We start from the raw sequence: 68,704 nt of genomic DNA, 5'->3' as shown, positions 1-68,704 counted from the left end.
TGACAGTACCTGCAGCCTTTATGGTAATGTTATGGGCTTTGATCCAGACAAGAACACTAACTCGGAGTCTGATGACAGTTCCCCCCCAAGCCCTGGGTGCTCCTTCAGTAAAGGGTTCTCTTCCAAGCTCTTTCACCCTGACTACATCCCTAAGGTCGACCGGTGCTCCCGGCTCCTCTTCCCTCTTGCCTTTGTGGTGTTCAACATTGTTTACTGGGTGTACCATATGTATTAGTTCCATAGTGTCCCAGAGTGACACTATGCTCCTTTCATAGTTCCTTTTGGTTCCGTTTTACCTTCTTTTCTTTTTTCGTTTTACTTTGTGGTTATTTGGGCAGTTGAATCAGTTCCACCTTTCTCTTTACAAACATGAGGTGGGGAGTAGTTGGAAAGGTTGTGTTCTGGCTGGAAGTAAAGGGATTGAGGTGGAGTTGGAGGTAAATAGCACATTGATTTCCCATTTCTTCTGAATACTATCACGTTTTCAAAGCCTTCTAACACCTAATAAGCACAGAAAAGCCCCCTGGAAATGGAAATGTTTAGAAAACAGAGAGGAGCCAGACTGGGGGACAGAAAGGATCCAAGCCCTGTACACAAAAACATTTCTGGGGGCTTTTCTGTCCCACTAAAGTGTTGAGTTTTCTTTTTCATTACTTTTTTCTTCTGTTTTTTTTTTTTTTTTCCCCTCCTAGGGATTATGGTCCTTGCTCACCCTCTGCTTAGGGTTTTACAGGAGAAAGCCAGACTGGGTTGGAGAAGGGCTAGCCATCTCTTGCAAATGCAGGTGGCTGGCTTTGGGGAACTTGGGGGATTTTGAAAGTGCCTTCCCCCCACTATTTTTGTTTTTTTCTTGCGGTACGCGGGCCTCTCACTGTTGTGGCCTCTCCCGTTGCGGAGCACAGGCTCCGGACGCGCAGGCTCAGCGGCCATGGTTCACGGGCCCAGCCGCTCCGCGGCATGTGGGATCTTCCCGGACCGGGGCACAAACCCGCGTCCCCTGCATCGGCAGGCGGGCTCTCAATCACTGTGCCACCAGGGAAACCCTCCCCCACTATTTTTTCTGTTGTATTTTGAGTGTGGTGTTGTGGTGCGGTGTTGGGAATGGAATGTGGGTGGGTGGGTAGGGGTGCTGAGTGAAATGTCAGGGTAAATGAGAGAGCATGTTCCCAGCAGGAGCTCGCAGAGGGTGAATGATGTTGGGTTGGAGATTACTCAGATTGAGGCAGCATCTTTGGAGGGATTGGAACTTCTCTTGCGTATATTTCTGCTTCAGAATGTTTGACAATGGGGACTCAATACATCTGTCTAGGTCACATGCTGAGTTGATCACTAGACACAGTGCAAGCACTTGGTGAATGAAGACTAGGGTTTGGAAAGTTCACCATCTGATCTAGAATAGCTGTTGTGAATCAGTATACTGATTCTTGCTGTTTGTCAAGTGCATAGTAAGTGTCAACGAGCTTACCCACACATCCCATTGTTGAACCCTCACAAGAGTCCTGTGAGCCAGGGAAGGCAAAGTACATTGTCCCCAGTGTTCTGAGGGGGAAAAAATGGAATTTATGTACCACGCTTGAGGACATGCATCCAGTGAGTGGTGGAGCCACCCCACTTGCTCTTCCTTCTTCTTGTCCTCATAACTCTGTCAGCTGAGGTGCTCCCCTGTCTCTCCTCCCTTTTACAAAAGGGGGGTGCTCCATCAGGTTCTGCTTATGTGCCAGGCATCAGACCTCATCCTACAGCACCTGGAGCATCTCTGCAGAAAGAGACCAGTGACCAGCCAATGAGTGTGAACCGAGCACATTGAACATAGGCACTGCTCACCCGATGGGGCTCCTAAGGGAAGTGGGCAGTAGCCTGCATGCCAATTTGCCAAGCAGCTCCATTTCACTGACAGAGGAGGTGGGGGAGCAAGATTTGCCAAGCACCCAGCTTACGTTCCTCCTTCCTCCATAGGCAGAGCCTCTACTGCAGCCCCTCAGCCACCTACGCTTTTAACCGTGTTCCTATATTTGTGTTTCTGTGTATACCTGGGTGTGTGTCTGCATCAAGGTAGTTCTGCGTGCACATACAACCACTTGAGAAGCTGTATAGTTCTATGTACATCAGTGTAAATCTATATTGGTGTGTATAAGATTGTATATATAAAAACATGTAGATGCACATATGTGTGCATGTGTGCACCCCTATGAAAGAGTGTGTAAACTTACAACTTACGTATGTGTGTGCTTGTGTGTACACACATGGGTGTATTCTGCATGCATGTGTATAAGTGCATGTGTGCATACTTCTGTTTATTTATCTGATTTGAATAGGTGTGAAAGGAAATACGTGTGAAAGCATATGCATTCCTTTTTGGTGGCTCTTCTTGAACCACCAGAATTCCCTTGGCCTGTTCCCACATAAGGGGGGCCGTATTTGGCCGGGCTACTTAACTGACCATTTCTTTCCAATTCCCTTGTTCCAGGGAGCGGTGTCTCCCGGTCCCCATCCACTCTTCTCCTCGTCCCTCCACCCATCTGTGCTGTCTCCTGGACGGAAGATGCAGAAGAAGTGAATGTAGTCCCAGGAAGAGATAATTTAGTGCCTTGAGGTAGGAAATGCTCGATCATGGGCTAGGATGGGAGTTCAGAGATTTTGCTTTGTCCTGGAAGGACGTGTTTGGCAGTAACAAAGGTAGGGGTTGGGGTGGGGAAGCCTTGAAGATGCAGTAAGAACAAAAATATGATGTACACAATGGGATGGGAGAGCTAAAGAGCTGGAGAGGAGGTTGTATATAGCCTTTATGATTCATCCTTTTATTATAATCACCTTGTAAGTCTGAAACGTGTCAGGGCGGAGCCAGCTGCAAGCAGGTGGGTGGTATGAGGAAACGGCTCAGGGGATTGGCTGCTAGCAGTTGGAGGCAAAGAACCAAAGGGCACTTTGGTAGCCCATCCTGGGATGGTTGTTAATTGCACTTCAGCCTTGGATTTGGATTTGTAGTCCAGAGCTCCCTACTTCCACCCCCTCCAGGGAAAGAATAATCAGAGGGGTGAGAGGGCTGACCAAGGAGAGAAGTGCAAAGGAGCCCTCAGGGGCTGACTACCTCGATCAGCTCAGCTTGTCTCTTCTTCTTTTCTATACACACAGCATACAAATATAGCATCCTAACACACCCACAGAGACCTACACAGTAACACATACATGTATACACACATGGGCACTCACCTTCAGCAGCATATACATATATACACACAGATATGCACAAACACATACAGCCACACATACATAAGTTCACATGCAAAATCACACGTTTACCCTCATATCCACACACAAACACACACATACACACACACAAATCTTATGAGACAGCTAAAAACAAGAAAATTGCTGCTGGAATATCAAAGATAGCCTCTTTCTTTTTGGACACCCCTCACAGAGAAATCAGGTTTGTGGGGAGAGCAATGACCTCACATCTGAAGCTCCCATCATGGCTATTGAAAGCCTTGCTTCCTGGGGCCTAAACATTGGTTGATTGATTTGGATTTGGGTTTCCAGGACCCAGGAGTGCCTTTGAGCCCTGCAGGAGGCAAGCAGTTCATTTGGGAGGAGATCATACAGATAGATTGGAGGAGTGGGGACAAAAAAAGAAGGTTTTAAGATGTATCTGGTAGAAATGCTCAGGAAGTCTTCAGAGTGCAGAGGAAGGGCAGAGAGGCCAGTTGTAAATATCTCTACAGATCCATGTAGCTAGATATAATATTATACTTTAAAAAAAGAATACCCTGCCCTAGTGTGCTGCAATGAGAGCAGTTGAACTACTGCGGCTCACACTGTGTGAGAGTGAGTGTCAAGGTGGAGGCGGAGGTTTGGCAACGACACCTTATCAGAAACTTGAACCTTTGAGTTTGCCATAGAATTGGTCGTTTTAGCCTGAAAATTGCCAGATCTCCCCTGTGTCATTCTCTGTGTGTTCTGTCGTCAGTGTCGTGGTTGAGCCCCACTCTTAGCTGCCCCCAGCTGTACAAGCACGTCGCCCTCCAGCTGGTTGCCTACACCCCCCACCCCTGCACTCCTCATCTCACACCCACTAACTCAATCAGGGTCTGTGCTAACAGAGAATTTGGAGCTTGGGCAGAGGGAAGGGTCTTGCTTAGTCTGAGATGGAGCAGCCCAGACTTTATTTGTCTACCCACCTTCTCTTTCTTTACCCCCGAAAATTGCTCCTCTACCACTACCACGGGAAGGAGACCTCTGTGTCTTTAATGTGTCAGTTTGTTGTGGGGATGTGTGACACGATTCCTACGAAGTTCTTGCATGTGCCACTGTGGGGCACCTTTGCAGAGATAACAGACAATCTCTTGGGTCTTACTGGAGCTTGTCAAATGTATTCTTACAATCCATGTCATCTTGTTAATAGCAAGGCTGCAAAGTGTTTGCACATTTAGAGCTGAGTTTTGCTGAGACTGTGGCCATTCCTAATGAAGTTTCCTTATTCTGTACATAAAAGAGCTAACCCTTTGAGCTATTAACTAATGAATGCATTCACTAAGCTATCCACCTGCATGGTACCCTGCTGTGGTGATGACCACCAAAAGAAATCATGACTTGTCCTACTGAAAGTGCAGTGTGTTTGTGTAGGTTGTATCATGTCCTGTGATCAATATGAAATCTTTATTATCAGTGTTAGGTTTTCAGGGTAGGGAGCGGGGAGGGCGTTACAGTGTCTCCCTGATATACTTCAATTATGAAATACCCCCAGTTGGTCAGGGTCACCTCTGTTGACTCAACATATGTAAGACTTTGTACCCACCATCTTGCCGGACTGCATCTCTGGGGTCAATAGTCATCAGTGGAAGCGAATTCTTCAGAGGGCAGCCAAGGCAGTGCCATTCTGGAAGCAGATGAAATACAGTAAAATCACACACGTGCAGGGCTTCAGGAGTGGTGCTGGGCCCAGGCAGTGAAAATCAAGAAAGAAGACCAAGACCCATGTGTCCTGGATGGTCTGTCTGGCAAAAGGGCCCAGAGCAGCAGAGAGCCCCCAAGATGACCCAGTTCCCTCTTTGTCTTCATTAAATGCACATTTTTGCATGAAAAAGACCTTGACCAATCCTGACTTTTAAAAAGGAAAACATGAAGAAACATAAAATTATGCTTCTGAAAATATGCTGAAATAAAGGTTTGTAAATAGCCAAAAGGGGAAAATAAATGTATATAATTGCAAATACACATACATATGAGTCATTGCGTTTCCTCTCTATTATGTTGGAAGGGACCTTCATCTGGGTCCAGGAAGCCTCTGTCTTCCATTCATCACCTTTGCCTCCCCACAGCTTTGCACACCCACCTCCCCATACCCTGGGATATCTGAATCCATAGTTTTCAAGAGGAGGGGAAATAATGATGTCACAGTTGAAATTAGTTTATGGTCTTGCAAAAATCATTCTAATTATTTAAGACAAAAATTTTAAAACACGGCAAGTCATTGTGGTGTCAAATACAATGTGCACACTTATTTCCATTCAGGGGGGCGGCTGGAGGAGAAAGGTCTTCATAAAGAAAATTTTTTTAAATCTCCATTACCAATGTGGATGTGCAGAATAAAAAGCAAGACAACCCTGTAGAGGTGGGAAGAACGGTGTGCTCAGGTTTTAAAAAGTTTGCAGAGTCACATTAAAACATCCTGCTGATGCTGCAGAAGGTCATTGCTGTGGCCCACATTTGTCAGTGTGCCCGCCTGCAAGCACCTTTTGTTGAAAACCTTGGACTTGCAGCAGGAACCCAGACCTAATGTCTCCTCCTCTGTGGTCCCTTTTGTACCCAAAGCAGGACAGGAGAGCTGTGCATTCACACCCAACAAGTCTGATCTGCCCAAGGGTCTGGGGGCTGGTGTTGTCACAGGGACATACAGAAAGAGAAAATGCAGTTGGGGGTAAAAGGGTAGTTTTCACAGTATGTCTGGAGTAGGCCCTTAGCTACTGAGTTATTTTCTGCTGGCTAATTTATTGCCAATAACTCAGGTTCTGAAACTGGTCTGCAATCCCAGGTGGAGTTGTGACCCTTGAATCGTCCTACTGTAACTTGCCACCCAACAACTATACAACCACCTTAATGGATATGGCGTAAGAGAAGGGGGATGTGGTCTCCCTCCCCATTTACAGCTTCCCTAACTCTCAGGGTGAAAGAACCCTTGCTACAACTTCTCCAGGCTTTCAGCAAGGTCTCTTCCCAGCCTCCCATGTTGGCTCAGCTGCCTCTGAGCCCTGGCAGGGCCTCCAGGGACCCCTTAGTACTGCCATGGTGCCACTTCCCCCAACCAGGTCTCTCCCAAGCTGCCTTCCTGATAAGACTCTCAAGGGAATTACTAAGGTATACAGGACTGAGGAAGGATTATTTTACTTTTTAATAACCTTAAGCACATTTTTTATACTGATATGTTTAATAGCAATAGGGGAAAATGGGGAAAAAAGAAAGTGAAGATCAAAAAAAAAAGTAATGGGGGGACTTCCCTGGTGGAGCAGTGGTTAAGAATCCGCCTGCCAATGCAGGGGACACAGGTTCGATCCCTGGCCCAGGAAGATCCCACATGCCACGGAGCAACTAAGCCCGTGTGCTACAACTACTAAGCCTGTGCTCTAAGCCACAAGCCACAACTACTGAAGACCGCACCTAAAGCCCCTGCTCTGCAACAAGAGAACCCACTACAATGAGAAGCCCGCATGCCACAACGAAGAGTAGCCCCCTGCACACTACAACTAGAGAAAGCCCGTGCACAGCAACGAAGACCCAATGCAGCCAAAAAAATAAATAAAATTTGTTTTAAAAAAGTAATGGGTGATGAGGACCTATTCCTCACGGGACTCAAACAAGTTTCTCTCCAATGGTCTAGAAGCAACTCAGGGACTGTACAGTGAGCAAGGGCCATAATTTGAACATAAACTCTGCCAATGGCCAGGCTAAGAGTTGCTACAGTAGAATGCAGTTCTGCATCCTTGACTGTAAATCTCTCAATTTCAATTACAAATCATCTTCTTAGAGAGTCTCCCTTTAATATCACATGAGGGATGGAGGTTAAAAATTTATTGGAAATAGTGGACCCCAGCCCTCCCTTCTGTCTGGAATTCTCTGTGTGCCTTTAGGCAAGACCCTGTTCATTAGGGGGCCTCTTCGAATCCTCTTCTTTCCCAGCCCCAACCAAGGAGCCAGCCCATTTTCACCCCAGGCCAGGTGCACTGCTTAAATCTCTGCCTATTAGGAAGATTTTCCATCCCTGCTCTCTTTCAATAGCACTATCCATTTTCAACTTGTACCCACATACTGCACCAGCCCATGCTTAAACCAGCCAGAGCCTAAAGAAACTCTATATGGTCATAGGTGCAAGCTGGGAAAGGGGTGCTGGTGCAACTGTAGTGGGTGATATGGGGATCTGAGCTATCTGCTCATATAATTATTTGAACCCTCTGGTCCTGCTCAGGCTGGAACAAGCCAACACTACTATCCCTGCCATGCTGAATCACTGGATGAGAGCAGCCCAAGGGGGAAGTGTGACCTCATTGCAAACTCAACTGGGGCTGGCAAGCAACTCTGCCCCCTACAATAGGTTCTCTTGCTGGAGATCTGAGTGGCATATCTACATCACCACAAGACAAACACATCTTTCTATTGTTAATGTTGGTCTACCTCTTTCAGGATACAATTTTGCACCTACCCAAAGACCACCTTGTTACTATGGTTGTAGTTTGGTGTATGCCAGGGATCCAGGACAGTCCCCATCCTGACACTATCTCCATAGAGGAATACATGAATGCTTTGCTAAGGAAGTGAGACACCCACCTTCCTTTCCAATGAGCAGAAAACACTCTACCCCATCACACAACCAGACAATAGAATAACGAGTGAACCACAGAGAGTAAGGGTAGGTATTCTTTCATGAAATTATATATATACATATATATGTGTATATATGTATATTACATATATACATATATATTCTAAAAGTACACTTGGTAGAGATATAAAATGTACTATTTACTAGAAAAGAGGGTTCAGAAAAAAAAATCATTTCAATGGACAATGTAAAGTTAGACAACCTGAAAACAACAGGACTTCCCCAAATCCCACCACGCAGCCTCTTCCGTGTAGAAAAGAAACCTTGTGAAACAACAGGTTTCCAAAGTCTGCTGGCTGGTGAGGAGCCCCGAGGGGAAGGTGTGCGGTTCTCTGTGCTCCCCCCACGGTCATGGGCACGGCAGCCCCCCTTCCAGCATCTGTGCTGGGACTGCAGCCTTTCTCTCAGGGGTTGAGGAGGACCCTCCTGAGTGAGGATGGAGGGGTCCAGCAGGCCCGGAACAGAGGGTCCCCCAGCATGCAACTCCACCCGTACTGGGACTCCTGGGGCACCCCGGGCCGGGCTATCAGGCTGCCCATCCCCCCCCCGCCGCCCCCAACTCCTCAGGGATCTCGGGGGTTCAGAGGCTCGGTCTGAGGGGCACAGTCTCAGGTGGGCAGAGGGAGGGGCCCAGGTGCTGCCTGGAGTCGAGGTGAGGACCAGAGGAGGACTGAGGGCCCCCAGGGGGATGCATCTGCAGCCCTCCCGACAGCCCTGGGAGCCCCCCCACCCCGGCATGCTGTCCGGATGGGACTGCACTGATCCCCCTGGGAGGGGCAGGGAAGGGCCTGGGTCAGGGAGGCCGGGGCCAGGTCGGCAGAGGGAAGGAGCCCAGCCCCACCAGGAGTCAAGGTACAACCGTGAGGGGGACTCGGAGGCCGCAAGGCATCCAGGTTGGCCCTGCTGTCAGCCCTGAGAGACCGCTGGCTGGGCTGTGGGAATAAGCGCCACCCCCGACCCCCGCTTCCCTCTCAGGGGTCCTGGCTGGGGAGGGCCTGGGTCTCAGGGGACCAAAGTCAGGTGGGCGGGGGATGGGCCCTACCATCTGGGAGGGAAGATGAGTAGCCAACGGAGGGCTGAGGGACCCCCGTGGGATCATCTCAGCCCTGGGAAGCCCTGGGCTTGGGGGCCTGATGTGTTGTCCATAGATTCCCCCTGGGGGTCTCAGGACAGTGAAAGCCTTGGTGTGAGGGTCCGGCCTCGGATCAACACAGGGGGCGTCCAGGACCTGCCAGAGATCCAGCTGAGGACTCTGAAGGAAGACAGAGGGGACCCCACAGATCCCTGCCCCTGCCATCAGCCCTGGGCGGTCCCGGGACGGAATGAGCACTTGGCAAGGAGTTTTGACTTCCGCATCTGGGTCTCAGAGACACTGGGGACCTGGTATAAGGGGGGGGGGCCTAAGGTGGGTGGAGGGGAGAATCACAGGTCCTGCTGGGAGTCAATGTGAGGCCCCTGAGGGAGGACAGAGGGGACCCTGGGCCCCAGATCAAGGTAGGCCTGGGAGGTCATAGGGCAGGAGGACCCCTTGCAGCACTTCCTGACATCCGGGTCCCAGAAAGAGTGGCGCCCCGGTATGAGGGACGGGGCCTCAGGTGGGCAGAGGGGAGAATCCCAGGTCCTGCCGGGGGTCAGGGTGAGGACCCTGAGGCAGGACTGAGGGGACCCTGGACCCCAGAATAGAGGGGACCTCAGAGGAGCTCGCCCATGCTGTCAGCCCTGGGAGGTCCCGGGCAGGGCTGACTGGACGTTGCAGGCTCTCAGCTCTGCCACGTGGTTGGGGATGGAGGCGTCTAGGGATGCGAGGACCTTGGTCTGAGGGGAAACATCAGGGCAGCGGAGGACGGAGTCCCAGGACCTGCCAGGGGTCAAGGTGTGGACCCCGAGAGAGGACTGGGGGGAGCCCAATCCCCGGAACAAACGGGGGCCCACAGACATCTGGCCTGACCCAACTGTCAGCCCTGGAAACCTCGGGCAGGACCTGTCTCACTGCCCCCTCCTCATTTCCAGATGGGTGGGCTCAGGGAGGAGGAAGCCATGCTCTGGGGGTCTGGCCTCAGGCCCCGGCAAGGGTCATGGAAAAGACTGGGGAGACCCCTCCTCACACAGAGTACTTGGAGCCCAGCCGGCCCTGCCCCTTTTGTCACCCATGGGTGTCCCAGAATAGGTGGGAGCATTGACTCCCCGTCACATCCTCTCCTGGTGTCTTATGGAGGTGAGGCCTTGGCTGAAGGAGATTGGTCATAGTCAGCAGAGGGAGCTGTCCCAGGCCCTGCAGGGTGTCAAGGTGCAGACTGAGTGGACCACCCATCGTCCCAGCACAGAGGGACCCCACGGAGTTTGGCCACCCCTTTTTGTCCCCTGTGACCCCTGTTAGCCCCTGGGCAGGTGTGGCCAGTATTCGGGGCCCCTCACTTCTTGTCAGTGCAGGGAATTTGTTTGAGAATTTTGACTCAAACAGCAGACAGAGGGCCCAGGCCCTGCCAGGGGGAAGGGGAGGCCCTGCCCTGAGTGAGCACAGAGGGGGCCACCCATGCCAGGACAGTGGGAACCTCACAGAGTAAAGCCCAGTCCTCCTGCCAGCACCGAAGGGCACAGGACTGTGCCACAGTGTACACAAGAGGTGCGCCCTCCATTCCTCTTACAGGGGCTCCAGGACCCGGGAGGCGAAGGCCCAGGTCTGAGGACCGTGTCCTCAGGGCACAGAGCAGAGGAGGCCCAGGCAGCGCCAGGAGCCAAGGGGAGGTGCGTGCCCTGAGTGTGTACCCAGGGGCTCCCCCTCCCAGAACAGAGGGGACCCCACAACACCCAAGTCACCCCACTGCCCTGACAGCCCCAGAACCTGGGGCCGTGCTGGCTGCACCCTGAGGAGCCCCCTCACTTCCTTCTTCAGGTTGGCAGGGGACAGGCCACCCAGGAGGAGCGCCCCTGTGAGGCCCGAGGGCAGCCCTTAAGACGAGACCTGTAAGTGGCCTTTGTCAGAGCTGCCCAGGGTGCCTTTCTCTGCCGAGGCCGCTCACACCCCCTCTCTTCCCCAGGTACGAGGTCCCCTGCCCACACTCCCGTGGGCGGCCCGACCCCAGTAATCAGGCCCCTGGTCGAGATGAGTGAGCTCCGCCAGCCTGAGGCCGACCTTGAGGCCCCAGTCCCAGCCCAGGGTCCGGTGGAGGCGCCGCTGCTGGGGGCTGCGGGGGAGGAGGCCGCCTCCCCCTCGTCCTCCGCCTCCCCCTCGTCCTCCGCCTCCCCTGGCGCCCCCTCCTTCTCCGCCTATGCCGAGCCCTTGTCCCGTGAGGCACTTGTTGCGCTGATGGCTGACCTGGTGGGGTTCCTGCTCGTCAAGTTTCGTACTGGGGAGCCGACCTCCGAGGCGGAGATGCTGAGTACGGTCCTCCGGGAGCATCGGGACCACTTCCCCGTGGTCTTCCGCCTCGTTTGCGAGTGCCTGCAGCTGCTGTTTGGCGTGGACGTGAAGGTGGTGGACCCCCGCGAGCGCACCTACGTCCTGGTCCCCACCCTGGGCCTCACCTGGGATGCAGTGCTGAGGGCCGGGCAGCGCACGCCCAAGGCCGGCCTCCTGGTGCCGGTCCTGGGCGTGATCACCCTGTTCGGTGACCGCGCCCCTGAGGAGGAGGTGTGGGGAATGCTCGGCAACATGGGGGTGTGTGCCGGGAGGGAGTCCTGCATCTATGGGGAGCCCAGGGAGCTGCTCACCAAAGTGTGGGTGCAGGAGGGCTACCTGGAGTACCGGCAGGTGCCCCACAGCGACCCTGCCCGCTACGAGTTCCTGTGGGGTCCCCGGGCCTCCGTGGAGACCAGCAAGTGGCAGGTCCTGGAGCATCTGCTCAGGATCAATAGCATGGATCCCAGGTTCTTCCCATCCGTGTCTGCAGGGAGCCTGAGCCAGTGCAGCAGCCAGTCCCACGTCCAGCAGCTTCTCCCGTGGGGCAGGAAGGGGGGCTGATCCTTCACTCTGAGTTTGAAGAGGGAGCGGTCAGCCTTCTAAGCAGTGAGAGCCGGGCGAGTTGGGGGAAGCCAGTGTGCAGCATTTTGGGTTCCTGTTGTGTATGTTGACATGGACTTCCATGTCTGTTTTCTTTAGGAATTTTTCACATATTGTCTCATTTAAAAGAAGGCTTAATAAGCTTCAGTATCTAAGTTTGCAAATGACATTAATCACACATGTATTTGCACTAATTCAGTTCAATGACAAGAGTTTTGCAATTGTGTAAAACAAATTGTAAGATTCCCATATTATTTTGTGATGGTGAACAAGATAACATGGCATTGGAATAGGAGTTTACTTGGAAATGTGAAAGTAATTAGCAGTACAACTGAAGGCCACCACGTTGTTCCTCGGGACACCCCGTCGTCCACTCAGTGGTGGGTACCCTGCTGTGGGACTTTCCTGTTCCAGCCATAGGGCAGGGCCAGGCCCCGAGCATGTGGGCCAGAGGGGGAGTGGCTGACCTGGGGGAGCGGGCATTGCTGGCACCCATCTTCCTGGCGAGACACCACCCGCAGGGCCCTCAGGAAGGGAGGCAGTGGGGGGATGGAGGGCCGCCAGGTGGGGTGTAGTGGAGGCACATTGTTGGGGACACTGGTGGGGGGGCCGTGACCCCCAGACTCTGGTGGCTGTTACAAGTTCCTCTCTGTGTTATCATGCCCTCTGTTCAATGGTTTCAGTCAAAGTTTCTCTTAGTAAAGTTCTCTGAAAGTTTCAGCTGAGTCTGGCCTCTGCTGTGGGCAATGGAGGGAAAGGGATGCTGCAGGTGAGGGCGGGGGTCAAGAGTCCGATTCCTGCTCAGCACCCGTGGGACACCCCTCCAGTGAGAGGGTAGGGTAGGCACTTTGCAGACCCAGAGATGGTGAGTGCTTTTTTCCATTTCATAGGTGAATTGTAAAGTTTTAGCAAAAACTGATAATTGCCTAAAAAGGCAGTAGAGAAGTTAAAATGTAAATGAAAACCTTGATTATCTCAGCAGGAAAAAGGGAACATAGGAGCAACAATAGATGGACAGACACTGCTACGGACTGAATATTTGTAAACCTCTCCCCCTCATTCACCTGTTAAATTTTAACCCCCAAAGGGATGGCATTTGGAGGTGGGGCCCTGGGAAGTGATTAGCCCATGAGGGGGGAGCCCTCATGAATGAGATTACCTCCCTTATAAAAGAGGCCCCAGACGGCTGCCTCATCCTCTTGTGCCATGTGAGAAGATGGCTAGTTGATACAACTAGACAAGAAACCAGTCCATATAAAGAAGAGCTTTATTACTATTATTTATTACTCAGCCGTACAAAGGAACGAAATTGGGTCATTTGTAGAGATGTGGATGGATCTAGAGACTGTCATACAGAGTGAAGGAAGTCAGAAAGAGAGAAACAAATATCGTGTATTAATGCACATATGTGGAACCTAGATAAATGGTACAGATGAACCGGTTTGCAGGGCAGAAATAGAGACACAGATGTAGAGCACAAACATATGGGCACCAAGGTGAGAAAATGGTGGGGGCGGGCGGGGGGTGTGATGAATTGGGAGATTGGGATTGACAAATGTACACTAATATGTATAAAATGGGTAACTCATAAGAACCTGCTGTATAAAAAAATACATAAAATAAAATTCAAAAGTTAAAACAAACCAAAGAAATAAGAATAGGTTTATGACATTATCAATCACAGTAGAAAACCACCTGTAAAGACAAATGGACGTACTTGCCACAATGGGCTCTGCATCGCCAAGTTCGCTCCCCCAACTCCGCAGCCTCGCAGGAGGCCTTCCTATTGGTGGAAGGCCAATGGGCGTGTCTTTTGCTTCCGGAGGCGCCAAGCCTTGGGACCTCAGGCCCTCAGTGCGCATGGCTACTGCTGCTTCCGTAGCAGAGCGCCTCCTCACGTGCTCTTCTGATCCAACCAGTTTCTCGGTAAAGAGACGTCTAGAACTTTCTCCCTCATCTTCCTGGGGCTTCCGGGAGCACCCGGAAGCCCACGTGGCGTTCGCACAGAGTGCCTGGGACAGTCGGCGGCACAGTTCCTGGCTGCTCTGCTGAGACGAGCTCTTCAGCCCCCTCGTGAGCGGGACTCCGGAGCCATCCACAGAGTCAGAGCGAGTCAGGAGACAGGCGGGGGCTTTGCCGGGGGCTGGACTCCGCAGGTACCGGGGGCCCGGGGAAGGAGTGGAGGTCGGGGGAGGGCTACGGGCTGCTCGGTTGGGAGTGGGGGAGCGGCGGCGGAGGGTAGCGGGCTGAAGGGGGGCTGAGGGAAGGGTCCCCCAGTGAGCGGGTCAGAGGGGAGGACCGCTGGCTTCCGGGGTGGCTGGTGGGGGGCGTTCTGGAGTCGGGGTGCAGAGGGTGGGGCTAATGGCTAAGCGTGGGGGGGGGCCTGAGCGGAGGGCTTCCTGCTGGTCGGGTGGGGCCGGCCTTGGGGGCCAGAGGAGAGGACGACTGGCTGCGGGGGTGGGGAGGACGGGACGGGCGGGCCCCACCCCCGGGGCCGAGACGGGAGGGGAGGGCTAACGGCTGCTGCGTGTGGCGGGAGGAAGGGGGAGCTACTCCTGGCTGAGGCGGGGGTCGATGGGGAGGACTCCCGGGCGCGGGTGCGGTAGGCGTTAGGGGAGCTCCCGGCGGGGCGGGGCGTGGGGTGGGGGGGGAGGACGCTCGTGGCAGTTAGGGGGCTCCGGCTCCCGGGTGGGCGGGGGCAAGACGGGTGGGCTCTGCGTCTGGGGTATGAGAAGCGAGAGCCCCTGGCGCTGAGTGTGCTCGGGGGAGGACTCCCCGGTGTGGGGAGGTGAGAGAGGCAGTCTGACCTCTACGCATGGCGGGGTGCCCGGCTTCCAGGGCCCAGAGCGGAGCGCCACCAGCTGGTGGGTGGGGGAGGGTGTTTGGAGGGGATGTAGTGCGAGGGGTCGCGGAGGAGCCGCCTGGCCACGGGGGCGGGGGGGTGGGGGGCGTAAGTGAAACTGAGAGGGGGAGGCGCTGGGGCTGCTGTGATCTGGTGGAGGCTGTTGGCCATGGCAGATGGATTTGTGGGGGTCCAGGGAGGGGCTCTGGCCCACTGCATGAGGCATCGAGAGCTTCAGGTCGCCTCTGTCCGGGTGGCACAGGAATTGCAGAGGTGGGTGGGCTGGTCAAGGCCCTGGCCTCCACACACAGTACACAGATTCTTTACGAGGGTGCTTTGCACATTCACCCGGACACGCCATACCAGAGTTGTAAAACAGTCTCCATAAATTTAGCAGTATTGCAAGTTTCCATGATAAGTTTTCTCATCACGGGGGAATTTTATTTGATGGTACTAATGATAATATATCTTCAAATATTGGGAAACCCATGGATCAAAGAGAAAAATCACAGAGGGACTTAGAAAATATTTCCAAGTGAATACTAAAAAAGCACAACTTACCAAAATTAGTGGGAGGCAGCCAAAAGCGACAGGAGGAAACTGTATTCCTCTAAATGCTTCTGTTAGAAAAGAGTCAGGACATAAAATCAGTGAGCCAACAGTCCATTGAGAGATGCTAGAAGAAGAAGAGCAAAGGAAACATAAAATGAAGTAATAAGAGAGCTAAGAGAGGAAATCAGTGATAGAAAGCAAATTATGGACACGGTGAACGAAGCCATGCGCTTCTTTCAAAAGAGCAAGGAAACCGAGCAAGTCCTAGAACGATGAATCACGGAAACGTAGAAAGAACGCTGATCCCCAATATGAGGAATGAAAGAGGGCCAACGTTACGGATCAGATGTACATTAACAAAGAGGATATAGGGGAATATTATGGGACATTATGGAAATGTTTATGCTAACAAATTGGAAGACTTGAAAAATTCCTTGGGAAAAAGGCAGCTTCCTAAAACTGAGGCCAGAAATGTAGAAAAGGTGACGAGCCTTCTATCTGTCTTTTTTAAAAAGATTATTTTATTTTACTTTATTATTGTTTCTTGAGTCGTACGCAACAAGTGCTCTTTTGTTATTATTTTTAAGTTTTATTTTTACTTTGGGCTGCGTTGGGTCTTTGTTGCTGCGCGCGGGCTTTCTCTAGGTGCAGCGAGCGGGGGCTACTCTTCGTTGCGGTGCGCAGGCCTCTCATTACGGTGGCTTCTCTTGTTGCAGAGCACGGGCTCCAGGCATGTGGGCTTCAGAGGTTGTGTCACGTGGACTCAGTAGTTGTGGCTCGTGGGCTCTAGAGCGCTGGGTCAGTGGTTGTGGCGCGTGGGGTTAGTTGCTCCGCGGCTTGTGGGATCTTCCCGGACCAGAGATCGAACCTGTGTCCCATGCACTGGCAGGTGGATTCTTAACCACTGCGCCACCAGGGAAGTCCCTAGCCTTCTATCTTGTAAATAAATGTAATTTATAAAAAAAGTTTCCTAAAGTCAAACAAACCAAACAGGGCAGGGAGGTGCTCCAGGCTGCTGCTGTGAGGGGCACTAGGGTGGGCTGTGTGGCACAAACATGATTCTCTCCTCTTTGCACCCACAGGCCGATTCCCACACTTCAACAGCCTGTGCACACCTGTTTGATCGCTTCCCCCCACCCTCAGGTCCTCAAAGATGGCGATGGCTCTGGCGGTATTGCGGGACTGGTGCAGGTCGATGGGCGTGAACGCTCAGCGATCTCTGCTCATCCTGGGAATCCCAGATGACTGCAAAGACCAGGAATTCCAGGAGGCTGTGCAGGCTGCCCTGCGTTCCCTGGGCAGGTACCGAGTGCTGGGCAAGGTCTACAGAAAGGAGCTGGGGTCGAGTGTTGCCCTGGTCGAGTTTGCTGAATGTTTAAATCGAAGCTTGCTCCCCCGCCAAATACCAGGCAAGGGAGGGCCCTGGACTGTGGTCTGCCTGCCCCAGGCCCCTGATGCTGATTCACAGGATAGACCCAGTTGCCCTGCGCAGCCCCAGGGACAAGCAGTGGTTGGCAGGGCGGGTGAGGCAGGAACTGCAGGTCACTCAGGAACTGCAGGGGAGGAGGAGGCTGCAGGGGAGGCGGGAGTCGCAGGTATGGAGGGAGACACAGGTGAGGAGGAAGCCTTAGGTGAGGAGGGAGCTGAAGATGAGGAGGGAGCTGCAGGTGAGGAGGGAGCTGAAGGTGAGGCAGGAGCTTCAGGTGAGGAGGGAGCTGAAGGTGAGGAAGAAGGTGCAGGTGAGAAGGGAGCTGCAGGTGAGGAGGGAGCTGAAGGTGAGGAGGGAGCTGCAGGTGAGGAGGGAGCTGAAGGTGAGGTAGGAGCTGCAGGTGAGGAGGGAGCTGAAGGTGAGGAGGGAGCTGAAGGTGAGGGAGGTGCAGGTGAGGAGGGAGCTGCAGGTGAGGAGGGGGCTGAAGGTGAGGCAGGAGATGCAGGTGAGGAGGGAGCTGTAGGTGAGGCAGGAGATGCAGGTGAGGAAGGAGCTTCAGGTGAGGAGGGAGCCTCAGGTGAGGCAGGAGCTGCAGGTGGGGAAAGATCTGAGGGTCAAGCAGGAGCTGAAGGTGAAGCAGGAGTGTCAGATGAGGAAGGAGCTGCAGGTGATGACGGAACCTCAGGTGAGGCAGGAGTTGCAGGTGAGGCAGGAGCTGCAGGTGAGGAAGGAGCTGCAGGTGAAGCAGGAGATGAAGGTGAAGCAGGAGCTGAGTCAGATGAGGAAGGAGCTGCAGGTGAGGAGGGAGCTGCAGGTGAGGAAGGAGCTGAGGGTCAAGCAGGAGCTGAGGGTCAAGCAGGAGCTGAAGGTGAAGCAGGAGCTGAGTCAGATGAGGAAGGAGCTGCAGGTTACAGAAATGTTGCAGGTGTGGCAGGACTTCTGAGTGTGGCAGGACTTCTGAGTATGGCAGAACCCACGGGCGGGGCAATGGCTGCGCCTGAGGAAGCAGTTGTGACAGCGGCAGGCGCCATGGGTGAGGCAGGGCCCGGGACCCAGCAGTGGAGGCAGGCCTTGCAGCCCGTGCTGGACAGCATGGGCTACCAGGAGCTGGGAACCTTCTCTGGGATGGAAGAGCCGGGCCACGGGGAAGGGTCCTCTGAGAGCTGGCTGGAGCAGGCCAGCCACACGCTGCACCTGTGGCGCCACGTGTCTGAGAGGGAGAGGAGGAGGAGGCTGGTGGAGAGCTTGCGCGGCCCCGCGCTGGACCTCCTGCGTGGCCTCCTGGCGGAAGATCCCGAGCTGGCTGCCCAGGACTGCCTGGCCGCGCTGGTGCAGGTGTTTGGGAACAAGGACCCCCGGGGGAGTGCTCGGCTGAAGTTCGTGACCTGTGCCCAGCGGCCCCAGGAGACTCTCTCTGCGTACGTGATGCGCCTGGAAGGCCTGCTGCAGTCGGCCCTGGAGAAGGGGGCCATCCACCCGGCCATGGCGGACCAGGCGCGCGCCCGGCAGGTGCTGACACGGGCCCAGCTGAACGACACGCTCCGGGACACGCTGAGGAGGAGGCGGCTGATGAGGAGGCCTCCCGGCTTTGCGGGGATGCTGCGGCTCATCCAGAAGACCGAGGCCTGGGACGCCGACCCGGCTAGCAGGGAGCACTTCCCAGGGCAGGAAGAGGCCCGTGTGGACGTTGCAGTCCTGGCAGCAGCCGCCCAGGCCGCCCCGGCCCATGAGGCCATCACCGCAGGCACCACTGCACATGGTGAAGATACCACCACCCAGGCCGCCCGTTCCAAGGAAGGGAGCGTCGAGGACCACCCGGCACGTGAGGAGGCCAGTGCGGCAGTTGCTGGCACTGCTAAGGCTGGCGAGGCGGCCCCTGAAGACCATGGTGCCACCAGGGCAGCCCCTGAAGACCATGGTGCCGCCAGGGCAGCCCCTGGCCCTGGGGAGACCAGCAACGCGTCCACGGCCACTCAGGAAGATGGAAGTGCTGCCGCCCCTGCGGGCCTAGGTCAGGCAGGACCCTCAGATGCCCCCGGAGTCCCCATGCCTGGCCGGATGGGCAGTGCTTCCCCGGTGGCCCCAGGAGGTCCTGGCTGGGAGCCAGAGGGCCTCGCCCAGGCAGAAGGCCAGGAGGCCGAGGAGACCCCCGAGGAGGGGCTCAAGCCCATCCCAGAAGAGCCGGGAAATGAGGACGGGGCTGCAGAGATGAGCCCCCCGGGGTGCACCTCAGGCCAGTAGGCTCAGCAGGTCCCGGGGCCCCCAGGCTTGGAGGCAGGGGGAGGCCAGGCCTGGCAGCCTACTGGCCCCATATTAGGGGCCACTCCAGGTGCCTGGGCCTCCCTCCTGAGAGGGTCCCCTATTCATCATCCCTTGGGGCAGGTTGCTCCCTGTACTGGCAAGCCAAATGTGTCCCTGTAGGCCCCAGAGGGACCCAGGTGTCAAGGAACCCCCCAGCCCCCGCTCCCCTCCCACCAACACACACACCCTAGCCATCGTCCCCCCGCAGAGCCCTGAGGTGCGCCACGTGCCAGCCAAGGCTCTGGTCTCTGTGGGCCAGTGTCGTGAGCTCAACGTGTGCTTTCTGGGCATAGATTCAGGCCCAGCGCTGCCTGTTGTTGTGGAAATGTGCATGTGTTATCCTCTGAGCAGTTCCCCCAACCCCTGCGCGGTGTGGAGACCCCGAGCCCAGTCCCAGGAGCCGGCGGGAAGGACGGGATGGACGAGGTCACAGCCAGCGCCCACCCCAGGACCTGGGAGCCCACCTGCGACCTTCGAAGGAAGACCTTGACCGGGGCTGCAGGAGGTCTGCGGGAGGCCCCCCAGGGCTTGTGTTCTGCTGGGCCACCCCGTTGTTCCTCGGGACTCCACGTCCCCGGCTTGGTGGCATGCGCCCTGCTGTGGGACTGTCCTGTGCCCGCCATAGGGCAGGGCCAGGCCCCGGGCATGTGGGCCAGAAATGGAGGGTCTGCCCTGGGGGGAGCGGGCATGGCCGGCGCCCATCTTCCTGGCGAGAGGCCACCCGCGGGGCCCTCAGGAAGGGAGACTGTGGGGAGATGGAGGGCCGCCGGGTGGGGTGTAGCGGAGGCACCTTTTTGAGGACCCTGGGTGGGGCGGGACCCGTGAGCTCCGGTGGCCGTTAGAAGTTCCTCTGTGTGTTGTTATGCCCTCTGTTCAATGGTTTCAGTCAATGTTTCTGTTTAATAAATTTCCCTGAACGTTTCATCTGAGTCTGGCCTCTGCTGTGGGCAATGGAGGGAAAGGGCTGCTGCGGGTGAGGGCGGGGGTCCAGAGTCCGATTCCTGCTCAGCACCCATGGGACAGCTCTCCAGGGAGAGGATAAGGTAGGCACTTTGCAGCCCCAGACATTGTGAGGGTTTTTCTTCCAGTTCATAGGTGAATCGTAAAGTTTTAGCGACCTTGACCATGGGCCGCGTCTCGGGCGATGCTCGTGCTTGAAATCATGGGTGCTGTGCACGGCCCGGAAGGCCAGGGGACACACAGGAGGACTTCTGACCTCGTGGGTCACACGTGGGTCCGTGCACGTCTGCCTGGCCCGGGGGCTCCGGGACCAGAAGGCCGTGCCCGGTTTGCACGAGCGCTCGGCCTGTGGCTCTGCACCCGTGCACGAGTGTCTTCGTGCCCCCTGCGATGACGGGCGTGAAGCAGGAGGCTGACATGCTGACGGGCCTGCCCTTTATGATGTCACTTCCTGGCTGGGCTGTGCTGTCACCCCCGAGCAACCGGAGCACTTCTGTGAGGGGCTGAGCGGGAGTGTGAGCCCAGGGTGCTGCCGGCCGCGCTGCACTGTCCCGTTTACGTGGCGGAGGGGCACGCCGCGCTCCGCATGGCTGCGGACAAGAAGGGCCCCGCCGCGGGCAGGGCGCCCGGCTTCGGCAAGGCGCCTCTTCCTCCCGACACAGCGGCTCCGGCCCTCGGCTCAGGGAGCTGCACCCCCCAGTCCCTCGCCCTGGACCAGCCCGTGCCCGCGGGGCACCCCGACCTCAGGCTGCTGCCTGGAGAAGCCGCTTTCCAGGATTTGACGGAAGAGCCTTTGTTGAAAAGGCCTCGCACCGCCTGCGAGGCCGTGTGGGAAGGCAGCCTGCTCTTCCACCCCTTTCCCAGGAAGCTGTGGACGATCGTCCACAGCAGTCGCTTTGCATCCATTGGGTGGAATGAAGACGGGACTTGCATAGGCGTCAACAGGCCGCTGTTTCAAAAGGAGGTTTTGGACAGGGACGGCCTAGACAAGGTGTTCAAGACAGAACGTGTGGAGAGCTTCATCCGCCAGCTTAACCGCTATGGATTCAGCAAAGTGTACCAGGACATGCACACGTCCCTCTGCATGACCAACCTGTCCACGAAGGAGCGGCCCGCCCACGTCCTGAGCGAGGTAAGGAGGACGGGGGACAGCGGGGGAGGAGCCCTCTCCAGGGGCTGAGCCGCTGGGCCCGGGGGTGGGGGGCGGGTGCCAACCCCGGGGCCGCCTGGGACGGCTGCAGGCGTGTCGGGAGAGCTTCCTTTAAAGGTGGTACTTGGGCACCGGCGTGACGGCCGGAGCTGGCAGTGCCACGTGCTGTGTTGGGACGTTGTTATGGGGGGACCCGAAGCGTTCTCAGCACAAGGACGTCACTTCTCTCCTTCCTCCTTTTCCCTTTGGTGTGTCTGTGTGAGGTGATGCGTGTGAACTGGACCCCCTGTGGTGATCATTTCACAGCACACGCGGGCAAGGCGTCATCCTGTACTCCTGACACGTGGGCAGTGCCGCTCGTGCCTGACACGCAGTCACAGCGGGGGACAAGAGGACACTGCTGCAACGCTGGCCCTTCCCGTCCTCCTGCTCGGGGACAGTGGCCCGCCGGGGGGAGGGGGGAGGTCTGTGTGCCCCCTTGACTCCCATAGCTCCAGAGCATCACTTGAGTGGGGGCGCAGGTCCTTTCCTGGGAAGCAGTCAGCGTCCCCGGTCTGGCCCCTGGAGGTGCTGGCCAGGGGGCGATTCGGACACTTCCTTAGAAAGCTACCGAACCTTGTTGCAGTCTCGTACATGCAAACGCCAAGTCCCCTTTCGTGGGCCTTGTACTCGTCCTAAGGGGCCATTTTCAGTCATTTTCCAAGGGCGAAAGGTGATGGTGAGTGAGCGAGTCTCGGGGATGTCAAAGCTGGGGCACAGCGTCCTGCTGGGACCGGGTCCCGCTTTCTCCAAAGAGGCCCTGGGTCGGCTGGGGGAGGGCGCCCAGGGGCCCAGCCAGGCGGCTGCTGCTTGCGAGCAACTCTTTTGTGACTCGGGGTTTCCTTTTCTCTCTCAACCGCGACCTCAGTTACACTTCTACCACAGTCCCCTGTTTCAGAGAGACTGCCCGCACCTCCTGGTGAGGATGAAGCCGAGAGTACACACTAAACCAGCATCCGGGCAGGTGGACGGCGAGCCGGCAGCCCCGGGGCACCTCCCGGCGCCCAGCGCCGCGGAGCCACAGGACGGCCTCCCACCGTCTCCTGAGCACATCCAGGGGACCCCGAGCTACCCGCAACTCGACCATGCCTCCGCCCTGGCCAGGACTGACTCTGTCGCTCCGGCCCCTCCTTGGACAGCAGCCGAGCCCCCCACGCCGGATCCCAACGCGCAGGTTCTGGTCCCTCTAGTCCCTGTCCTGGCAGAGGTGGCCCAGCCAGCCGAGGTCCCCTGGCTCTGCTGCTCCTGGCCTCCCGCCCAGATGAGTCCTCCCTGGCCCGTGCCGGGCCTGGCCGCCGCACCCCCCCCAAGTCCTCAGCCTTCCCCCCCACCGCGCAGCTCCCGGGGGCCGCGCTGCTGCCTCTTGCGCATCCTGGATGCCCGAGGTGGCCGCCAGGCCTGCCGCCTCCCTGACCTTGATCCGTCGGCCCCTGAGCCCCTTTGCTGCTGCTGCATGGGCTCCCGCTGTTTCCTGGAATACCCGACCCCTCCAGGCAGGCCCACAGAGGACCCTGACCAGGCAGACCCTGCAGACACACGGAGGTGGTAACGCGGCCAGAACCTTGCAGGGCAGTAAAGAGCACGGGGACATGAGAGCGATGTTCCACCCAACACATGTTTGGCGCCTCCGTCCTGGGCGTGGCTGAGCAGTTGAGTCCCCTCAGCAGGAAACGATGACAGGTGACAGCCCACCCCCGGCACAGTGCGGGCACCTAGCAGCTAGCCAGTGAAGCCCCTCAGACGCCCTGTGTCCACCCACTAGAAAGACCCTTGAAGGGCTGGACAAGCACAAGGAAGGCCCTGGCACCCGCGGCTTCACAGTTGCGGGGGCATCGTGTCCAGCAGGGTCTTGATTTGACAGATGAGAAGAGCTCAGGCCTCCCCTGGTCAGAGGCCTGAAAAGAGCCCTTACTGTCCTGAGACGCACAGGTGTGGAGGTGACGGTCCCTGGCAGGGGCCTGCGGGTGTTCAGTTTGGGGGTGCTCTGGTGTCTGGACAGCAGGATTGAGGTTTGCTTTTCACTGCGGGTCCTGCGTCTGGAGACATTTTCCTGGTTCTCTTTTCCTTGCCTTTCGAGCTAAACACTTCAAGGGCGCCATGCTCCACCACCCTCTGGGCGCTGGGGTGTCGCGCTTATACCGCGAGTCCTTGTGGTCAGCGCCCAGTGGTGTGTACAGAGCACTGAAGGCCAGGGCGCACCCCCAGCTCACAGTTGCTGCCTCCACGTGTGGGGGATGGGCCGGGGGACCTGGCCAGGACTCTGTGGCTGTCACAGCGATAGGGCGACATCCCCTCCCAAACACTGCTAAGGAGGGGGCGGGGAGCGGGAATTGCCTGGAGTTCCAGGGGTTAGGACTCCATGCTTTCACTGCGGTGGCCCGGGTTCAATCCCTGGTCGGGGATCTAAGATCCCCCAAGCCTTGTGGGGTGGCCAGAAACACAGAAAAGAAAAAATAGGTGGGTTGGGGGAGGAGGGGAAGTAGACCCAAGGTACCAGGAATGATCCAAGCACCAGCAGCCAGAGGAGCCCCGGGTCTGCCCGGGTGAGGGGTGGTCCCATCTGCCGCTCCCGTCTGTCACAATGCAACAGCTAGTGCACGTCAGGGGGGTCTCTTGAGCAGCCCAACAGCAGCGCCCCAAGTGAACGATGCAAAAATGGACAGAGGGGACGGAAGAAACCGGTCTACAGTAGAAGTGGGAGACTTCGGTCCCCCCTGTGATGGATTCAAATGGATCCCCCAGCTCCCACCCCAACCATTAAGTCCACCTGTTGCAGTGCTAATCCCAAGGTACATGTATTTGGAGATAGCACCCTTGGGGAAGTCAGTAAGGTTAAATGAGGTCACAAGGGTGGGACCCTAGTCCGACAAGAGCGGTGTCCTTTGGAAAAGAGGAAGAGACACTGAAGATCTCCCTCCCTCCCTCCCTCAGCCTCTCTTCCACCCTCCCAACCTCCCTCCCTCTCTCTCCCTCCGTTTCTGTCCCTCCGTCCCTCTCTCTCTCCATCCCTCCCTCCCCCTCTGCCCCCTCTCTCCCCGCTCCCTCTCTCTCTCTCTCTGCCCCTACCTTCCTCCCCCTCTCTCTTTCCCTCCCTCGCCCCCCTCCCTTTATCTCTCTCCCTCCCTCCCCCTCTCTCCCTCCTTCCCTGCTCCTTATCTCTCTCTCCCTTCCCTGTCTCTCCCTCCCTCCCCCTCTTCTCTCCTGCCCTCCTTCCCTCCCCCTTCCCCTCTCTCTCTCTCCCTTCCTCCCTTCCCCTCTATCACTCCCTCCATCTCTCTCTCTCTCTCTCTCCTCTCTCCTTCACTCCCTACCGCCTCACTCCCTCCCTCATTCCCCTTCTCTCTCTCCTTCCCTCCGTCCCTCTCTCTCTTGCTTTCGATTCCTCCCTCCCTCCTGTGTGTGTGTGTGTGTCTCTCTCTCTCTCTCTCTCTCCCCTACCCCTCCCTCCCCCTCTCTCCCTCCCTCCCTCCTTTCCTCCCTTTGTCTCTGCCCCTTTCTCTCCCTCCCTCCCTGCCTCTTTCTCTCTCTCTCTCCCTCCCTCCCTCCTTCCCTCCCTGTCTCTTTCCCTCCGTCTCTCCCTCCCTCTTTCTCTCTCTCCCTCGCTCCCTCTCTCTCCCTTTCACTCTCTCCCTCCCTCCACCTATCTCCCTCCCTCCACCTCTCTCCCTCCCTCCCTCCTTCCCTCCCTTTGTCTCTCCCCCTTTCTCTCCCTCCCTCCCTCTTTCTCTCTCTCTCTCTCCCTCCCCCACCACTCTCTCTCCCTGCCTCCCTTCTCCCCCACAACCTGTTCAGAGAAGCAGCCAAGTGAGGGACCAAGAGAAAACCAGCTGCCTGCGAGCCAGGAACAGACGCCTTCCCTCACCTGAAACTGCACTTTCCAGCAAGTTGAGGTTGGACTTCTAGCCACCAGGACTGGGACCCAGTACATTTCTGTAGTTTTAGCCACCCCCTCTGTGGGACTTTGCTATGGCAGCTCTAAGCAGACTAACACAGCCTGCTTTCATTATGGGTACAGCGACCAGAGAGCACCGCAGTACGGGAATCACAGATTTGAACAGCACTGTACAAAGACTAGGTCTCATGACATGTGTAGACTATTAGCCCCAAGAACAGAGTAGACACGTGCTCGAACAGAGTAGACACGTGCTCGTCAAGCGTACCTAGAACGTTCTCCAGGGTACTCCACGCGTCAGGCCACACAGCATCCCTCAGTAAACTTAAGGGGATACAAACAAAAGGGCTGAAATCATATAAAGTATGTCCTCTGGCCAAAATAGAGTGAAATTAGACCTCAATAACAGAAGGAAATGTGGGAAATCTGCAAAGAGAGGGAAATTGAGCCGTGCGTCCCCAAATAACCGCATTAGTCTGGGACGATGCCAAATCCCACAGCACAGGATGAGGGGCTGAAACAGCAGACACAGATTCTCACGGTGGTTCCGACCAGGAGGCCGAGAGGGAGGGTCCAGCAGGGGTGGCTTGTACTGCGGCCGGTCTCCTTGGTCGCAGGTGGCCGTGCTCTTACCGCCCCTCACGTGGTCACCCTCTGTGCACGCACCCCCAGCCCCTGCCTTCTCTCCTTGCGTGTGCTGATCCGCTCTTCCCTCAAGGGCACCAGCCATCTTGGATTAGACCTCATCCTAATGGCCTCATTTCAACCTAAGAACCACTAACTCCAGTCACAGTGACATTCTGAGGTTCTAGGGGATTGGGGCTTCAACATGCAAATTTTGGGGGGACGCAGTTCAGTCCATAACAATAGCCCAGGGAACGTACAAGACATCACAAGGGAAACTAGAAAATACTTTGAAATGAAGAAAACACATACCAAAGGCCCCAGGACTTATGGCACGCGGCCAAAGAGGCACTTGGGACCTAAAGCTGCAAACACCCGTGTTCCAATGGAGGCGACACCTCAGATCAACCGCCTCATCTTGAACGGGGACAAGCGAGAAGACGAGGAAGGCGAGCCCAAGCATTCTGACAACAAATGTTCACGAGAAAAGAAAAACTGCGCTAATCCACGTACGCGGGGATCCCAAGACGTGCACTGGTCGGGAATCCTCACAACATGGGGGAGGGCGCATCCTTCTTACACACTCAGTAACAAGAGCTACAGCCACCGACCACTTCATTTGCACAGGCTTTTTACAAGCAGGTCACATCATGGGGAAACCCTCACCAATGCTTTTGCCTGGTACTGTTAGGAGGCCCATTTTACAGATGGAGAAATCGAGGCGTAGGGAGTCTCCATGATTAGATCAGCTTGTCACTAGAAGGACTCTTATTCAAGCTAAGCATCATATGCGTGCAAAGACCCATCCCCGCACTGGCCTGACCTGTCTCCCCAACAGTCAAGGGGGATTCAGCTGTCCTCCACGGGGTCCTACTACCTGACGCCTCAGGCCACATAATGGAGAAAACACAGGGAAGCCAGGCGTTAGTGCCCATGAGAGCCTGACACTGGATTCTGCCCACGTGGCCTCCCCAGCCCCATCAGGTCACCATCTCTCGTGAAAGGGACACGAGGGCCAGGGAGGAGGGTGAGGGTCTAGGACTGAGGGCGTGAGGATGGAGAAGGGCCCCGGACGTGGGGGTCCGAGGCACGGCCCTCTGAAGGCGGCTCCTATGCTCAGGCTTGGGCCCTGCTCTCTCCTTCCACTGCCCACTCTGCTCCCTTCTGTCCCAGCGGCGTGGTGGCCCCACGTTCTCCTGCAGGCTCACTTCCCCGGGCACACTGGCTGTCAGGCAGGCGGCAAGCCTGCATTCAAAGCACGGGGACCGCCGGGCTGGAGGACTCTCCGCATCCCCACGGGGCGTGAGTGTCTGTGCCCTTCAGGGCCCTGCGGATGCCCCTCCTCCTGGATGCTTGCTCACACGTGGCTTTACACCCTGCTGCTGTCTTGTGAATGTCACTTGGCTTCACACCCTGCATCCCGCCACCAACCCAGCCCTATGCTGTGCCCAGCCCCAGCTCAGGGACCACGGACAGGCACAGGCCCAGGCCCGGGCCCCCGCACTTGCTCACAAAGGCCCCTAAAGCAGCAGCCGGCGATATTTGCCACAGAGGAGTGTAGGCGAGAGCCAGGCAGGAGGTCAGCCCTTTGCCAAGGAGGCTGGAGCTCAGAGCAGACGTTAGCTGGGGCTGGGGAATGGGGGCTTCTCGGGAAACAGGGCCACGGCTGAGACAACTCACACCAGCCCCTCAGGGGGCAGGCTCAGTGCACGTAGAGAACGTCAGAGCTTCCCGCTGATGGGCAGCAGCTCCCGTGTGCCCTGCCCCGCCCTGGTCAGGACTGGCTGTGTGCCGGGGTGGTGTGTGCTCGTCCAGAGTCTACTGGGGAGGGTGCTGCTGCCCCCCTGAAAAGTGTCTTCCTGAATGTCCCTGGGGCGCTCTTGGCGTGTCCCGGCCGCTGCTGCGCTGCCTGCCACGGCCGTCCCTGGGCTAGCACTGTCCCCCATCAGTCAGTTCACTGCACGAACAGGCACTAGGAATCCCTGCTTTCCCCCGGGAGTGCTTACCATTTGTGATGACAAAATCCCCTTCTTTTCCGGCAGGAGTGTCTGAGCAGGTTACATTGGCCCTGAAATTCTCCACCTTTTCCAAGTGCCCACCTGCTATATGGCAGGTGCTTCAAATCCAGAATCCCACGTAATGTTCACGTTGTCGTATGGCGCTCAGCAGGGAGGGCTGCCTCTTTAGCCCCCGGCGCCGTCTGCACCTCCCACTGCAGTGACCTCCCAATCCCATTAGGCCCAGGAGTTGCCCCTTCCTTTCGATGCCAGGTCACAGCCCAAACCTGTGGGTCTCTGATGCCGCCATATTTCTGCACCTGCCTGAACGCGGGGACACTGGCGGACGTTGCTTCTTAGTGGCTAGGACTTATTTCTAGTATTATTCTGATCCCAGACTCTGTCCTTCTCCCCTCTGGAAATTGCTTTCTTTTCATGACATCTCAGAGAATTTGCAGCTCCATAGGAAACGGAATAGAAAACCAGTCAAAATTGCTGTTCTGTGTGTTTTACTCCTGGAGGATTTATTATTCAATTTGGATGTGTGTGTGTGTGTGTGTGTGTGTGTGTGTGTGTGTGTGTGTGTGTGTGTGTCTGTCGGCATGGAGGGAAGGGTGGTGATTTCCCCAGCTGGGTGCAGCTCACGCAAAGCTCCCAGGATTCCAGTCGCACGGCGACTCCTTTCCACTTCGGCAGCCTCTCTTCTTTCAAACCCCCTATTTTCATTCATTTCATCCCACTGAAATCTAGACCTTGCTCACAAGTGGCCAAAGTAAACTCCAGGTGACTAAAATGGTCGTTTCCATACAGTTGGTAATATGCTCTCCCAGGGCAGGGAGAGGAGGGCCAGCCCCGGGAATACCGAGCAGGGCTTCAAAGAGCAAGACCCTCATTTCTCTGGAAATCCTTGCAGATGGCGGCTATGAAACACCTACCTCTTCACTGTGGCCCACTGCAATGCAACAAGAACCAGCACCCCTTCCTTCCTGCCCCAGGGCGAGATTTCTCTCGGCTTTATCCACGACCCAGAAGGACATCTCACAGCAATGTCCCATTTCAGACTTTCCCCTGCAACCCAAGACACACCCTCTGCATGTCTGGCTGCTGCCACCACCCAGCTTCATCACCATCACCTCCCACAGAAGGAACCCCCACTTCCCAAAGGCCCGAAGTGCCCTGGCTCGGGGCACTTAACACTCCAGGGCTCGCTCCTGGAGCCCCACCGCCTCGTCCCATGTTGTCTTATTCTGTGGGACTTAGGGGACGTCTCACCACCTTCCTCATGTGACAGTGGCTCCTAGACCATCACTCTAGGTGTGGGTGTGTCCTGCTTTTCCTAGCGTTCCCGCTACTAACACAGGCCCTTCCGGAGAGCAGAGGCTCCGTGGAGGTCTGCGGAATAAACAAACCAGTGGGCAGGGGGCTTATTGACGCAGATGAACCTTCTCCTACTTTCTTAAAATACCCGTGCAAATCCAACTCAACAGAGATAGTTCGTTTTATTTACAGAATGACAGACAAGACAGGGAAGCAAGAATTGGAACAACAATGACTTTTATTTTTCTATTTCTTCCACCATCTATATCACTGCTAAGGACTTCCACATTTCCAGAGCAGTTCTGATTCCAATTCCCTGTTGTCTTGTACACGGTCACAAAACGAACTGGGAGATTTCCCAACCTCTCTTACAAAACAGCAAAACTCTTGTTCTTGAACTGAATTAGTGCAAATACCTGTGGGATTAACGTCATACACAAAGTTAGACACTGAAGCTTGTTTAGTCTTCTATTCAAAGAACCAACATTTGAAAAATTCCTAAAGAAAACAGACATGGAAGTCCATGTCAACATACACAACAGGAACCCAAAATGCTGCACACCGGCTTCCCCCAACTCGCCCGGCTCTCACTGCTTAGAAGGCTGACCGCTCCCTCTTCAAACTCAGAGTGAAGGAGCAGCCCCCCTTCCTGCCCCACGGGAGAAGCTGCTGGACGTGGGACTGGCTGCTGCACTGGCTCAGGCTCCCTCTTCCTCATCGCTCACACTCCCTGCAGACACGGATGGGAAGAACCTGGGAGCCATGCTATTGCTCCTGAGCAGATGCTGCAGGACCTGACACTCGCTGGCCTCCGCGTAGGCCCGGGGACCCCACAGGAACTCGTAGCGGGCAGGGTCGCTGTGGGGCACCTGCCGGTACTTCAGGTAGCCCGTCTGCACCCACACTTCGGTGAGCAGCTCCCTCCCGCCACAAAACCCCAGGGTGCCTAGCTTTCCCCACACCTCCTCCTCAGGGACGCGGTCACCGAACAGGGTGACCATGGTCAGGACCAGCAGAGGGAGGCTGGCCTCGGGCGTGCACTGCCAGTCGCTCAGCACTGCATCCCAGGTGAGGCCCAGGGTGGGGACCAGGACGTAGGTGCGCTCGCGGGGGTCCACCACCTTCACGTCCACGCCAAACAGCAGCTGCAGGCACTCGCAAACGAGGCGGAAGACCACGGGGAAGTGGTCCCGATGCTCCCGGACGACCGTACTCTGCATCTCCGCCTCGGAGGTCGGCTCCCCGGTACGAAACTTGACGAGCAGGAACCCCACCAGGTCAGCCATCAGCGCAACAAGTGCCTCACGGGACAAGGGCTCGGCATAGGCGGAGAAGGAGGGGGCGCCAGGGGAGGCGGAGGACGAGGGGGATGCGGCCTCCTCCCCCGCAGCCCCCAGCAGCGGCGCCTCCACCGGACCCTGGGCCGGGACTGGGGCCTCAAGGTCGGCCTCAGGCTGGCGGAGCTCACTCATCTCGACCGGGGGCCTGATCACTGGGGTCGGTCCGCCCACGGGAGTGTGGGCAGGGGACCTCGTACCTGGGGTAGAGAGGGGGTGTGAGCGGCCTCGGCGGAGAAAGGCACCCTGGGCAGCCCTGACAAAGGCCACTTACAGGTCTCGTCTCAAGGGCTGCCCTCGGGCCTCACAGGGGCGCTCCTCCCGGGTGGCCTGTCCCCTGCCAACCTGAAGAAGGAAGTGAGGGGGCTCCTCAGGGTGCAGCCAGCACGGCCCCAGGTTCTGGGGCTGACAGGGCGGTGGGGTGACTTGGGTGTTGTGGGGTCCCCTCTGTTCTGGGAGGGGGAGCCCCTGGGTACACACTCAGGGCACGCACCTCCCCTTGGCTCCTGGCGCTGCCTGGGCCTCCTCTGCTCTGTGCCCTGAGGACACGGTCCTCAGACCTGGGCCTTCGCCTCCCGGTTCCTGGAGCCCCTGTAAGAGGAATGGAGGGCGCACCTCTTGTGTACACTGTGGGCCTCGGTGCTGGTAGGAGGATTGGGCCGGACTCTGTGAGGTCCCCCCAGTTCTGAGTTCTGGGGTGGGTGGTCCCCTCGGGGCTCGCTCGTCGTGCTCACTGTTCCCCTTAAGGGCCTGGACCCTCCCCTTTGCAGGCCGGAAGGGAAACTCAGAACAGGACCCCGAATCTGAACAGAAAGCAGTGAGGGGGCCCCACAGGTGGCCGCACCTGCCCAGGGCCTCCCGAGGGTCCTAGGATGGAGAGATGCTGGGTCCTCACCTCCTCCTCACATCCTGCCTGGCCTCCCAGCGCTGACCACAGGGGCAGGTTTCTGTTGAGGCCCCTGTTCCAGGGCTGGGGGTCTGCTCAGTCCTCCCTCGGGGTCCTGGGAGTCCACCCTCTGGACCTGAAGGCTCACCCCTCACACCAAACACCTGACCTCCTGAGGACCCCGACCCAGAGGTCAGGAAACATCTCATCTGCTGACCGTGCCCTGGCGCCTCCAAGGCCCCCGCGGAAGGGCAAAGGATCCCTCCCTGTGTCGGGGTCTAACGTCCTCAGTCCTTCCTTCCTCGCGTGCAGGCTGGACTCTGGGCAGGACCTGGGATTGTCCCGTCTGCCAGTGTGAGTCCCTGCTCCTTATACCAGGTCTCCAGTCTCTCCGAGACCCTGACGTCAGGACGTCAGGACAGGCCTACCGTGCTCATCCCACCCCGGGGCCTCCCACGGCCACCTGCAAGGGCGGTGATCTGGTGGGTCCCTTTTGTCCTCCCTCAGGGTCCCCTCAGTCCTGCCTAAGGGCCCTAACCTTAGTCCACCAGGGACCTGACATTTTACCCTCTGCCCTCATGAGACCCCGCCCCTTATCCCAGGTCCCCAGCTTCTCTGACACCCGGATGTCAGGAAGTGCTGCACGTGACGGCCTCCCAGGGCCAACTGAGTTCTGGGTTGCAGGCTGCCCTCAGTGCTCCCTCAGGGCCCTCACCTTGACTCCACACAGGACCTGCGATTCTCCGCAGTGCCCAGCAGACACCCCGCCCCTTATACCCCCTCTGCAGCCTCTCTGATACCCCGCCCCGTGCTCCCCCTCTCCAGGGTGTCTGAGACCCGGATGTCAGGAAGTGCTGCACGTGCTCATCCCGCCCTATGGCCTCCCAGGGCCAACTCTGTTCTGGGCTCCAGGCTCCCCTCAGTCCTCCCTCAGGGCACTCACCTTGACTCAACGAAGGACCTGGGATTCTCCCCGTGCCCACGAGACACCCCGACCCTTATACTGCCTCCCTAGCCTCTCTGAGACCCCGCCCCGTGCTCCCCCTCCGCAGCGTCTCTGAGACCCGGATGTCAGGAAGTGCTGCACGTGCTCATCCCGCCCTATGGCCTCCCAGGGCCAACTCTGTTCTGGGGTCCAGGCTCCCCTCAGTCCTCCCTCAGGGCCCTCACCTTGACTCCATGCAGGACCTGGGATTCTCTTCTGTGCCCACCAGACACCCCGACCCTTATACCCCCTCCCTAGCCTCTCTGAGACCCCGCCCCGTGCTCCCCCTACGCAGCGTCTCTGAGACCCGGATGTCAGGAAGTGCTGCACGTGCTCATCCCGCCCTATGGCCTCCCAGGGCCAACTCTGTTCTGGGGTCCAGGCTCCCCTCAGTCTTCCCTCAGGGCCCTAACCTTGACTCCACGCAGGACCTGGGATTCTCTCCCGTACCCATCAGACACCCCGACCCTTATACCGCCTACCCAGCCTCTCTGAGACCCCGCCCCGTGCTCCCCCTCCCCAGCGCCTCTGAGACCCGGATGTCAGGAACTGCTCTACGTGCTCATCCCGCCCTATGGCCTCCCAGGACCAACTCTGTTCTGCAGTCCAGGCTCCCCTCAGTCCTCCCTCAGGGCCCTCACCTTGACTCCACGGAGGACCTGGGATTCTCTCCCGTGCCCACCAGACACCCCGACCCTTATACCCCCTCCCTAGCCTCTCTGAGACCCCGCCCCGTACTCCCCTCCCCAGCGTCTCTGAGACCCGGATGTCAGGAAGTGCTGCACGTGCTCATCCCGCCCTTTGGCTTCCCAGGTCCAACTGTGTTCTGGGGTCCAGGCTCCCCTCAGTCCTCCCTCAGGCCCTGGGAAGTGATTAGCCCATGAGGGGGGAGCCCTCATGAATGAGATTACCTCCCTTATAAAAGAGGCCCCAGACGGCTGCCTCATCCTCTTGTGCCATGTGAGAAGATGGCTAGTTGATACAACTAGACAAGAAACCAGTCCATATAAAGAAGAGCTTTATTACTATTATTTATTACTCAGCCGTACAAAGGAACGAAATTGGGTCATTTGTAGAGATGTGGATGGATCTAGAGACTGTCATACAGAGTGAAGGAAGTCAGAAAGAGAGAAACAAATATCGTGTATTAATGCACATATGTGGAACCTAGATAAATGGTACAGATGAACCGGTTTGCAGGGCAGAAATAGAGACACAGATGTAGAGCACAAACATATGGGCACCAAGGTGAGAAAATGGTGGGGGCGGGCGGGGGGTGTGATGAATTGGGAGATTGGGATTGACAAATGTACACTAATATGTATAAAATGGGTAACTCATAAGAACCTGCTGTATAAAAAAATACATAAAATAAAATTCAAAAGTTAAAACAAACCAAAGAAATAAGAATAGGTTTATGACATTATCAATCACAGTAGAAAACCACCTGTAAAGACAAATGGACGTACTTGCCACAATGGGCTCTGCATCGCCAAGTTCGCTCCCCCAACTCCGCAGCCTCGCAGGAGGCCTTCCTATTGGTGGAAGGCCAATGGGCGTGTCTTTTGCTTCCGGAGGCGCCAAGCCTTGGGACCTCAGGCCCTCAGTGCGCATGGCTACTGCTGCTTCCGTAGCAGAGCGCCTCCTCACGTGCTCTTCTGATCCAACCAGTTTCTCGGTAAAGAGACGTCTAGAACTTTCTCCCTCATCTTCCTGGGGCTTCCGGGAGCACCCGGAAGCCCACGTGGCGTTCGCACAGAGTGCCTGGGACAGTCGGCGGCACAGTTCCTGGCTGCTCTGCTGAGACGAGCTCTTCAGCCCCCTCGTGAGCGGGACTCCGGAGCCATCCACAGAGTCAGAGCGAGTCAGGAGACAGGCGGGGGCTTTGCCGGGGGCTGGACTCCGCAGGTACCGGGGGCCCGGGGAAGGAGTGGAGGTCGGGGGAGGGCTACGGGCTGCTCGGTTGGGAGTGGGGGAGCGGCGGCGGAGGGTAGCGGGCTGAAGGGGGGCTGAGGGAAGGGTCCCCCAGTGAGCGGGTCAGAGGGGAGGACCGCTGGCTTCCGGGGTGGCTGGTGGGGGGCGTTCTGGAGTCGGGGTGCAGAGGGTGGGGCTAATGGCTAAGCGTGGGGGGGGGCCTGAGCGGAGGGCTTCCTGCTGGTCGGGTGGGGCCGGCCTTGGGGGCCAGAGGAGAGGACGACTGGCTGCGGGGGTGGGGAGGACGGGACGGGCGGGCCCCACCCCCGGGGCCGAGACGGGAGGGGAGGGCTAACGGCTGCTGCGTGTGGCGGGAGGAAGGGGGAGCTACTCCTGGCTGAGGCGGGGGTCGATGGGGAGGACTCCCGGGCGCGGGTGCGGTAGGCGTTAGGGGAGCTCCCGGCGGGGCGGGGCGTGGGGTGGGGGGGGAGGACGCTCGTGGCAGTTAGGGGGCTCCGGCTCCCGGGTGGGCGGGGGCAAGACGGGTGGGCTCTGCGTCTGGGGTATGAGAAGCGAGAGCCCCTGGCGCTGAGTGTGCTCGGGGGAGGACTCCCCGGTGTGGGGAGGTGAGAGAGGCAGTCTGACCTCTACGCATGGCGGGGTGCCCGGCTTCCAGGGCCCAGAGCGGAGCGCCACCAGCTGGTGGGTGGGGGAGGGTGTTTGGAGGGGATGTAGTGCGAGGGGTCGCGGAGGAGCCGCCTGGCCACGGGGGCGGGGGGGTGGGGGGCGTAAGTGAAACTGAGAGGGGGAGGCGCTGGGGCTGCTGTGATCTGGTGGAGGCTGTTGGCCATGGCAGATGGATTTGTGGGGGTCCAGGGAGGGGCTCTGGCCCACTGCATGAGGCATCGAGAGCTTCAGGTCGCCTCTGTCCGGGTGGCACAGGAATTGCAGAGGTGGGTGGGCTGGTCAAGGCCCTGGCCTCCACACACAGTACACAGATTCTTTACGAGGGTGCTTTGCACATTCACCCGGACACGCCATACCAGAGTTGTAAAACAGTCTCCATAAATTTAGCAGTATTGCAAGTTTCCATGATAAGTTTTCTCATCACGGGGGAATTTTATTTGATGGTACTAATGATAATATATCTTCAAATATTGGGAAACCCATGGATCAAAGAGAAAAATCACAGAGGGACTTAGAAAATATTTCCAAGTGAATACTAAAAAAGCACAACTTACCAAAATTAGTGGGAGGCAGCCAAAAGCGACAGGAGGAAACTGTATTCCTCTAAATGCTTCTGTTAGAAAAGAGTCAGGACATAAAATCAGTGAGCCAACAGTCCATTGAGAGATGCTAGAAGAAGAAGAGCAAAGGAAACATAAAATGAAGTAATAAGAGAGCTAAGAGAGGAAATCAGTGATAGAAAGCAAATTATGGACACGGTGAACGAAGCCATGCGCTTCTTTCAAAAGAGCAAGGAAACCGAGCAAGTCCTAGAACGATGAATCACGGAAACGTAGAAAGAACGCTGATCCCCAATATGAGGAATGAAAGAGGGCCAACGTTACGGATCAGATGTACATTAACAAAGAGGATATAGGGGAATATTATGGGACATTATGGAAATGTTTATGCTAACAAATTGGAAGACTTGAAAAATTCCTTGGGAAAAAGGCAGCTTCCTAAAACTGAGGCCAGAATGTAGAAAAGGTGACGAGCCTTCTATCTGTCTTTTTTAAAAAGATTATTTTATTTTACTTTATTATTGTTTCTTGAGTCGTACGCAACAAGTGCTCTTTTGTTATTATTTTTAAATTTTATTTTTACTTTGGGCTGCGTTGGGTCTTTGTTGCTGCGCGCGGGCTTTCTCTAGGTGCAGCGAGCGGGGGCTACTCTTCGTTGCGGTGCGCAGGCCTCTCATTACGGTGGCTTCTCTTGTTGCAGAGCACGGGCTCCAGGCATGTGGGCTTCAGAGGTTGTGTCACGTGGACTCAGTAGTTGTGGCTCGTGGGCTCTAGAGCGCTGGGTCAGTGGTTGTGGCGCGTGGGGTTAGTTGCTCCGCGGCTTGTGGGATCTTCCCGGACCAGGGATCGAACCTGTGTCCCCTGCACTGGCAGGTGGATTCTTAACCACTGCGCCACCAGGGAAGTCCCTAGCCTTCTATCTTGTAAATAAATGTAATTTATAAAAAACGTTTCCTAAAGTCAAACAAACCAAACAGGGCAGGGAGGTGCTCCAGGCTGCTGCTGTGAGGGGCACTAGGGTAGGCTGTGTGGCACAAACATGATTCTCTCCTCTTTGCACCCACAGGCCGATTCCCACACTTCAACAGCCTGTGCACACCTGTTTGATCGCTTCCCCCCACCCTCAGGTCCTCGAAGATGGCGATGGCTCTGGCGGTATTGCGGGACTGGTGCAGGTCGATGGGCGTGAACGCTCAGCGATCTCTGCTCATCCTGGGAATCTCAGATGACTGCAAAGACCAGGAATTCCAGGAGGCTGTGCAGGCTGCCCTGCGTTCCCTGGGCAGGTACCGAGTGCTGGGCAAGGTCTACAGAAAGGAGCTGGGGTCGAGTGTTGCCCTGGTCGAGTTTGCTGAGTGTTTAAATCGAAGCTTGCTCCCCCGCCAAATACCAGGCAAGGGAGGGCCCTGGACTGTGGTCTGCCTGCCCCAGGCCCCTGATGCTGATTCACAGGATAGACCCAGTTGCCCTGCGCAGCCCCAGGGACAAGCAGTGGTTGGCAGGGCGGGTGAGGCAGGAACTGCAGGTCACTCAGGAACTGCAGGGGAGGAGGAGGCTGCAGGGGAGGCGGGAGTCGCAGGTATGGAGGGAGACACAGGTGAGGAGGAAGCCTTAGGTGAGGAGGGAGCTGAAGATGAGGAGGGAGCTGCAGGTGAGGAGGGAGCTGAAGGTGAGGCAGGAGCTTCAGGTGAGGAGGGAGCTGAAGGTGAGGAAGAAGGTGCAGGTGAGAAGGGAGCTGCAGGTGAGGAGGGAGCTGAAGGTGAGGAGGGAGCTGAAGGTGAGGAGGGAGCTGCAGGTGAGGAGGGAGCTGAAGGTGAGGTAGGAGCTGCAGGTGAGGAGGGAGCTGAAGGTGAGGAGGGAGCTGAAGGTGAGGGAGGTGCAGGTGAGGAGGGAGCTGCAGGTGAGGAGGGGGCTGAAGGTGAGGCAGGAGATGCAGGTGAGGAGGGAGCTGTAGGTGAGGCAGGAGATGCAGGTGAGGAAGGAGCTTCAGGTGAGGAGGGAGCCTCAGGTGAGGCAGGAGCTGCAGGTGGGGAAAGATCTGAGGGTCAAGCAGGAGCTGAAGGTGAAGCAGGAGTGTCAGATGAGGAAGGAGCTGCAGGTGACGACGGAACCTCAGGTGAGGCAGGAGTTGCAAGTGAGGCAGGAGCTGCAGGTGAGGAAGGAGCTGCAGGTGAAGCAGGAGATGAAGGTGAAGCAGGAGCTGAGTCAGATGAGGAAGGAGCTGCAGGTGAGGAGGGAGCTGCAGGTGAGGAAGGAGCTGAGGGTCAAGCAGGAGCTGAGGGTCAAGCAGGAGCTGAAGGTGAAGCAGGAGCTGAGTCAGATGAGGAAGGAGCTGCAGGTTACAGAAATGTTGCAGGCGTGGCAGGACTTCTGAGTGTGGCAGGACTTCTGAGTATGGCAGAACCCACGGGCGGGGCAATGGCTGCGCCTGAGGAAGCAGTTGTGACAGCGGCAGGCGCCATGGGTGAGGCAGGGCCCGGGACCCAGCAGTGGAGGCAGGCCTTGCAGCCCGTGCTGGACAGCATGGGCTACCAGGAGCTGGGAACCTTCTCTGGGATGGAAGAGCCGGGCCACGGGGAAGGGTCCTCTGAGAGCTGGCTGGAGCAGGCCAGCCACACGCTGCACCTGTGGCGCCACGTGTCTGAGAGGGAGAGGAGGAGGAGGCTGGTGGAGAGCTTGCGCGGCCCCGCGCTGGACCTCCTGCGTGGCCTCCTGGCGGAAGATCCCGAGCTGGCTGCCCAGGACTGCCTGGCCGCGCTGGTGCAGGTGTTTGGGAACAAGGACCCCCGGGGGAGTGCTCGGCTGAAGTTCGTGACCTGTGCCCAGCGGCCCCAGGAGACTCTCTCTGCGTACGTGATGCGCCTGGAAGGCCTGCTGCAGTCGGCCCTGGAGAAGGGGGCCATCCACCCGGCCATGGCGGACCAGGCGCGCGCCCGGCAGGTGCTGACACGGGCCCAGCTGAACGACACGCTCCGGGACACGCTGAGGAGGAGGCGGCTGATGAGGAGGCCTCCCGGCTTTGCGGGGATGCTGCGGCTCATCCAGAAGACCGAGGCCTGGGACGCCGACCCGGCTAGCAGGGAGCACTTCCCAGGGCAGGAAGAGGCCCGTGTGGACGTTGCAGTCCTGGCAGCAGCCGCCCAGGCCGCCCCGGCCCATGAGGCCATCACCGCAGGCACCACTGCACATGGTGAAGATACCACCACCCAGGCCGCCCGTTCCAAGGAAGGGAGCGTCGAGGACCACCCGGCACGTGAGGAGGCCAGTGCGGCAGTTGCTGGCACTGCTAAGGCTGGCGAGGCGGCCCCTGAAGACCATGGTGCCACCAGGGCAGCCCCTGAAGACCATGGTGCCGCCAGGGCAGCCCCTGGCCCTGGGGAGACCAGCAACGCGTCCACGGCCACTCAGGAAGATGGAAGTGCTGCCGCCCCTGCGGGCCTAGGTCAGGCAGGACCCTCAGATGCCCCCGGAGTCCCCATGCCTGGCCGGATGGGCAGTGCTTCCCCGGTGGCCCCAGGAGGTCCTGGCTGGGAGCCAGAGGGCCTCGCCCAGGCAGAAGGCCAGGAGGCCGAGGAGACCCCCGAGGAGGGGCTCAAGCCCATCCCAGAAGAGCCGGGAAATGAGGACGGGGCTGCAGAGATGAGCCCCCCGGGGTGCACCTCAGGCCAGTAGGCTCAGCAGGTCCCGGGGCCCCCAGGCTTGGAGGCAGGGGGAGGCCAGGCCTGGCAGCCTACTGGCCCCATATTAGGGGCCACTCCAGGTGCCTGGGCCTCCCTCCTGAGAGGGTCCCCTATTCATCATCCCTTGGGGCAGGTTGCTCCCTGTACTGGCAAGCCAAATGTGTCCCTGTAGGCCCCAGAGGGACCCAGGTGTCAAGGAACCCCCCAGCCCCCGCTCCCCTCCCACCAACACACACACCCTAGCCATCGTCCCCCCGCAGAGCCCTGAGGTGCGCCACGTGCCAGCCAAGGCTCTGGTCTCTGTGGGCCAGTGTCGTGAGCTCAACGTGTGCTTTCTGGGCATAGATTCAGGCCCAGCGCTGCCTGTTGTTGTGGAAATGTGCATGTGTTATCCTCTGAGCAGTTCCCCCAACCCCTGCGCGGTGTGGAGACCCCGAGCCCAGTCCCAGGAGCCGGCGGGAAGGACGGGATGGACGAGGTCACAGCCAGCGCCCACCCCAGGACCTGGGAGCCCACCTGCGACCTTCGAAGGAAGACCTTGACCGGGGCTGCAGGAGGTCTGCGGGAGGCCCCCCAGGGCTTGTGTTCTGCTGGGCCACCCCGTTGTTCCTCGGGACTCCACGTCCCCGGCTTGGTGGCATGCGCCCTGCTGTGGGACTGTCCTGTGCCCGCCATAGGGCAGGGCCAGGCCCCGGGCATGTGGGCCAGAAATGGAGGGTCTGCCCTGGGGGGAGCGGGCATGGCCGGCGCCCATCTTCCTGGCGAGAGGCCACCCGCGGGGCCCTCAGGAAGGGAGACTGTGGGGAGATGGAGGGCCGCCGGGTGGGGTGTAGCGGAGGCACCTTTTTGAGGACCCTGGGTGGGGCGGGACCCGTGAGCTCCGGTGGCCGTTAGAAGTTCCTCTGTGTGTTGTTATGCCCTCTGTTCAATGGTTTCAGTCAATGTTTCTGTTTAATAAATTTCCCTGAACGTTTCATCTGAGTCTGGCCTCTGCTGTGGGCAATGGAGGGAAAGGGCTGCTGCGGGTGAGGGCGGGGGTCCAGAGTCCGATTCCTGCTCAGCACCCATGGGACAGCTCTCCAGGGAGAGGATAAGGTAGGCACTTTGCAGCCCCAGACATTGTGAGGGTTTTTCTTCCAGTTCATAGGTGAATCGTAAAGTTTTAGCGACCTTGACCATGGGCCGCGTCTCGGGCGATGCTCGTGCTTGAAATCATGGGTGCTGTGCACGGCCCGGAAGGCCAGGGGACACACAGGAGGACTTCTGACCTCGTGGGTCACACGTGGGTCCGTGCACGTCTGCCTGGCCCGGGGGCTCCGGGACCAGAAGGCCGTGCCCGGTTTGCACGAGCGCTCGGCCTGTGGCTCTGCACCCGTGCACGAGTGTCTTCGTGCCCCCTGCGATGACGGGCGTGAAGCAGGAGGCTGACATGCTGACGGGCCTGCCCTTTATGATGTCACTTCCTGGCTGGGCTGTGCTGTCACCCCCGAGCAACCGGAGCACTTCTGTGAGGGGCTGAGCGGGAGTGTGAGCCCAGGGTGCTGCCGGCCGCGCTGCACTGTCCCGTTTACGTGGCGGAGGGGCACGCCGCGCTCCGCATGGCTGCGGACAAGAAGGGCCCCGCCGCGGGCAGGGCGCCCGGCTTCGGCAAGGCGCCTCTTCCTCCCGACACAGCGGCTCCGGCCCTCGGCTCAGGGAGCTGCACCCCCCAGTCCCTCGCCCTGGACCAGCCCGTGCCCGCGGGGCACCCCGACCTCAGGCTGCTGCCTGGAGAAGCCGCTTTCCAGGATTTGACGGAAGAGCCTTTGTTGAAAAGGCCTCGCACCGCCTGCGAGGCCGTGTGGGAAGGCAGCCTGCTCTTCCACCCCTTTCCCAGGAAGCTGTGGACGATCGTCCACAGCAGTCGCTTTGCATCCATTGGGTGGAATGAAGACGGGACTTGCATAGGCGTCAACAGGCCGCTGTTTCAAAAGGAGGTTTTGGACAGGGACGGCCTAGACAAGGTGTTCAAGACAGAACGTGTGGAGAGCTTCATCCGCCAGCTTAACCGCTATGGATTCAGCAAAGTGTACCAGGACATGCACACGTCCCTCTGCATGACCAACCTGTCCACGAAGGAGCGGCCCGCCCACGTCCTGAGCGAGGTAAGGAGGGCGGGGGACGGCGGGGGAGGAGCCCTCTCCAGGGGCTGAGCCGCTGGGCCCGGGGGTGGGGGGCGGGTGCCAACCCCGGGGCCGCCTGGGACGGCTGCAGGCGTGTCGGGAGAGCTTCCTTTAAAGGTGGTACTTGGGCACCGGCGTGACGGCCGGAGCTGGCAGTGCCACGTGCTGTGTTGGGACGTTGTTATGGGGGGACCCGAAGCGTTCTCAGCACAAGGACGTCACTTCTCTCCTTCCTCCTTTTCCCTTTGGTGTGTCTGTGTGAGGTGATGCGTGTGAACTGGACCCCCTGTGGTGATCATTTCACAGCACACGCGGGCAAGGCGTCATCCTGTACTCCTGACACGTGGGCAGTGCCGCTCGTGCCTGACACGCAGTCACAGCGGGGGACAAGAGGACACTGCTGCAACGCTGGCCCTTCCCGTCCTCCTGCTCGGGGACAGTGGCCCGCCGGGGGGAGGGGGGAGGTCTGTGTGCCCCCTTGACTCCCATAGCTCCAGAGCATCACTTGAGTGGGGGCGCAGGTCCTTTCCTGGGAAGCAGTCAGTGTCCCCGGTCTGGCCCCTGGAGGTGCTGGCCAGGGGGCGATTCGGACACTTCCTTAGAAAGCTACCGAACCTTGTTGCAGTCTCGTACCTGCAAACGCCAAGTCCCCTTTCGTGGGCCTTGTACTCGTCCTAAGGGGCCATTTTCAGTCATTTTCCAAGGGCGAAAGGTGATGGTGAGTGAGCGAGTCTCGGGGATGTCAAAGCTGGGGCACAGCGTCCTGCTGGGACCGGGTCCCGCTTTCTCCAAAGAGGCCCTGGGTCGGCTGGGGGAGGGCGCCCAGGGGCCCAGCCAGGCGGCTGCTGCTTGCGAGCAACTCTTTTGTGACTCGGGGTTTCCTTTTCTCTCTCAACCGCGACCTCAGTTACACTTCTACCACAGTCCCCTGTTTCAGAGAGACTGCCCGCACCTCCTGGTGAGGATGAAGCCGAGAGTACACACTAAACCAGCATCCGGGCAGGTGGACGGCGAGCCGGCAGCCCCGGGGCACCTCCCGGCGCCCAGCGCCGCGGAGCCGCAGGACGGCCTCCCACCGTCTCCTGAGCACATCCAGGGGACCCCGAGCTACCCGCAACTCGACCATGCCTCCGCCCTGGCCAGGACTGACTCTGTCGCTCCGGCCCCTCCTTGGACAGCAGCCGAGCCCCCCACGCCGGATCCCAACGCGCAGGTTCTGGTCCCTCTAGTCCCTGTCCTGGCAGAGGTGGCCCAGCCAGCCGAGGTCCCCTGGCTCTGCTGCTCCTGGCCTCCCGCCCAGATGAGTCCTCCCTGGCCCGTGCCGGGCCTGGCCGCCGCACCCCCCCCAAGTCCTCAGCCTTCCCCCCCACCACGCAGCTCCCGGGGGCCGCGCTGCTGCCTCTTGCGCATCCTGGATGCCCGAGGTGGCCGCCAGGCCTGCCGCCTCCCTGACCTTGATCCGTCGGCCCCTGAGCCCCTTTGCTGCTGCTGCATGGGCTCCCGCTGTTTCCTGGAATACCCGACCCCTCCAGGCAGGCCCACAGAGGACCCTGACCAGGCAGACCCTGCAGACACACGGAGGTGGTAACGCGGCCAGAACCTTGCAGGGCAGTAAAGAGCACGGGGACATGAGAGCGATGTTCCACCCAACACATGTTTGGCGCCTCCGTCCTGGGCGTGGCTGAGCAGTTGAGTCCCCTCAGCAGGAAACGATGACAGGTGACAGCCCACCCCCGGCACAGTGCGGGCACCTAGCAGCTAGCCAGTGAAGCCCCTCAGACGCCCTGTGTCCACCCACTAGAAAGACCCTTGAAGGGCTGGACAAGCACAAGGAAGGCCCTGGCACCCGCGGCTTCACAGTTGCGGGGGCATCGTGTCCAGCAGGGTCTTGATTTGACAGATGAGAAGAGCTCAGGCCTCCCCTGGTCAGAGGCCTGAAAAGAGCCCTTACTGTCCTGAGACGCACAGGTGTGGAGGTGACGGTCCCTGGCAGGGGCCTGCGGGTGTTCAGTTTGGGGGTGCTCTGGTGTCTGGACAGCAGGATTGAGGTTTGCTTTTCACTGCGGGTCCTGCGTCTGGAGACATTTTCCTGGTTCTCTTTTCCTTGCCTTTCGAGCTAAACACTTCAAGGGCGCCATGCTCCACCACCCTCTGGGCGCTGGGGTGTCGCGCTTATACCGCGAGTCCTTGTGGTCAGCGCCCAGTGGTGTGTACAGAGCACTGAAGGCCAGGGCGCACCCCCAGCTCACAGTTGCTGCCTCCACGTGTGGGGGATGGGCCGGGGGACCTGGCCAGGACTCTGTGGCTGTCACAGCGATAGGGCGACATCCCCTCCCAAACACTGCTAAGGAGGGGGCGGGGAGCGGGAATTGCCTGGAGTTCCAGGGGTTAGGACTCCATGCTTTCACTGCGGTGGCCCGGGTTCAATCCCTGGTCGGGGATCTAAGATCCCCCAAGCCTTGTGGGGTGGCCAGAAACACAGAAAAGAAAAAATAGGTGGGTTGGGGGAGGAGGGGAAGTAGACCCAAGGTACCAGGAATGATCCAAGCACCAGCAGCCAGAGGAGCCCCGGGTCTGCCCGGGTGAGGGGTGGTCCCATCTGCCGCTCCCGTCTGTCACAATGCAACAGCTAGTGCACGTCAGGGGGGTCTCTTGAGCAGCCCAACAGCAGCGCCCCAAGTGAACGATGCAAAAATGGACAGAGGGGACGGAAGAAACCGGTCTACAGTAGAAGTGGGAGACTTCGGTCCCCCCTGTGATGGATTCAAATGGATCCCCCAGCTCCCACCCCAACCATTAAGTCCACCTGTTGCAGTGCTAATCCCAAGGTACATGTATTTGGAGATAGCACCCTTGGGGAAGTCAGTAAGGTTAAATGAGGTCACAAGGGTGGGACCCTAGTCCGACAAGAGCGGTGTCCTTTGGAAAAGAGGAAGAGACACTGAAGATCTCCCTCCCTCCCTCCCTCAGCCTCTCTTCCACCCTCCCAACCTCCCTCCCTCTCTCTCCCTCCGTTTCTGTCCCTCCGTCCCTCTCTCTCTCCATCCCTCCCTCCCCCTCTGCCCCCTCTCTCCCCGCTCCCTCTCTCTCTCTCTCTGCCCCTACCTTCCTCCCCCTCTCTCTTTCCCTCCCTCGCCCCCCTCCCTTTATCTCTCTCCCTCCCTCCCCCTCTCTCCCTCCTTCCCTGCTCCTTATCTCTCTCTCCCTTCCCTGTCTCTCCCTCCCTCCCCCTCTTCTCTCCTGCCCTCCTTCCCTCCCCCTTCCCCTCTCTCTCTCTCCCTTCCTCCCTTCCCCTCTATCACTCCCTCCATCTCTCTCTCTCTCTCTCTCCTCTCTCCTTCACTCCCTACCGCCTCTCTCCCTCCCTCATTCCCCTTCTCTCTCTCCTTCCCTCCGTCCCTCTCTCTCTTGCTTTCGATTCCTCCCTCCCTCCTGTGTGTGTGTGTGTCTCTCTCTCTCTCTCTCTCTCCCCTACCCCTCCCTCCCCCTCTCTCCCTCCCTCCCTCCTTTCCTCCCTTTGTCTCTGCCCCTTTCTCTCCCTCCCTCCCTGCCTCTTTCTCTCTCTCTCTCCCTCCCTCCCTCCTTCCCTCCCTGTCTCTTTCCCTCCCTCTCTCCCTCCCTCTTTCTCTCTCTCTCTCTCCCTCCCCCACCACTCTCTCTCCCTGCCTCCCTTCTCCCCCACAACCTGTTCAGAGAAGCAGCCAAATGAGGGACCAAGAGAAAACCAGCTGCCTGCGAGCCAGGAACAGACGCCTTCCCTCACCTGAAACTGCACTTTCCAGCAAGTTGAGGTTGGACTTCTAGCCACCAGGACTGGGACCCAGTACATTTCTGTAGTTTTAGCCACCCCCTCTGTGGGACTTTGCTATGGCAGCTCTAAGCAGACTAACACAGCCTGCTTTCATTATGGGTACAGCGACCAGACAGCACCGCAGTAAGGGAATCACAGATTTGAACAGCACTGTACAAAGACTAGGTCTCATGACATGTGTAGACTATTAGCCCCAAGAACAGAGTAGACACGTGCTCGTCAAGCGTACCTAGAACGTTCTCCAGGGTACTCCACGCGTCAGGCCACACAGCATCCCTCAGTAAACTTAAGGGGATACAAACAAAAGGGCTGAAATCATACAAAGTATGTCCTCTGGCCAAAATAGAGTGAAATTAGACCTCAATAACAGAAGGAAATGTGGGAAATCTGCAAAGAGAGGGAAATTGAGCCGTGCGTCCCCAAATAACCGCATTAGTCTGGGACGATGCCAAATCCCACAGCACAGGATGAGGGGCTGAAACAGCAGACACAGATTCTCACGGTGGTTCCGACCAGGAGGCCGAGAGGGAGGGTCCAGCAGGGGTGGCTTGTACTGCGGCCGGTCTCCTTGGTCGCAGGTGGCCGTGCTCTTACCGCCCCTCACGTGGTCACCCTCTGTGCACGCACCCCCAGCCCCTGCCTTCTCTCCTTGCGTGTGCTGATCCGCTCTTCCCTCAAGGGCACCAGCCATCTTGGATTAGACCTCATCCTAATGGCCTCATTTCAACCTAAGAACCACTAACTCCAGTCACAGTGACATTCTGAGGTTCTAGGGGATTGGGGCTTCAACATGCAAATTTTGGGGGGACGCAGTTCAGTCCATAACAATAGCCCAGGGAACGTACAAGACATCACAAGGGAAACTAGAAAATACTTTGAAATGAAGAAAACACATACCAAAGGCCCCAGGACTTATGGCACGCGGCCAAAGAGGCACTTGGGACCTAAAGCTGCAAACACCCGTGTTCCAATGGAGGCGACACCTCAGATCAACCGCCTCATCTTGAACGGGGACAAGCGAGAAGACGAGGAAGGCGAGCCCAAGCATTCTGACAACAAATGTTCACGAGAAAAGAAAAACTGCGCTAATCCACGTACGCGGGGATCCCAAGACGTGCACTGGTCGGGAATCCTCACAACATGGGGGAGGGCGCATCCTTCTTACACACTCAGTAACAAGAGCTACAGCCACCGACCACTTCATTTGCACAGGCTTTTTACAAGCAGGTCACATCATGGGGAAACCCTCACCAATGCTTTTGCCTGGTACTGTTAGGAGGCCCATTTTACAGATGGAGAAATCGAGGCGTAGGGAGTCTCCATGATTAGATCAGCTTGTCACTAGAAGGACTCTTATTCAAGCTAAGCATCATATGCGTGCAAAGACCCATCCCCGCACTGGCCTGACCTGTCTCCCCAACAGTCAAGGGGGATTCAGCTGTCCTCCACGGGGTCCTACTACCTGACGCCTCAGGCCACATAATGGAGAAAACACAGGGAAGCCAGGCGTTAGTGCCCATGAGAGCCTGACACTGGATTCTGCCCACGTGGCCTCCCCAGCCCCATCAGGTCACCATCTCTCGTGAAAGGGACACGAGGGCCAGGGAGGAGGGTGAGGGTCTAGGACTGAGGGCGTGAGGATGGAGAAGGGCCCCGGACGTGGGGGTCCGAGGCACGGCCCTCTGAAGGCGGCTCCTATGCTCAGGCTTGGGCCCTGCTCTCTCCTTCCACTGCCCACTCTGCTCCCTTCTGTCCCAGCGGCGTGGTGGCCCCACGTTCTCCTGCAGGCTCACTTCCCCGGGCACACTGGCTGTCAGGCAGGCGGCAAGCCTGCATTCAAAGCACGGGGACCGCCGGGCTGGAGGACTCTCCGCATCCCCACGGGGCGTGAGTGTCTGTGCCCTTCAGGGCCCTGTGGATGACCTCAGTGTGGGTACTGGAACATACATGATGCGTTCCCTATATATACATGTGGTATGTCGATGCATGTGTATATAAGCACATATGTTCTCCACACATGTTATATATATATATATAGATAGATAGATAGATGACACACACTACACTACACAGACATGTAAAATGTATTACTCAGTATGAATGAGGATGAAAAAGTGACAATCACATAACTCCAACAGGTAATATGATCTAATCATGAAACCAAGCGTTCCCCTAAATCACCTGCCACTGCTCAGCCCTCTTCAGCTAAAACTAAACCTTTCTTAAAACAGGTTTCCGAAGTCTGCTGGCTGGTGAGGAGCCCCGAGGGGAAGGTGTGCGGTTCTCTGTGCTCCCCCCACGGTCATGGGCACGGCAGCCCCCCTTCCAGCATCTGTGCTGGGACTGCAGCCTTTCTCTCAGGGGTTGAGGAGGACCCTCCTGAGTGAGGATGGAGGGGTCCAGCAGGCCCGGAACAGAGGGTCCCCCAGCATGCAACTCCACCCATACTGGGACTCCTGGGGCAACCCGGGCCGGGCTATCAGGCTGCCCATCCCCCCCCCGCCGCCCCCAACTCCTCAGGGATCTCGGGGGTTCAGAGGCTCGGTCTGAGGGGCACAGTCTCAGGTGGGCAGAGGGAGGGGCCCAGGTGCTGCCTGGAGTCGAGGTGAGGACCAGAGGAGGACTGAGGGCCCCCAGGGGGATGCATCTGCAGCCCTCCCGACAGCCCTGGGAGCCCCCCCACCCCGGCATGCTGTCCGGATGGGACTGCACTGATCCCCCTGGGAGGGGCAGGGAAGGGCCTGGGTCAGGGAGGCCGGGGCCAGGTCGGCAGAGGGAAGGAGCCCAGCCCCACCAGGAGTCAAGGTACAACCGTGAGGGGGACTCGGAGGCCGCAAGGCATCCAGGTTGGCCCTGCTGTCAGCCCTGAGAGACCGCTGGCTGGGCTGTGGGAATAAGCGCCACCCCCGACCCCCGCTTCCCTCTCAGGGGTCCTGGCTGGGGAGGGCCTGGGTCTCAGGGGACCAAAGTCAGGTGGGCGGGGGATGGGCCCTACCATCTGGGAGGGAAGATGAGTAGCCAACGGAGGGCTGAGGGACCCCCGTGGGATCATCTCAGCCCTGGGAAGCCCTGGGCTTGGGGGCCTGATGTGTTGTCCATAGATTCCCCCTGGGGGTCTCAGGACAGTGAAAGCCTTGGTGTGAGGGTCCGGCCTCGGATCAACACAGGGGGCGTCCAGGACCTGCCAGAGATCCAGCTGAGGACTCTGAAGGAAGACAGAGGGGACCCCACAGATCCCTGCCCCTGCCATCAGCCCTGGGCGGTCCCGGGACGGAATGAGCACTTGGCAAGGAGTTTTGACTTCCGCATCTGGGTCTCAGAGACACTGGGGACCTGGTGTAAAGGGCGGGGCCTAATGAGGGCGGGGGGAAGAATCCCAGGTCCTGCAGGGAATTGAGGTGTGGAACCTGAGGGAGGAATGAGGAGACGCTGGGCCCCAAACAGAGGGGGACCCCACAGATTCCCGCCCCTGCCATCAGCCCTGGGAGGCCCCGGGGTGGGATGAACACACGCAGCCTTTCTTTACTTCCCATCAGGTCTGAGAGACTCTGGGGACTTGGTATAAAGAACGAGGCCTCAGATCGATAGAGGGGAGAGTCCAGGTGCTGCCAGAGTGACGGCAAGGCCCCTGAGGGATGACTGAGCGGAGCCCACAGAAACCCATCCGTGCTGTCAGCTGTGGGCAACAGCTAGGCGGGATGACCACAGGCAGCATTTCCTGACATCCGGGTCCCAGAGAGAGTGGGGACCTGGGGTAAGGGGCGGGGCCTCAGGTGGGCAGAGGGGAGAATCCCAGGTCCTGTCGGGGCTCAGGATGAGGATCCTGAGGGAGGACAGAGGGGACCCTGGGCCCCAGATCAGAGTCGGCCCTGGTAGGTCATAGGGCAGGAGGACCGCTTGCAGCACTTCCTGACATCTGGGTCCCAGAAAGAGTGGGGACCTGGTATGAGGGGTGGGGCCTCAGGTGGGCAGAGGGGAGAATCCTAGTCCTGCGGGGGTCAGGGTGAGGACCCTGAGGCAGGACTGACGGGACCCTGGACCCCAGAACAGAGGGGACCTCAGAGGAGCTCGCCCATGCTGTCAGCCCTGGGAGGTCCCGGGCAGGGCTGACTGGACGTTGCAGGCTCTCAGCTCTGCCACATGGTTGGGGATGGAGGCGTCTAGGGATGCGAGGACCTTGGTCTGAGGGGAAACATCAGGGCAGTGGAGGGTGGAGTCCCAGGACCTGCCAGGGGTCAAGGTGTGGACCCCAAGAGAGGACTGGGGGGAGCCCAATCCCCGGAGCAAACAGGGGCCCACAGACATCTGGCCTGACCCAACTGTCAGCCCTGGAAACCCTGGGCATTGTTATTTTCATAGGAATTGCATTGATTGCAGTTCTGTAGGTTGAAATGAGTAGTATGGTCATTTTAACAATATTGATGCTTCCATTTCAAGAATGCAATGTATCTTTCCATCTGTTTGTGTTGTCTTCAGTTTCTTTCATTACTGTCATAGTTTTCAGTGTACAGGTCTTTTGGCCCCTTAGGTAGGTTTATTCCTAGGTATTCTACACTTTTGATGCAATGGTAAATGAGATAGTTTCCTTAATTTCTCTTTCTGATACTTTGTTGTTAGTGTATACAAATGCACCAGTTTTCTGCATATTAGTAGTATTATTTAATAAGCTTCATTTTCTAAGATTGTGAATAGTATTGATCACATATATTTGTACTTATCCAATTCAAGACTGAATTTTGCTATTTGTAAAACCAATTGGGAAACCTTCCATCATAGTTTGTGATCTCAAACTAGATAACACAGCATTGGAATAGTAATTTACTTTGAAATGTGAAAGTAATTAGCAGCACAATTAATGAGGTCAAGAAATAGAGAAACAAAAGTTAATTCTTGGCTTCTTATCCCTTTTCTTCTGTCATTTTGTAAAATTAAAATATATGTGTATAACCTGAATTTGTTTGGCTTATTTAAGAAAGTTGGAGAAAATTGATCTACGTAAGACTCCTGCTCACTGGCTTATTATTTCCACAAACATTCAAGGAGTCTGTGCTCTCTGGAAGGCCCTATGTTTGTAGTGGGGACACTAGGAAAAGCAGGACACACCCACACCTAGAGTGATGGTCTAGGAGCTGCAGTCACATGAGGAAGATGGTGAGATGTCCCCTAAGTCCCAAAGAACAAGTCAACATGGGACGAGGCAGTGGGGCTCCAGGAGCGAGCCCTGGAGTGTTAAGTGCCCCAATCCAGGGCAGTTTGGGGCTTTGGGAAGCGGGGGTTCCTTCTGTGGGTGGTGACGGTGATGAAGCTGGGTGGTGGCAGCCATCAGACATGCAGACATTGTGTTTTGAGTGTGAGAGGAGAGTCTGAAACGGGACTTTGCTGTGAGATGTCCTTTTGGATCATGGATAAACCTGAGCGAAATCTCATCTTGGGGCAGGAAGGAATGTATCCTGGCTCTTGTCTCATTGCAGTTGACCACAATGAAGAAGTAGTTGTTTTATACCCACCATCTGCAAGGATTTCTGGAGAAGTGTGGTCACACTCCTTGGGAGTGATGCCCAGAAGTCCATGGACAGGCACTCTTTTCCCTAGTCTGTGAGAACCAGAGCCCATGACATTAAAATGGCATTATTATTAGGTAATCTTAAGAGTATTTTGGACAACTCTAAGCAGTGTATAGATTTTTAGTGGAGGTGGAATGAATGAAAATCATGGTTTGGATGGAAGAGGAGCTTGGAGGGAGGGAAAGAGTTGGTTCTTGACATAAATTCTAGGAGCTTTGGGTTGCATCCTGCTGGGGAAGTCTCCTCCACACCCGAATTAAATAGTAGATCCTCTAGGAAGGAGATTGTGCTGAGTTTTATTAACAAAGCAAAGTTTCCTGCTGAATTAGTACTCCCTGTCCTATTGTGTTGCATGCTGTCTGAGATATCCTAGACAACAGCAACAACAAAAATTCTCAGAGGGCTTCCCTGGTGGCGCAGTGGTTGAGAGTCCGCCTGCCGATGCAGGGGACACGGGTTCGTGCCCTGGTCCGGGAAGATCCCACATGCCGCGGAGCGGCTGGGCCCATGAGCCATGGCCGCTGAGCCTGCACGTCCGGAGCCTGTGCTCCGCAACGGGAGAGGCCACAACAGTGAGAGGCCCACGTACAGAAGGAAAAAAAAAATTGTGAAAAATTCCCAGAGCCGAGAGTTGTGGGATCTGAGGCCCAAATACTAATACAAATAACTGCTAATCATAAAGGTTAGACCAGGCCTTGTGAGGTGCTTTACACACATCCCTGAAACCCTACAAGACAGGGCTCATCACAGCCACTTGCTTCACAGATGACAAACCTGAGGCCATGGGGCTTGGGAATCTTCCCAGGATCACGTGCTCGTAAGTGACGGGGTGGGGACTAGAGCCCTGGTCTGAATTCCTCTCGAGCCCACACTGTTCCCACCCACCCCAGCCCGTGGCTGACCTTCTGACTGGCGATTCATTTCTCTTCTCAGTGTCACACGGTGTCTTTCAGTTGACAAAAAGCAGGCCCAAGAAAGGAAGGTGCCAAGGAGAATCAAACATGACGTTAGTGCTGTCTGTGAGATTTATTAACCTGGGGTCCTCTTGCCCGAGTCCCAGCGTCTTTGAGAGCTGAGGTGCTGGCATTTCTGTCCAGTCCCAGAAACTTCCCACGTGACAGCACTCTGTCCCTGGTCTTCCCGCATGTGCCCTCCTGTCCAACTCTGGGACCTGACCTGCTGACCAGCTCATCACTGCTGCCCCTTGTGAAGGCTGCACCCTGCTCCCAGTAGAACTGCCCAGAATTGCCTACCCTCCCCTAACTGGCCTTGCAGAAGTCCCCTGACTGTTTGTCCCTCACCATGGAACCCCTCTGATGGCAAAAATCCCTTCGAATTTGCACAGTGACTTTTCGATGTTTGGTCATCCTACTGGGCATCTTCAATATGCTCTCAATATGTTTTCCAAATGAACTGGTGAGTAGAGTGTGATTTGGCCCATAATCTAACAGTTCTTGGGATATAACCCTGAAGCTAGAGAGAGAATTTTTGAAAATACCTGATATTTACAGTAAGATTTTAATGGCGTATTTTCTTTGAAACTGCCCACTGAACACATAAACGGATGAATCAGCTTACCTAGGTGATTAAAACCCAAAGCCTCCTGTATTAGCCTGCTCAGGCTGCCATAACAGAATACTACAGACTGTGTGTAGCTGAAGCAACAGGCATTTACTTCTTACAGTTCTGGAGCCTGGGAAGCCAGAGATCAAGATGCCAGCATGGTTGGTTCCTTGTGTGACCTCTCTACCTAGCTTGTGGATGGCCACATTCTCACTACATCCTCACATGGCAGACGGATAGACAGAAGAAGCAAGGTCTGTGGTGTCGCTTTGTATAGGGGCACTGATCTTATACTGAGGGTCCCACTCTCATGACCTCATCTAGACCTCATTACTTCCCAAAGGCTCCATCTCCAAATACATCACATTGGGCGTTAGCCCTCAACATATGACTGTTGGGGGACACTGTTGAGTCCATAGCATCTCCCTCATAAATGCTAGATGAGGAAAGACCATGAAACAAACATCCACTAAGGCTGAATTTCTAAAACTTTAGAATACTCCTAGGAGGTGAAAAATGCTTCCTCAGTGGACATGCTACCTTTGATTTTAAAAAGTGAAAGTAATTAACCATCCTCCCACTGTCTCTTGCCTGGTACAAGCAGTGTGCCTAATGGCACCTGTGCAGGGACTCAGGCAAGTTCAGTCACGTGGAGGGATAGGATTGTGAGCTTGCGTCAGATGGAAGGGGAACATTCTCGGCTTAATGAAGTTACAGAGATTGTTGCAAAAAGTTCTGTAAAGGGCCATTGAGTGAACGAAGTGAATTCTCCCTGCTGAGATTTACAGAATCATTTGACAATTAGATGTGATCCTGTAGTTGAAAGCATCTGTCACATAGTAGATGCTTGAAAATTTCAGAGAATTTCAAGGCAAATGTGACCTCAGAAACTCCTCCAAGCAATGAAGACGGCAAATCAAAATAGTTGGTTTTTGTTGAGCATCTACTTCGTAACGGTGTGTGGGAGAGGCTCCAATGCCCGTCCACATCTTGTCTTGCTCTCCTTCCTGCCAGTCCACTTATAGTTAGGAAGGGTCATGTGATGACCGTTTGCCACTGAGATACTAGCAGAAGCATTGTCTGTCACATGCAGGCACTTGAGAACCAGCATGCCACTTCCCTGCCCTCTCCCTGGATTCACCAGCAAACATGGTGACCCCGTGTCGAGGTGCTGACACCACAAGATGGAAGCAGCCTGGATCCCTGGGTCCCTAGAGCTAAGGGCCCCTGCCAAACCACACAAGAATTTACCTGCACAAAACCACACTGTTCTTGTGTTAGCCTTTCAAGCGTCAGGGTTTGCCTGTTGCATCAGGTTGCAGTAACTTTAACGGACACAGCTACTATTTCTGTTGTTGGGTTTATATAAATATTTTAATTAGAAAGATAGTAGTGTATGTGTTCCCACTGCAAAAATGTCTAAAACTACAGAAAAATCACAGTATCCCCTTTACAAAGTTTTTCCACAATTCAGCCTCCTGCTGAGAGGTCACCCCAACTAACAATCTAGTGTGCATTGCTTTAAAGTGGCCTATGGGCTTTTTCATAGATATATATACTATAAAAACATATCGGTTTTATTTGACATGCATATATAATGTTGTACATATTGATCTGCCACTAGACTTTTTCACTGAATTAAAAGGATGCGGGATCTTCCCCTGACAGCACATACAGCTCTACGTCACTTTTGAAACTACCCCCTGAAATGCTAAAGTGTGCCTGAACCATAATTAAACAATTTCTTCCTGATAGACACATAAGTTTTTTTCCCTTTCTTATATGATTAATAAAATGAAATCAACACCTCTGAATTCTTGGGTAAACATGGATGTCTTCTGGTAAGGTATACATACTAACTTAAAGATTGGGTTAGTGTGAAAAGGGTGTGAATAGTTTAATATTTTATAAATATTTCTGAAATTTTATTCCAAAGGTACTATACCAATTCACATTCTTATAAGCATCACAAATGATTAAGACTGTGAGATATCAGCAGGCATTTCCCCTTTACTTTGGGAAGGAACGATTTGGTCAGAATGGCTAGGAACCGGGGAAGGGGACCAGACAGGACACCCTCTGCCAGGGAGGGGCATTGAGAGCATCATGGGGAAAGCAATTGCCAGAGTCCGTGAGAGACACCACGTGCAAAGCCAAGTCCAGAGAGCTCCAGGCAGGCTGACAGCCAGGGCCCTGAATCCGGAGTTCAGTGCAGGGGGAAAAGGACCCCGAAGGAGAGAAGTTGGGGAGGGGAAAGGATACAGGACAAGGAACGTGAATAGGCTGGGGAAATCTCTGGACCCTCCCAAGCTAGAAGTCGCAGGGTGGTCTGAGTGGTCAGGTCTATTGGATGAATGGACCACAGGCACGCCAGACAGCCCACCCTAACCTTAGAGTCCCCTTACCTCTGTCAGGAAAAGTACACCTGAGTCCCTGCATCATTCAGGGGAGCTTCATCTCCTGACTATACTAGTGGTCCTTGAACCCTTGCCAGTGTTTCAGGGCTGAGCTGGGAGCTGTTGTGATGCCTGCTGGAGGCTGGGGACTTTCCCCCTGAGTGCAGGGCAATCCTCCATAGAGGTTGGGGCCATGTGAGTGAGTGGGGTGGGTCACTAGGGACAGACAGCTGAGATAGGCCAGGAATACCCATGAGCTGTGGAAGGGAGTGTGCAGCTGCAAGGAGGGTGAAATTGGAAGGGGAAAGCCATGGGATTAATCTCTTCAGCCTCTGCAGCTAAAGGGCTGGGTGTGGACATGCTTTGAAAAACTGTCCACATGGTGTCCCTTTCTCACACTGCTTCCTGGGGTTTCTGAGTTCTTGGAACACCAGAGGCAAGTGTCCTGTGCTATGATGGCTGGCCTACATTGCCACTAGATACTGTCTGAGATAAAGGATTGGCCCAAGGTGCAGACATTTACAGGGTGAATGGAAAACCCTTGGAGATGGCACCCTTCCTTACTAAACTGATGGAGATGTGTGGGGCCTGATGCAGGAAGTATCATGGAGCGATCAGTTGAGAGCATACCCACCTCCAAGATGAGATGGTGTTTGGACCTGGAGAAGACACACCCATAATGACACCCTCAGTAAGTTCCCCATGGGAATTATGAGTTATGTGAGCAGTTGTAGCACTTGATGTTTCTTCCATGTAGGCAGAAGGCCCAGGCAGGAGAGGAGGCAGACTCCACATTTTGAATCAGCGAATGAGACCCTCCAGTAATTTGATTCATTCATCCATCAAATATTATTGAACACATGCTGAGAAAGAATACCAAGTAAACCAAAAAAAAAAAAAAAAAAAAGAACATGATAAAGCACTTAATTCAGTCTGGGTGGGAGGATGGTGAGGTACAGACAGATGTGAGAGAGTTTTAGGAAGTTACAAACCATGACATGGTGAGGAGAGTATAAAATGACCTTGAATTCTGAGGTTTCTGACTAGGCAGAAGCTGTTCATCTCAGCTGAGATTGAGGAAGAGCTGGTGGTGAGTTGATGAGGAAAGGTGTGAAGAATGTGGTCAGTATGGACCATGTAGACCTTGAGCTTCTTCCAGCTGACCAGTGGACAGTAGGAAACATGTCTACCAGGAGAGGAGCCTGGGCTTGACATTAGGTTAGGCTGCATCAATAGGGGTCATTAGAGACCATAGGTTTAGGTTAAAAAGAGTGTTGCTTACATGAAAAGATGTTCCACATCACTAATTATTAGAGAAATGCAACTCAAACCCACAGTGAGGTATTACCTCACACTGATGGGAATGGCAATCATTAAAAAGTCTACAAAGAATAAATGCTGGAGGTGGTGTGGAGAAAAAGGAACCCTCTTACACTTTTGGTGGAAATGTAAATTGGTACAGCCGCTATGGAAAACAGTATGGAGGTTCTTTAAAAAATTAAAAAGAGAGCTATCATATGATCCAGCAACCCCACTCCTGGGCATATATCTGGAGAAAATCATAATTCAAAAAGATACATGCAGGGCTTCCCTGGTGGTGCAGTGGTTGAGAATCTGCCTGCTAATGCAGGCAACACGGGTTCGAGCCCTGGTCTGGGAAGATCCCACATGCCGCGGAGCAACTGGGCCCGTGAGCCACAATTACTGAGCCTGCGCGTCTGGAGCTTGTGCTCCGCAACAAGACAGGCCACGATAGTAAGAGGCCCGCGCACCGTGATGAAGAGTGGCCCCCACTTGCCACAACTAGAGAAAGCCCTCACACAGAAACGAAACCCAACACAGACATAAATAAATAAATAAATAAAAACATCTACATGAAGTAGATATTTAAAAAAAAAAAAAAAAAAGATACATGCACCCCAATGTTCAATACAGCAGTATTTACAATAGCCAGGACATGGAAGCAACCTAAATGTCCATCAACAGAGGAATGGATAAAGAAGATGTGGTATATATACACAATGGAATACTACTCAGCCATAAAAAATAATGAAATAATGTCATTTGCAGCAACATAGACGGACCTTGAGATTATCATACTAAGTGAAGTAAGTCAGACAGAGAAACACAAATATCATGATATCACTTATATGTGGAATCTAAAATATGACACAAATGAACTTATCTATGAAACAGAAACAGACTCACAGACATAGAGAACAGACCTGTGTTTGCCAAGGGGGAGGGGGGTGGGGGAGGGATGGATTGGGGGTTTGGGATTAGCAGATTCCAACTATTACATATAGAATGGATAAAAAGCAAGGCCCTACTGTATAGCACAGGGAACTATATTCAATATCCTGTGATAAACCATAATGGAAAAGAAAAATTTTTTTTAAAGAGTGTTGCTTAGATAGTGGCCTATATGCTATAGGATACCATCACCTCTCCTGCAAACACAGTTGGAAACTAAAGTTGCACAAAGATTAAATTTATGAAAGACTTTAATGGGAGAAAGTACTCAACCAGAAAATCCAATTATAGAAAGTTTTCCTGTATTTAAATATATTTTTCTGTGTATTTGTGGCTCATGCATACAGCTACAATAATGACCTTTCATTCTTTCATTTGCTATGTCAGGTCACTTTTAAGACTTTACTCTTGGCAGCCGTTGGGAAGACTGAGCTTACACTCTCTCTCTGCTTCCCCCAATATCCAGACACTTATCTCCTCAAACCTAGTGTGAGTTTTAGGCAGTTGGCAGCTCTTTGGTAACAAAAGTTGTTGATGATAAACAGATCAGAGACCTGGAGGCAACATCTGGTACCTGGAGGCTGGGCTTCCATGATACATCACTTATCTAGTGGATAGTGGTTGTCAAAATTTTAGATGTGGAACCTCTTATTCCAGCTGAAGCCTTCCGCAGAAATCCAGTCCACAGACATGAGCAAGGCAGACCACTCCGGTGGAAGTGAGGAGTGTGATCCCAGAGTCCTGCCTACCCTCTTGAAGAAGCTGGCCCTGACACTGAGCCACAGAACTCCAAGGTCCTCCTGACCACAGCTGGGAAAGTTCTACGCTGGAAGACCCTTCTTTCTTTCTTTCTTTCTTTATTTTTAACTATTTTTTTTATTTTTTATTTTTTTGCGTTACGTGGGCCTCTCACTGTTGTGGCCTCTCCCCTTGCGGAGCACAGGCTCTGGACGCGCAGGCTCAGCGGCCATGGCTCACGGGCCCAGCCGCTCCGCGGCATGCGGGATCTTCCCAGACAGGGGCACGAACCCGTGTCCCCTGCATCGGCGGGCGGACTCTCAACCACTGCGCCACCAGGGAAGCCCATGGAAGACCCTTCTTCAGACATGGACCTTATGCTCCTGCACAGGCACCTATTTGTGTGGACTCCATTCTGCCCAATGCACTGACTCCTAATTTATCTGTCTGGGTTGCCAGCACTGCCAGCAAATATCACCCTAACCTCTGCATTCTCAACATAAGTTATCATCCCATTTCTTGTTTCCCAAACTCTTCATTGCCCACTGAGTCTATTTCTGGACTCTCTAATCAGCAACACTGATCTATGGGTCTACCCTTTAGCCAATATCACACCATCTCAATTACTATAGCCTTTTCTTAAAATCAGGTAGTGTGATTCTTCCAACTTTATTCTACTTTGTCATAATTGTTTTAGCTATTCTTGTTCTTTTGCCCTTCCATAAACTTTTTCTGGCTTTCTATAAACTTTTTGAATCAGCTTGTTTATACCTACAAAAAAATCCTGCTGGAATTTTGACTGGCATTACTTTAAATATATAGATCAATTTACTGAAAATTGACACTGTCACTATGTTGAGTCTACCAGTCCATGAACACAGTAGGTATCACTATTTATTTACTATTCATTTAGGTCTTGATTCCTTTCATTAGCATTTTGTAGTTTCCTTGGGATTTTCTCTGACTCCCTCCCAGGCTGCCAGATGTGAGAAAGCCCACAGGGTGCCAAGACAGCAAATGAGCCCCATGCCTTTCCGAGGCTGTACCCTCACTACCAGAGGTTCTTCCGGGTACCATGGTGCCAAGGGCTTCACCCTCTGAAGAGACCATGGGCTGGCCAGCCAGGCACCTGCCCACTCAGCCTAAGCTCTTTGGCCCGCAAAAATAGAGGTTAGAGTCATGATATGATTTTTGTACCAGAGCGGAGACTAAAGACAGCTGTACCAGTACCTACTGTGTACTGGACTCTGACTGGTGCCCAAGAAGGCTGCTGGAGGTGGGAGGAGGCAGGGTCGGGCCTACCCCTTGACTAAGGAAAGTTCTCTGTAGTATTCCACTCCCGTCATTCTGGGTTCACCACAGCCACAGCCTCCACTCTAGTCACCTTCCAGGTGAAACAGTGGAAAGAAAAAACAAAGAGAAGAGAGAAGAGGAGGGAAGAGTAGACCTGATCTCTAGGCCAAATATAAGGACTGCAGAAATACACCAGCCAAATAGAAGCATCAAGGAAGGAAAGAAAGGAGAAGTAATCCTCTGTGTGTAAGAGAGAGATCCTGGGGCTTATAGTCTCTGCTGTTATTTTATTTCAAATACAGAAATCTGATTTAGTAGTATTCTGGGGTGTTATGAAAGGGAAAGTGAGGATCTCTGACAAGCAGAGAGACAGCAGGAAAGTCAGAACTGGACAGTCAGCCCAAAGCTGGTTTTCTGAAGATGACACCTCCCCAAGTTGTGGAAAACACTATGTTGGGGCAATATTATCCTACAGAGCACCCATCCCTACCTAAGGCCCCATGTGTCTCCTTAGGACAATCTACACTGTGGCAAGACTTCAGGCATTAAGGAATAAGTTTCTCCACACCCTCTACCCACAACACTCAGTCCTGAAGTCCTCTTCTCTCCCTCATTCCAACAGCTATAGACATGAGTCACCTTCTAAATAATGAAAAATAAAGACTGTAAATACAAGACAGACTAGTAAGGAGGAAAAAATATCAGTCCTTGGTCCAAGCAGCAGACAGAATGATTTAAATGCATGCTTCCCGCTTTGAATATAAAGACACTCAGCAGAACTGAGAAGAGGGGGAAAGGAGAAGATTAAGAAACCAAGAAAGCGCATAGCCTCAGACCTGTGTGGAATGGCAATTGCCCCAACCCTCTCCAACTCTTATTCTTATGTGACAACCTTCCCCCCACCTCCTCCCAGATCTGCAATCCTAACTGCCTAGGGCTCATAAAGCAACCCCCAGAGGATGAATCTTACACTTTGAGGGATGATGGAGATTGAAGGGAAAGTCTGGCCTGGATTACAGTAGACTACAAAGAACCCATTGAAATTGCTCCCTGAGAAAATAGTAGACCAGTTTTTAAAAACAGGAAGAAAAGTGAGGGAAGAATAGATGAAGGGATAGAGGAAATGGAAAAGGGAGGGAAGAAAGGAGGGAGGGAAGGAAGATAATTTTTTAAAAATCTATGAAGCAAATAATTGAAAGGGCTGTTTTTGAGGACAGAGTGAGCAGAAAGGAGGAGGAAGTAGAAGGAAGTAAGAAGGTTAATGAAAAGTTGTCCAGTGGTAAGGGCCTTGGACAACGGGTTAGGAAATTCAAATTCTAGTCATTGCTCTGCCACTGACTTACTAAATTGCAAGTGCCATCCCTTCTCTGGGTCTCAGTTTCTTCATCTGTGCAATGGGGATGTGTGGGGACTTAGAGCTGCCACCAAGGTCCTTGCCTGCTTAGTTTTCACAGGAGAAAGGCAGACCTCACAGAATTAGGCTGTCAATAGGGATATATGTATCATTTAATTAAATTAGTAATGGATTCAGCAAATATAGGAGTCAGCTGTTTATGAAAAGTTTCTAATACTCCCAAACTCCCATCAACTTACAGAAATCTCATCATATTGCTCCTATTATGCTGCAACTTGCTTTTTCAAAAAACAGCTTTATTGAGATATAATTCACATACCATGAAATTCACCCATTTAAAGTGTACAGTTCAGTAGTTTTTAGTATGTTCACAGAGTTAGGCAACCACCACCACAGTCAATTTTAGAATATTTCCATCAACCCAAAAAGAAACCCTGTATTCATTAGTACTCATTCACCATTTCCTCCCAACCCCACACCCCAACCACAGACAATTACTAGAGTCTGCTTTCTGTTTCTACAAGTTTGCCTATTCTGGACCTTTCATATAAATGGAATCCTGTAATATGTGGCCCTTCGTGTCTGGCTTCTTTCACGTAGCAAAATGTTTTCAAAAGTTTCATCCATGCTGTAGCCTGTATAATATTTTTATTTTTTATGGCCAAATAATATTCCATTGTATTGATATACCACATGGTGTTGAGCTCATCTATTGATGAACATTTAGGTCGTTTCCAACTTTGAGGTACTGTAAACAGTGCTGCTCTAAACATTCACGTTCAAGTTTTTGTGTGAACATGTTTTCATTTCTCTTGAGTTTATTCCTAGGAGTGAAATTGCTGGGTCAAACAGTGACCCAATGTTTAACTTTTTGAACAACTGCCAAACAGTTTTTCAAAGTGGCTGCACCATTTTACAATCCTACAGCAGTGTATGATGGTTCCAATTTCTCCACATCCTTACCAACACTTATTATTATCTGCCTTTTAGATTCTAGCCATCCTAGTGGTTGTGAAGTGGTATCTCTGTGGTTTTGATTTGCATTTCCCTAATAACCAAAAATCTTGAGCTTCTTCTCATGTAGTTATTGGCCATTCATATACTTGTGTGTGTGTGTGTGTGTGTGTGTGTGTGCAGTACGCGGGCCTCTCACTGTTGTGGCCTCTCCCGTTGCGGAGCACAGGCTCTGGACGTGCAGGCTCAGCGGCCATGGTTCACGGGCCCAGCCGCTCCGTGACATGTGGGATCTTCCCAGACCGGGGCACGAACCCGCGTCCCCTGCATCGGCGGGCGGACTCTCAACCACTGCGCCACCAGGGAAGCCCTCATATACCTTTTTTGAAGAAATGTGTATTTAAATATTTTGCCAGTTTTGAAATTGCAACATTTGTCCTTTTATTTTTGAATTGTAAGAATTCTTTATATACTCTGGATACCAGTGCCTTATAATGTATACAATCTACAAGTATTATAATTTTTCAGGGTAAGATTTTTTTCCTCTACCCAAAGCAAATTTCCATGTCATTCCATCTATCTGGCAGGCTTATTATTATTTATCATTTTACTGATAGTGTAACAAGTTCCCAAACAGGGGATCTTCTATTAGACCTCCTATTAATCTCCCATTAGACTTCCACTTTAGGCAGGCTCTAAATTTCATCTCCTGCCCTGTGTACTTTATGTAGCCATCAAAATGGAACACAATGCCTCCAAATTTTTCAGAAACCTCAAGGATAAAAGCTGACTTTGATACTCTCACCTCCCAGGAGTCCTGCTATCATTTCATTTATGGCTTCTGTGAATTCCATACTTGAATACCAAGGAGTGATGCATTTAAGAAGCTTTGACTTACTCAGTGTTTTAGTCGTTTTCATGAGGATGCTTATTCAGGGTCTTTTAAAATATGTTGTAAAAAATGGAAGTCTGCATTTGCTTTGTTTTAAAATTTTATTTTGAAATAATTGTAGATTCAAGGAATCTAAAAAGATAGTACGGAAATGTTCTGTGTACCTTTCATCCAGTTTCACCCAAGGGTTACTATAATACCATATCAAAACCAGGAAACTGACATTGATACAATGTATTAGTATAGTTCTGTCTATTTATCACAAGTGTAGATAATCAAGATACAGAGCTATTCCATCATCACAAAGTCTTCCCTTGTGCTACCCCTCTATAATCATATTCATCCCTCTACTCTCACAATTCCTGCCCCTGGAAACTAATTGTCTCTTCTTCATCTCTATAACTTTATTATTTCAAGAAAACTATATATGTGGAATCATACAGTATGAGACTTTTGGAGACTGGATGTTTTCGCTCTGAATAATGTCCTTTAAGCCATACAAATTACTGCATGTATCAAGAGTTTGCTCATTTTTATTGCTGAGTAGTAATCCATGGTATGCAAGCAGCAGTTTCTGTAATCATTCCTTTAATAAAGGACATTTCGGTTGTTTGCAACTTTTTTACTATCAAAAATAAAGCTGCAATTATATTCCTGTTTGCTTTCATTATACTTATATCATTATATTTGAAATGAGTTTCTTATACATATGATATAATTGGGTCATTTTTTAAATCCACTCTTCCACTCTCTGTCATTTAATTGATGTATTTTAGACCATGTGTTTTAATGTAATTATGGAACTGTTAGGGCTTGAGTCTGACATTTTATTTTTTTAACACAATTTGGTTTTCAGAGACGTTTCAGATTCAGCGCAAAATTGAAAGGAAGGTACAGAGATTTCCAATATACTCCCTACCCCTACACATGTGTAGCCTCTCCCATTATCTGGCACCAGAGTGGTACATTTGTTACAACTGGTAAACCTGCATTGACACATCATTATCACCCAAAGTCCACAGGTTCACTCTTGGTGTTGTACATTCTATGGGTTTGGGAAAATGTATAATGATATGTATCCACCATTATGATACCATACAGAGTAGTTTCACTGCCCTAAAAACCCTCTGTGCTCTACCTGTTCATGCTTCCTTTCCCCCATCGCCTGGAAACCACTGAATTCTTACTGTCTCCATAGTTTTACCTTTTACAGACTGTCATATAGTTGGAATCATATAGTATGTAGCCCTTTCAGATTGGCTTTCTTTCACTCAGTAATAAGCATTGAAGATTCCTTCATGTCTTCATGGCTTAATAGCTCATTTCTTTTCAGCATTGAATTGTGGTGTTCCATTGTCTGGATGTGCCACAGTTTATGTATCCATCTACCTACTGAAGTATACCTTGTTTGCATCCAAGTTTTGGTAATTGGGAATAAAGCTGCTATAAACATCCATGTGCAGGTTTTCGGGGGACAGAAGTTTTCAACTACTTTGAGTAAATACCAAGCAGTGTGATCGCTGGGTTTTGTGGTTAAGAGTATAGTTTTGTAAGAAACGTCCAAGCTGTCTTCCAAAGTGGTTGTACCATCTTGCATTCCCACTAGCAATGAATGAGTGTTCCTGTTGCTCCATATTCTCACCAGCAGTTGACATTGTCAGTGTTTCAGAATCTGTCCATTCTAATAGGTATGCAGTGGTATCTCATTGCTGTTTTAATTTGTATTTCTCTGATGATGTATGAGATAGAGCATCTTTTCATATGCTTATTTCTCATCTGTAACTCTTCATTGCTGAGGTGCCTGTTCAGATCTTTGGACCATTTTTTAATCAGGTTGTGCATTTTCTTGTTAAGTTTTAAGAGTTCTTTGTATATTTTGGATAACAGTCCTTTATCAGTTATGAATTTGCAAAGATGTTCTCCCAGTATGTGGCTTGTCTTTTCATCCTCTTGGTAGTGTATTTTGTAGAGCAGAAAAGAGAGAGGAGATATGGGGATATGTGTATACGTATAGCTGGTTCACTTTGTTATACAGCAGAAACTAACACACCATTGTAAAGCAATTATACTCCAATAAATATATTTTTAAAATATATGAACAGTGACTCAGAACTGTATAGGGGAATATGCCACAACAATAACATAAAAGATGGGAAAAGGCAGTCAGAATTAAAATGTTCTAAGATCCTTGTGCAAAAGCCATGCCACCCCAGCCCTGGTCTGTCATCTTGTAGTGCGCTAGGTCCCAGATCACTGTCCCTGGACACTGCTGCATGTTCTGCAGGTGCCTGTGATGGACCTGTGAAAGCCAGGCCATGGGACCCCCGAAGCTGCCTCAAATCTTACCCTGACTCCCACAAGCAGGAAGGGGTAGGGGAATATCTCTCTTCCCAGCTCTGGGCTCAGTCTGCTTGAGCCCATGATCTCCCAGGATCCTGCCACCTAGGCAAGCCTGCTCATGAGAAGGCAGGTGGATTGGGTCATATGGGCCCACTGTTAGGGCTCATGGCTGCCAGAGCATCTTTTAGGAATTGAGAGGGCAGAAGGGACACAGGTTTGGTCCTAGACTTCCTCCTTTCTTTGAAACCTGGCTCCTTCCCTGTTCTGTGGTTCTTTCTGTTTTCCTTAACAACGTGCCTGTCATGTAGCAGATGTTCAATACATTTTAGTTGAATGAATGGATGAATGAATGTAACCTCAGACTCCACTGTCTCTTTGTTGCTAAATACAGTGGATGGTTCGCAGTCCTTTCCTCATCGGATAACTCTGCAGAATATGACAATGCGGATGGCCAGAAATCAAAATCACAAAAGTTGGCAAATGGTGTACCTAGAAATGCATGATTTGCACTGTGAATTGAGCCCACCGTGCTGGAGGTAGGAAGCAAGATTTCTGGCAAGAGAGCCTGAGAAGACACAGGAGGCAACCATCATGAGAAGAGGGAGCCTTTTCCTGAGGGTAAGGCCAGCTTAGGAGAGAGAAGTAGCAACACTTATATCTGCCCCTGCCACCTCCTCACTTTTAGTGGCCTGATTGCCTCTGCCACCAAGGTACGCTGCCAGCCGGCACCCCTGCCCTACAGCAGTCTGGCCGAGGAGAGAATCTCTGCTTTCCCAACTGGCCCTCTCAGCTGCCCCTGCTCGCCCAAGCCCACCAGGAGCCCCTTGCCCTGACTAACTTTACTAGTTTGCAACTGATGCCTGGACCCCCAAGGCCCTACTTCCAAATCGGTAGCACAAGCCAACACGGGAAGAGGATGACAGGCCCCAGCGTCTGCCCACTGTGCCTCAGCCAGTGCCGGGAAACGCCACGGGGCCGGGGCCTCGGTTCTCTGAGCTCCCGCTAGTGGGGAGGACTGTGGAAGAGCCCAACATCTGCGGCCTGCATCTTTCTTCCTGTCTGTACAGTCATTAGATGGATCTTGACTAAAAAATAAATTAAATCACATTTCTCTCCTGCTTAAACCTTCCAGTGGCTCCCTACTTTCCTCAGAATAAATTCCAAACTCCTTTCCATGGTTCATGGGGTCCTACACACTGAGGACTTTGACCACCTAGCCAGCCTGGCACCTTGCCACTCTCCCCACTTGGCTACAATCTGAGGCCCAGGTTTACCTCACCCCTCAAGCAAAGCTCTTACCTGCCATGTTGAGGGCCCCTACGGACACTGCCTTTGTGCCCTTGAGCTTCTGTGGCTTGTGAGGGTTTCCCTGTGCAGAGGCTCAGGCTTACCAGGTCCCCACCCTTCTGATGACTCAGTCGTGGGATTGTGGGGCTATGCCTCCTCTGGCTTCACTTCCCTGGGTGCTTGGCTGCATAGGTCTCAGCCCAGTCTGCAGTCTTGAGGAGCTGAAAGTGAGAAGACTGGGAAGCCTGAGAGCTGAGAGCTGTTGGAAGATCCCTCAGGTCCCTACAAAGAGTTCCTTGTAGCAGGCATCCTTCTCTGATATCCTATTAGGCAGTTTTGTTGTACAGGTCATTTGTCCTGAATACTGGCTCGCTCATCCTCAGGTTGCAGGACAATGAAGAAAGGCTGTTGATTTCCTGCTAGTCCCCCACCAGGATTCATGGGCACCTTTTTCCCTGACAAGGCATTTTCAAGCCAAGAAGCTGCCTCCTGCTTTCCTTCCAATCTTTTCAATTGTGGTAAATATATATATAACATAAAATTCACTATCTTGATTATTGTTAAGTGTTCAGTTCAGTGACATTAAGCACATTCTGCAATTCTGTTCCGCCATTACTACCATCCACCTCCAGAACTCTTTTCATCTTGCAAAATTGAAATTCTGCTCCCGTTAAACACTAACTCCCCAACCCCTCGCCCAGCCCTGGGCAAACACCTTTCTACTTTCTGTCTCTATGAATCTGACTACTCTAGGGACTTCATAGAAGTGAAATTATACAGTATTTGTCTTTTTGTGACTGACTTCTATCACTTAACAGAAAGTCTTCAAGGTTCATCCATGTTGTAACAGGTGTCAGAATTTCCTTCCTTTTTATGAGTGGATAATATTCCATTGTATGTATGTATCACATTTTGCTTATCCAGTTATCCACTGATGGACACTTGATTTGCTTTCACCTCTTGGCTACTATGAACAGTTCTGTTAAGAACATTAGTGTGCAAATATCTCTTTAAGACCCTGCTTCCAATTCTTTGGGGTATATACACAGGAGTGAAATTTCTGGATCAATATGATAGTTCTACACATTCTCGCCAACACTTGTTATTTTCTGGGGTTTTTTAAATAGTTGCCATCCTAATGGGTGTGAGGTGGTATCTCATTGTGGTTTTGATTTGTATTTCCCTAATGACTGATGATGTTCAGCATCTTTTCATGCGTTTATTTGCCATTTATATATCTTCTTTGGAGAAATTTCTGTTCAAGTCCTTTGCCCATTTTTTTAATCAGGTTGTTTGTTTTGTTTTTGTGCAGTTTTAAAAGTTCTTTATGTATTCTGGATAGTAACCCCTTATCAGATATATGATTTTCAAATATTTTCTCCCATTCCATGGGTTGCCTTTTCACTCTGTTGGTTGTTTCCTTTGTTGCACAGAAGGTTTAATTTTTGATGTAGTCCAGTTTATCTACTTGTCCTCTTGTTGCCTGTGTTTTTAGTGTCATATCCAAGAAATCATTGCCATATCGATGTCATGAAGTTTCTCCTCTATGTTTTCTGCTAAGAGCTTTAGCTTTAGCACTTATGTTAAGGTTTTTGATCAATTTTGAGTTAATTTTTTATATGGTGTAAGATGAAGGCTCAACATCTTTTTGCATGTAGATACCCAGTTGCTCCAAAACCATTTGTTGAAATTCCTCAGCTCTTAAAGGAAGAGTGACAAGGAGCAGGGTGTCTGAAGGTGACTGAATGACTGTGAACAAGGTCCTTCCTCTCGCTGAGCCACTCAGTTTCTCAAGGAAACTGGATAATTTACTCAGCTCCTACTCTTTCATCACCCATTCATTCATTCATACAACGTGCTGTGTCCAAACTTAGAGCCCACAACCTAGTAGAATTTAGGAATCTCTGTGGTATTAGATGGGGGAAGAATATTCTTTATTTTCACTAATGCAGGCAACCAACCACAGGAAGGTTAGCAGCACCTGCAACTTTGTCACCAGGAGAAATCCCTGGTATTTTTATATCATGTTACCATGGCATCAGCTCTCTCCAAATATTCTTTACCCTTGTCACTACTTCCTAATTACAGTAATTATTAGACATACTACTCAGTCATATTATTTAATGCATCAGTGAAGATACACATATATTTTACAATATCACAATTGTGTTTCTTAAATAGTTTGATAACTGTACTTCAATAAAATTGCTTTCCTTTGTAACCCTACTTATTTTGTTTCTTGCATTCAAAAACATTATTCTCAGACAGATCCCCCCCAGTCTCCCCCACATGAGCAAGGAGGTTAAGAAGCCCTGCCCTATGTTGGGCCCTGGGGACACAGCAGCCCATGACACAGTCTCAGTAAGATCCAGCCACTGGGAGTGGGAGGGCACACAGATGTGTAGATGCAACATATTATGGTGACTTCTGTGCCAGGGGCACCAGGCACTGTGAGAATCCAGCAGATTACTCAACTCCAAGCGGACCAGCCATTTTCTGGAGGTTTATGTAAAAGGAGAGACCATCCATTTGTCAGCCTGGAGGAGTTATCCTGCCCCTGGTGACTTTTTTGACCCTCTTTGTGTAGGTAATGAGATTCAGAGGAGCCGACCCTGCCCCCCTTGGCAGCAGAACATCGGTTCTCCTTTCTGCTCTTCTGCTAACGACAAATATATTCAGCTGTGGGAATGCAGATGCTCACTGAGCTCTTGGTAGCTATGGAAATCCCAGTGTTTCCCTAGCAACAGCTCTGGTTCGGCCTTGTTGCTAGGGAACGCTGGGATTTCCCAGGCTGCCACAGAGCAAGACTGCTCTAGCCCAAGGGCAGAGATGTGAGCACAGCTGTAGGTCTGAGCCCCAGGGAATGGATGGTACCCCCTCACTCTGGTCCTTTCAGGTCACCATGGCCCATAGCCAAGTGAAAGGGGGCTGCACACTGGGCAAGAGGTCTTGAGAGGGGAGTGAGAAAGGAGTGCAGTGGGGTAAGCAAACTAATTAGAAAAGTCCAAATGAGCCCAAAAGGTGCCAAGAACTGGAAGATGCTGGGCTTCAGGAAGCTCTTCAATCTTCAAG

General features: G+C 54.0%; 7 protein-coding genes across 7 annotated transcripts in view; 6 read left to right on the top strand and 1 right to left on the bottom strand.

The window, feature by feature from the left end:
• Positions 1-235, top strand: part of GABRQ (gamma-aminobutyric acid type A receptor subunit theta) — a 15,487-nt gene extending 15,252 nt beyond the window's left edge. The window contains exon 9 of the mRNA XM_067724643.1: positions 1-235. This exon is cut by the window's left edge and continues 588 nt beyond it. Coding sequence (XP_067580744.1) covers positions 1-235 — 235 coding nt within the window.
• Positions 236-10,976: 10,741 nt separating this feature from the next.
• Positions 10,977-11,834, top strand: LOC137217302 (melanoma-associated antigen 8-like). The gene has a single exon (XM_067723966.1). It carries the CDS (start codon positions 10,977-10,979, stop codon positions 11,832-11,834), a length of 858 nt encoding a protein of 285 aa, XP_067580067.1.
• A 4,368-nt stretch (positions 11,835-16,202) lies between these two features.
• LOC137217601 (paraneoplastic antigen Ma6E-like) lies at positions 16,203-18,937 on the top strand. The gene is made up of 2 exons (XM_067724640.1): positions 16,203-17,278; positions 17,480-18,937. Exons 1-2 carry the CDS (start codon positions 16,421-16,423, stop codon positions 18,935-18,937), a joined length of 2,316 nt encoding a protein of 771 aa, XP_067580741.1. The 5' UTR covers positions 16,203-16,420.
• A 1,606-nt stretch (positions 18,938-20,543) lies between these two features.
• On the top strand, positions 20,544-22,695 carry LOC137217300 (heat shock transcription factor, X-linked-like). Its single transcript, XM_067723965.1, has 2 exons — positions 20,544-21,089; positions 22,045-22,695. Exons 1-2 carry the CDS (start codon positions 20,544-20,546, stop codon positions 22,693-22,695), a joined length of 1,197 nt encoding a protein of 398 aa, XP_067580066.1.
• Positions 22,696-29,674: 6,979 nt separating this feature from the next.
• On the bottom strand, positions 29,675-30,448 carry LOC137217607 (melanoma-associated antigen 8-like). The gene has a single exon (XM_067724652.1). It carries the CDS (start codon positions 30,446-30,448, stop codon positions 29,675-29,677), a length of 774 nt encoding a protein of 257 aa, XP_067580753.1.
• Positions 30,449-36,396: 5,948 nt separating this feature from the next.
• On the top strand, positions 36,397-39,059 carry LOC137216940 (paraneoplastic antigen Ma6E-like). Its single transcript, XM_067723066.1, has 2 exons — positions 36,397-37,358; positions 37,560-39,059. The coding sequence occupies exons 1-2, from the start codon at positions 36,483-36,485 to the stop codon at positions 39,015-39,017; spliced, it is 2,334 nt and encodes a 777-aa protein (XP_067579167.1). The 5' UTR covers positions 36,397-36,482; the 3' UTR covers positions 39,018-39,059.
• Positions 39,060-40,623: 1,564 nt separating this feature from the next.
• Positions 40,624-42,775, top strand: LOC137217299 (heat shock transcription factor, X-linked-like). Its single transcript, XM_067723964.1, has 2 exons — positions 40,624-41,169; positions 42,125-42,775. The coding sequence occupies exons 1-2, from the start codon at positions 40,624-40,626 to the stop codon at positions 42,773-42,775; spliced, it is 1,197 nt and encodes a 398-aa protein (XP_067580065.1).
• The last annotated feature ends 25,929 nt before the right edge of the window (positions 42,776-68,704 follow it).

This window comes from Pseudorca crassidens, chromosome X (genome assembly GCF_039906515.1).
Source record: "Pseudorca crassidens isolate mPseCra1 chromosome X, mPseCra1.hap1, whole genome shotgun sequence".
Classification (NCBI taxonomy): domain Eukaryota; kingdom Metazoa; phylum Chordata; class Mammalia; order Artiodactyla; family Delphinidae; genus Pseudorca; species Pseudorca crassidens.
This window is presented reverse-complemented; position numbering and strand designations above follow the sequence as displayed.

Coding starts and splice junctions, on each gene's coding strand:
- LOC137217302 (XM_067723966.1), top strand. CDS start 10,977: ATGAGTGAGCTCCGCCAGCCTGAGGCCGACCTTGAGGCCCCAGTCCCA.
- LOC137217607 (XM_067724652.1), bottom strand. CDS start 30,448: ATGAGTGAGCTCCGCCAGCCTGAGGCCGACCTTGAGGCCCCAGTCCCG.
- LOC137216940 (XM_067723066.1), top strand. CDS start 36,483: ATGGCGATGGCTCTGGCGGTATTGCGGGACTGGTGCAGGTCGATGGGC. Junction 37,359..37,559: donor AGGAGGGAGCCTCAGGTGAG/GCAGGAGCTGCA, acceptor GAGTCAGATGAG/GAAGGAGCTGCAGGTGAGGA.
- LOC137217300 (XM_067723965.1), top strand. CDS start 20,544: ATGGCTGCGGACAAGAAGGGCCCCGCCGCGGGCAGGGCGCCCGGCTTC. Junction 21,090..22,044: donor CCGCCCACGTCCTGAGCGAG/GTAAGGAGGACG, acceptor CCCCTGTTTCAG/AGAGACTGCCCGCACCTCCT.
- LOC137217601 (XM_067724640.1), top strand. CDS start 16,421: ATGGCGATGGCTCTGGCGGTATTGCGGGACTGGTGCAGGTCGATGGGC. Junction 17,279..17,479: donor AGGAGGGAGCCTCAGGTGAG/GCAGGAGCTGCA, acceptor GAGTCAGATGAG/GAAGGAGCTGCAGGTGAGGA.
- LOC137217299 (XM_067723964.1), top strand. CDS start 40,624: ATGGCTGCGGACAAGAAGGGCCCCGCCGCGGGCAGGGCGCCCGGCTTC. Junction 41,170..42,124: donor CCGCCCACGTCCTGAGCGAG/GTAAGGAGGGCG, acceptor CCCCTGTTTCAG/AGAGACTGCCCGCACCTCCT.